Below are 72,089 nucleotides of genomic sequence, written 5' to 3' on the forward strand. Positions count from 1 at the left end.
AAATGTGCAGTGGTGAGGGGTCCCCAGGACAGGTTTGAGAACCACTGCAATAGACTACTATAATGACGCTGGCTTGTAAACGTGAGCATCGCGATTATTTGGCGTTTGAAAAAATAAAACCCATGAAATGATATTCATATGACATGCTGAAGCATAAGCCACTGACTGTAACGTTACCTGGGATGAAGACATTTCACACGCGCCGCCAGAAGAACACCTGCATGTGAACTCCTCCTGCAGTGTTCAGGGGAACTGTTAGTGCTACACCGACCCACGGGACGCTTTTATGAAGTTATTTGGCCCGCACCGCTCCACTGGATATATTTTTACAACCCGCCCCGCACCCGCGACCATTAAATAGACATATGGGGTCCGCGGATTATGAGACGACCCGCGCATCACTAGTTCAGGGCTATCAGGGCTGTCATGTCAGCAAATGCACGCGCGATGGCATCCCCTGATGTAGGATGACAGAGCTTACGACAGTAGTTGAGGACATTATTTTTTCCCAACTGTAGGGGGAGCCCGAGAGCAAAAGTTACCCAGTGCTGCTTTAATGCTGTGTCTCCTTTGAGGCTCAGTCAGGAATAAAATTATATTTTTTTACTTTTAACAAACATCTCAGGAAAGGAGACATAAAACACAACTGTAGAGGTTTTATTAAGAAATTTCAAAATAAGAAAAAGTTAACAACAGGAATGAACAGATAAAATAATCATGAAATCAGCTCCATCACACAGAACAGAGAGAGGGTTTTACACACACAGTCTGTCCGTTACTGTATTTAATATAATATTTAAAGCAGTTTATATCCAAACCACAACAAAATGACAATAATCAGAATGAAATATGAAAATATTTCTTCAGGCTGCTCAGAGTTTCTTCTCTGCTTTCTGAGAAGAGGAAAATCCAACAATGACCAATCCTAATTTTGAGCTACTTGTAATATTGTTGCAGATTCGCTCAAACTCAGCAGTATTTTATTGTCATATTGTAGGCATCTCTATTTCCTCTGGCCGCTGCGAGTCCTTCCTCCCTGTAAAATAAAGCCATTGACTAACCTCTGACCTCTTGTGTGTGTTTTTATCATGACTGCAGATTGATCCAGATCAGATGAGTGTGAAGGATCAGATTGTGTGCGGCTCAAACTCACCAGCTCTTCTTGCACAGATGATCTGAAGAAGAATCACAGTAGGAGCAGCAAACACTGCCATCTCAACAATACTCACAATCACTGCAGGAAACACGAGAGGAAGAGAAGGAACTGAAGTCAAGGGGATTCAACTATGAACATTCACAGACTGACTGATAGTTTCAGTGATATAAAGCTGTCAGAATAAATCAACGTGTCGTACCTCTGATTAATAATCCATCAGTCAGACTGACTTCAGTTTCTCCTGGATCTGTGGAGAATAATAATATTAATGCTTTTCTATAGCCTGACAAACCAGACCCACATCAAGATGTTTGGTCTGGAAACTCACCATTGACAGCTCAATCTGAGAGGCGGATAAACGGTTGTCTTTCAAACTCCCTCTGCACGCGATAGGATAGTGCTACACCAACCAGAGCAACGAAGGTGAAGCAGAGCTTGTTGATAGATTAAACATTCGCCGTATCCGGTCGGCTAAACTCCGAACATATCTTCCCTTTTTAAGAATGACTTCAGTGCCGTTCTTTGTTCTTTTCTCAGAGAAAAGCTTAACTCCAAGTCTTCCACAGTCGCGGTAAAAGCTGATTCGAAAGACCGCCGCCGTTCGCCAGTTTCTGTGTTTACTAGAAGCACGCAAACGCAACTCGGCCGTCGTCATTATGGCCCCGCCCACCGACTCTATACACGATGTGATTGGCCCGACCAGAGTTTGGCGATCACAGCTCAGAAGGGTATTGAGAGTTGCTAGACGACACTTGCGGGCAGATTAAATTTGCTGCCGCTAGGGTGCGTCTAGATTTCTAGGTTAGCTTTTCTAAGTACTCAAAGCGCTTTACATTGAAGGGATTAATCTCCTCAACCACCACCTGATGATGCGACGGCAGCCATATTGCGCCAAAACGCTCACCACACAACAGCTGATTGGTGAAGAGGAGACCGAGTGATGAAGCCAATCAGGAGAGGAGGATGATTAGGAGGCCATGATGGACAGGGGCCAATGGGCAAATTTGGTTACACCCATACTCTTTATCGAAGGACATCACTAACACCATCACTATACCGGGGTGTTAGGACCCACACAGACCACAGGGTGAGCGCCCCCTGCTGGTTTGTCTGTGTGTGTGTGACACTCAGTTCAGAGCAGGTGTGTATGTGTGTGAGACTCTCAGTTCCGGAGCTAAATCTGCTCACACTAACATGGGATGCCTTGCCTTGTTTAGGGTCATGAAACCCTAAAACACTTTTTTTGAGATGTAAACAGATATGTATAGGCTTCACATCATTGAAAACACTAAGGGTACTCATTAATGGTATTCATATGTGAAAAAAATAATTGTTTTTACATTTTTCAGAGCGATTTCTGTCTTCCGGTTTGAAAAGCTGAGTCGGAGCAACGTCACAAATGCTGACGTCAGCGTGTGCTTTTCGGCCCTAGTATGGGCTGCTGGGCACATGCTGACGGCGACCGCTCCGAGCGATTCTCGATATATATTCATGACATAAAGCTCATTCAGTCCAATCACTGCACTGTAGTATGCATACAATATAATTTAGTTAATATGCATGAAACAGTCACTTCTGTCAGGCTGCTCTTCCATCATTATTGTAGAGACATGGTAGGGAAGTTTTGAAAGCAGCGTGCGGAAAAATCAGGGAGGAAAGTGAGGCGTTGATAGGCTTATGAAGCAACGTAAGGCCGCTGAGCGAGATGTAACCGGGACGCCGTCTGTGGAAGCCTTTGCTACAAAGGCTCGGAAAAGTAACATTAACTTGAGGAATCGCGCGCTGAACCTGCAAGCCTTGACTATCTAATTTATGTCAGTGCAAAATAACCAATCTGTAGGCTAATGAACAATATTTTTGATGAAATATCAACAAGAATCAAAAGCCACCTTTTCGTTTAATTTGTGGTCACAGTGAAGGGGGGAGTGGGACAACACCCTTGCCTCTTCATCCTATGCATCTTATCCTTTTGAATGATTTTTAACAACCTCATGAATTAAATAATCAGTTATTATCCTTTCAAAATGAATAATTATTGACAATCAATATTATTTGATCATTAATACATTTAACTATTATTTAATATGATTTTGACTCTATGTCTGCTGTATGGTGTCAAATTTGCTTTCCAGAGATGGTCTGACAAAGACAGTCTGACCCCTATCTATGTGCCCTGATATAGATAGCCTGACCTCTATCTCTGGGTCCTGACCAACAGGGCCTTGGAGAGAAAGTTAGAACTTCCAAGAGGTGAATCCTGCCTGTTGTTAGTAACCCCAGGACAGGAAGGGGTGGGAGGATTTGAGTGTCCCAATTGTGATTTCTTCCCATCTATATAGTGTGATTTTTCTCATTGATAGAAGTACATTTTTGTCTTTATATTTCTTTATATTTCTTTATAGAATGAGGTAGATGATATTAGTCATACTTTTCTTTCTGGAGATGTGTTTGTCATGTGGTGTTGATATCTTGTTCTGTTGATAAGCTCAAAGGACGCACTAACCTTGGAGGAGAGATGTACCCTAGAGCAGGGGTCTCAAACTCTCGGCCCGCAGGATGATATTTTGTGGCCCCCTACTTGACATCAAAGTTTAGTGTGTGTGTGTGTGTGTGTGTGTGTGTGTTACATGTTCTGTGCAGGTCTACAGAATGGATTGGACCACTTTTCTCACACACTAGACCTCTTGGCGTCTTTCTAGGACTCCCCTGAAGTCAACACTACCCCAATCTTGGGATTGTCTGATGTATACATCCTGATTAAGAACAACAACATCTCCTATCTATTCTCGCGTGACACATTGTTTAGACTTTATGCCAATCAGTAATATTCCACGTGTCCATAATGATGTAAATCATGCCCTTGAAATTGGTATAACTGGTGTGGTAATTTTGTGTAAGGTAGAATAGAGTCTGGCCTGACACCGCCTGAGAGACTCTGAAGCTGACTCTACTGATGAAACTGCAAACTATTCTTCAGTAAAATTATCTCCGATGATTGAACATCCTGACTCCTGGTCTTCATTTCGCATATCTGGTATGGGTCAAAACTGTCAACCCCTATCAACAGACATGCACTAAACCACATGTGTTCGGGCTCTTAGTGAAACAGTGTGCATATTTGGACAAATATAGATTTAGCTGCTGAGTGACAGTGCAGATCGTCACGGCAACCCAGCGCGTGTCGCTTCAGATGCGCGGTCAAGACTATGAAACCTCAAACCCCTTTGCTTTTACCCCGATCTAGAATTATGCTGCCTTCACCTGCCATCGGAAATTTGATAGTTCTGACTTCTGAAGTCGTGATTACGAAATCATTGCATTCAAGTTTCAAAATGTGAGGGCGTTCATGAGCAATTTTTACCTCAGGAAACTCGTATTTACGATAATTCCTAGAGCTCCTGAAGGCATCATTACACCTCTTTCACGAGTTCACACTTACAAATAAGTCAGATAGAATAAATGGTATGGTATGAACGTGCTTCTCCCGAACTTAGTTTTTTAAGAAACATCATATCGCGTTTGCTAGCATGTTCGTGGGTGGTTCATGTTCTCTTATCACATCGGCGCGTTGTTCATCTTGCCAAACAGCGTGCATGTTTGGACAAATATAGTTTAATTATCACGTTTGCAAAATACTTTGTCATACAGAATAACATTTATTTTCATTTCTCACTGAATTATGCTGGTTTGAAGAGCTGAAAAACTTGCTATCTCTGCTGCACGCCACTTTATGTCTCAGAGCTCTCTCATTCGCTGTACTCATCCCTTATTTAATCTCACTGTTGTAAACAATGCCAACGTGAACCAAGAACATGTCTCAGAACCGATCACTAATCTTAATGCACCTAATGAAACTCTCCTATTTATTTCCACACAATACCCATCCCACCTTTTCACAGTCGACCACTCCCCTTTGTGGAAGCCTTTTCAAATCGAAGGTGTGAAAAAACACTGCTGTAGCAGGGGGGTTTCATGACCCTTTAATAAATGCTGATTTAAATCATTCATGATCAAAAACTTAGTTCTTTCAATCCCATACAATGAAAGAGTACATTTGATATAAGAGTATATTAGCTTTACATTGACTTCCTGTGTGTGTGAGGAAAGTGAATGATTGAGGTCTACAGATTCAATAGTTTGATCAGCTCTTTCTCAGTAATTGGCTCTGTAAACCTCAGAAATAAGAAAGACATGCAGAAATACCTTGTGCAGTAAACACAGGTGTGTGTGTGGCTGTCGTCCTCTCAGAGCTTCGGGTAGTTAATGATTTCTGGTTTTCTGTACAAATTAAAGGATGGATTTTTAGTTCAGATACACCATATTCTGGATAAAGAATTTAAGTGATAAATAATCAGGCTTAATAATGTCATTGATTCAGGACAGACTGAAGGTTTATGATTAATAATCAGGCTTAATAATGTCATTGATTCAGGACAAACTGAAGGTTTATGATTAATAATCAGGCTTAATAATGTCATTGATTCAGGACAGACTGAAGGTTTATGATTAATAATCAGGCTTAATAATGTCATTGATTTGGGACAAACTGAAGGTTTATGATTAATAATCAGGCTTAATAATGTCATTGATTCAGGTCAAACTGAAGGTTTATGATTAATAATCAGGCTTAATAATGTCATTGATTCAGGAGAGACTGAAGGTTTATGATTAATAATCAGGCTTAATAATGTCATTGATTCAGGACAGACTGAAGGTTTATGATTAATAATCAGGCTTAATAATGTCATTGATTCAGGACAGACTGAAGGTTTATGATTAATAATCAGGCTTAATAATGTCATTGATTCAGGACAGACTGAAGGTTTATGATTAATAATCAGGCTTAATAATGTCATTGATTCAGGACAGACTGAAGGTTTATGATTAATAATCAGGCTTAATAATGTCATTGATTCAGGTCAGACTGAAGGTTTATGATTAATAATCAGGCTTAATAATGTCATTGATTCAGGTCAAACTGAAGGTTTATGATTAATAATCAGGCTTAATAATGTCATTGATTCAGGACAAACTGAAGGTTTATGATTAATAATCAGGCTTAATAATGTCATTGATTCAGGTCAAACTGAAGGTTTATGATTAATAATCAGGCTTAATAATCTCATTGATTCAGGACAGACTGAAGGTTTATGATTAATAATCAGGCTTAATAATGTCATTGATTCAGGACAGACTGAAGGTTTATGATTAATAATCAGGCTTAATAATGTCATTGATTCAGGACAGACTGAAGGTTTATGATTAATAATCAGGCTTAATAATGTCATTGATTCAGGACGAACTGAAGGTTTATGATTAATAATCAGGCTTAATAATGTCATTGATTCAGGACAGACTGAAGGTTTATGATTAATAATCAGGCTTAATAATGTCATTGATTCAGGACAGACTGAAGCTTTATGATTAATAATCAGGCTTAATAATGTCATTGATTCAGGACAAACTGAAGGTTTATGATTAATAATCAGGCTTAATAATGTCATTGATTCAGGTCAAACTGAAGGTTTATGATTAATAATCAGGCTTAATAATGTCATTGATTCAGGACAGACTGAAGGTTTATGATTAATAATCAGGCTTAATAATGTCATTGATTCAGGACAAACTGAAGGTTTATGATTAATAATCAGGCTTAATAATATCATTGATTCAGGACAGACTGAAGGTTTATGATTAATAATCAGGCTTAATAATGTCATTGATTCAGGACAGACTGAAGGTTTATGATTAATAATCAGGCTTAATAATGTCATTGATTCAGGTCAAACTGAAGGTTTATGATTAATAATCAGGCTTAATAATCTCATTGATTCAGGACAGACTGAAGGTTTATGATTAATAATCAGGCTTAATAATCTCATTGATTCAGGACAGACTGAAGGTTTATGATTAATAATCAGGCTTAATAATGTCATTGATTCAGGACGAACTGAAGGTTTATGATTAATAATCAGGCTTAATAATGTCATTGATTCAGGACAGACTGAAGGTTTATGATTAATAATCAGGCTTAATAATGTCATTGATTCAGGACAAACTGAAGGTTTATGATTAATAATCAGGCTTAATAATGTCATTGATTCAGGACAAACTGAAGGTTTATGATTAATAATCAGGCTTAATAATGTCATTGATTCAGGACAGACTGAAGGTTTATGATTAATAATCAGGCTTAATAATGTCATTGATTCAGGACAGACTGAAGGTTTATGATTAATAATCAGGCTTAATGATGTCATTGATTCAGGACAAACTGAAGGTTTATGATTAATAATCAGGCTTAATGATGTCATTGATTCAGGACGAACTGAAGGTTTATGATTAATAATCAGGCTTAATGATGTCATTGATTCAGGACAGACTGAAGGTTTATGATTAATAATCAGGCTTAATAATGTCATTGATTCAGGACAGACTGAAGGTTTATGATTAATAATCAGGCACAATAATGTCATTGATTCAGGACAAACTGAAGGTTTATGATTAATAATCAGGCTTAATAATGTCATTGATTCAGGACAAACTGAAGGTTTATGATTAATAATCAGGCTTAATAATGTCATTGATTCAGGACAAACTGAAGGTTTATGATTAATAATCAGGCTTAATAATGTCATTGATTCAGGACAGACTGAAGGTTTATGATTAATAATCAGGCTTAATAATGTCATTGATTCAGGACAGACTGAAGGTTTATGATTAATAATCAGGCTTAATAATGTCATTGATTCAGGACAGACTGAAGGTTTATGATTAATAATCAGGCTTAATGATGTCATTGATTCAGGACAAACTGAAGGTTTATGATTAATAATCAGGCTTAATGATGTCATTGATTCAGGACAAACTGAAGGTTTATGATTAATAATCAGGCTTAATGATGTCATTGATTCAGGACAGACTGAAGGTTTATGATTAATAATCAGGCTTAATAATGTCATTGATTCAGGACAGACTGAAGGTTTATAATTAATAATCAGGCTTAATAATGTCATTGATTCAGGTCAAACTGAAGGTTTATGATTAATAATCAGGCTTAATAATGTCATTGATTCAGGAGAGACTGAAGGTTTATGATTAATAATCAGGCTTAATAATGTCATTGATTCAGGACAGACTGAAGGTTTATGATTAATAATCAGGCTTAATAATGTCATTGATTCAGGACAGACTGAAGGTTTATGATTAATAATCAGGCTTAATAATGTCATTGATTCAGGACGAACTGAAGGTTTATGATTAATAATCAGGCTTAATAATGTCATTGATTCAGGACAGACTGAAGGTTTATGATTAATAATCAGGCTTAATAATGTCATTGATTCAGGACAAACTGAAGGTTTATGATTAATAATCAGGCTTAATAATGTCATTGATTCAGGACAGACTGAAGGTTTATGATTAATAATCAGGCTTAATAATGTCATTGATTCAGGACCGACTGAAGGTTTATGATTAATAATCAGGCTTAATGATGTCATTGATTCAGGACAGACTGAAGGTTTATGATTAATAATCAGGCTTAATGATGTCATTGATTCAGGACGAACTGAAGGTTTATGATTAATAATCAGGCTTAATGATGTCATTGATTCAGGACGAACTGAAGGTTTATGATTAATAATCAGGCTTAATAATGTCATTGATTCAGGACAGACTGAAGGTTTATGATTAATAATCAGGCTTAATAATGTTATTGATTCAGGACAAACTGAAGGTTTATGATTAATAATCAGGCTTAATAATGTCATTGATTCAGGACAAACTGAAGGTTTATGATTAATAATCAGGCTTAATAATGTCATTGATTCAGGACAAACTGAAGGTTTATGATTAATAATCAGGCTTAATAATGTCATTGATTCAGGACAAACTGAAGGTTTATGATTAATAATCAGGCTTAATAATGTCATTGATTCAGGACAGACTGAAGGTTTATGATTAATAATCAGGCTTAATAATGTCATTGATTCAGGACAGACTGAAGGTTTATGATTAATAATCAGGCTTAATAATGTCATTGATTCAGGACAGACTGAAGGTTTATGATTAATAATCAGGCTTAATGATGTCATTGATTCAGGACAAACTGAAGGTTTATGATTAATAATCAGGCTTAATGATGTCATTGATTCAGGACAAACTGAAGGTTTATGATTAATAATCAGGCTTAATGATGTCATTGATTCAGGACAGACTGAAGGTTTATGATTAATAATCAGGCTTAATAATGTCATTGATTCAGGACAGACTGAAGGTTTATGATTAATAATCATGCTTAATAATGTCATTGATTCAGGACAAACTGAAGGTTTATGATTAATAATCAGGCTTAATAATGTCATTGATTCAGGAGAGACTGAAGGTTTATGATTAATAATCAGGCTTAATAATGTCATTGATTCAGGACAGACTGAAGGTTTATGATTAATAATCAGGCTTAATAATGTCATTGATTCAGGACAGACTGAAGGTTTATGATTAATAATCAGGCTTAATGATGTCATTGATTCAGGACAGACTGAAGGTTTATGATTAATAATCAGGCTTAATAATGTCATTGATTCAGGTCAAACTGAAGGTTTATGATTAATAATCAGGCTTAATAATGTCATTGATTCAGGAGAGACTGAAGGTTTATGATTAATAATCAGGCTTAATAATGTCATTGATTCAGGACAGACTGAAGGTTTATGATTAATAATCAGGCTTAATAATGTCATTGATTCAGGACAGACTGAAGGTTTATGATTAATAATCAGGCTTAATGATGTCATTGATTCAGGACAGACTGAAGGTTTATGATTAATAATCAGGCTTAATAATGTCATTGATTCAGGTCAAACTGAAGGTTTATGATTAATAATCAGGCTTAATAATGTCATTGATTCAGGAGAGACTGAAGGTTTATGATTAATAATCAGGCTTAATAATGTCATTGATTCAGGACAGACTGAAGGTTTATGATTAATAATCAGGCTTAATAATGTCATTGATTCAGGACAGACTGAAGGTTTATGATTAATAATCAGGCTTAATAATGTCATTGATTCAGGTCAAACTGAAGGTTTATGATTAATAATCAGGCTTAATAATGTCATTGATTCAGGAGAGACTGAAGGTTTATGATTAATAATCAGGCTTAATAATGTCATTGATTCAGGACAGACTGAAGGTTTATGATTAATAATCAGGCTTAATAATGTCATTGATTCAGGACAGACTGAAGGTTTATGATTAATAATCAGGCTTAATAATGTCATTGATTCAGGACAAACTGAAGGTTTATGATTAATAATCAGGCTTAATAATGTCATTGATTCAGGTCAAACTGAAGGTTTATGATTAATAATCAGGCTTAATAATGTCATTGATTCAGGAGAGACTGAAGGTTTATGATTAATAATCAGGCTTAATAATGTCATTGATTCAGGAGAGACTGAAGGTTTATGATTAATAATCAGGCTTAATAATGTCATTGATTCAGGAGAGACTGAAGGTTTATGATTAATAATCAGGCTTAATAATGTCATTGATTCAGGACAGACTGAAGGTTTATGATTAATAATCAGGCTTAATAATGTCATTGATTCAGGACAGACTGAAGGTTTATGATTAATAATCAGGCTTAATAATGTCATTGATTCAGGACAGACTGAAGGTTTATGATTAATAATTAGGCTTAATAATGTCATTGATTCAGGACAGACTGAAGGTTTATGATTAATAATCAGGCTTAATAATGTCATTGATTCAGGACAAACTGAAGGTTTATGATTAATAATCAGGCTTAATAATGTCATTGATTCAGGACAAACTGAAGGTTTATGATTAATAATCAGGCTTAATAATGTCATTGATTCAGGACAGACTGAAGGTTTATGATTAATAATCAGGCTTAATAATGTCATTGATTCAGGACAGACTGAAGGTTTATGATTAATAATCAGGCTTAATAATGTCATTGATTCAGGACAAACTGAAGGTTTATGATTAATAATCAGGCTTAATAATGTCATTGATTCAGGACAAACTGAAGGTTTATGATTAATAATCAGGCTTAATAATGTCATTGATTCAGGACAGACTGAAGGTTTATGATTAATAATCAGGCTTAATGATGTCATTGATTCAGGACAAACTGAAGGTTTATGATTAATAATCAGGCTTAATAATGCCATGGGTTTGGTAAAAGGACCGCTCAATTTTCCTGTGTGCAACATTTTAGTAGCCTGTCCATAAAAAAGATCAGGCTATAGTCTATAATAAAATGTTCAGTCATATTGAAACAATCTTTAATGTTAGCTTTAAACATGCATTCAAGCCAGCTGTGGTTTGATGAGGCTAAAAACGTATGAATTTAGATAACTCAAACAAAAAAATAGAAGTTATTTGTTCTGGTTTCAGAGCTCAATAACATCTAATCGATCAAAAGCATCAAATCGCTGCAACATTTTTTTATCAGAGTCAGATGCAGCGGTAACCTAAACGTTTTATTTTTGTAGCCTGTTTAACTTTTTAAATGGTCTAGTTGCCGCCTTAACAATTCTAAAATTCGTTTGGTGCTTTTTGGATTCGACCGACTTTTTAATTTGTTTGAGCGAAAATGATTGTAGGCCTACATAATAAAATAATGTTATAAATACAATTTATTAACAACAAAGCGTCATGTTTTGGGATTTTCACTTGCCAGATCCTGCCCAAACAATCGTGATGTTATGGCACTGATGACATAACACTAGGTGGGCCCGCCCTCACGTGACTATGATTGGCCAACTGATAAGCCTAAATCTGATTGGCTAAAGAATACGACTGCTCCGGGTGGGAGGAGAGCGCTGCCAGGAGAGTCTCCAAATACACACACACACACACACACACACACACACACACACACACACACACACACACACACATCCAAGGCGATTCACACGCGAATGACGATTTGCACATTCACATTCAAGGAAGGACACACTTGTAAATTTTAAACATTCGAAAGTTTTTATGCAGTTGTAAATCTACAATTTTTTTTTTGCATTTGTGAAATGTATTTTATGAATATGTAGTTTTATTTTGTGCACATGAATAGTTTTTTGTGAACGTGAATTTGGTTTCATGCATGTGAAATTGTCTACACATGTGCATTGTGTTTTTTGCGTGAATTATTAATGAGTCTTTTCTGCTTCCATAAATTATTAATCATAAACCTTCAGTCTGTCCTGAATCAATGACATTATTAAGCCTGATTATTAATCATAAACTTTCAGTCTGTCCTGAATCAATGACATTATTAAGCCTGATTATTAATCATAAACCTTCAGTTTGTCCTGAATCAATGACATTATTAAGCCTGATTATTAATCATAAACTGACGCTCCTACACGGGTCACACTGGGCTTTAATGACTATTCTCATTTATGCAATATTTCATGTATGACCCGTATAGGAGGTCAAATTATCAGGATTTTGTGCATTTTCTGGCTTTGACCACTAATATTTCACAAATCCTAAATGTATTTTGTAAATAAAGAGTGTTTTCTCACCTGAACTCTTGACAGTGTGTGTGACTGAGGTCTTGAGTTGTTTTCTCTGAGTAACTTCACATCTCCACTCTCTGTTGTGATCTTCATTCAGGAGTGTTGTAGTCAGAGTGATGTTACAGCGATCTGGAGCTGATATCTGATATCTGGAGTCTGTCTGAAGATCAACACCAGCCTGATTCACCCACAGCAGCTCAATATCCTCAGAACGGACCCAATCACCACAGGAGTATCCATAATATGAATACAACTGACAGGAGAGAGTCACAGAGCGGCCTGGACTGAGCTCAGTCTGAGAGGATGATGATGATGATGATGAAGGAGAGACTGAAACACAACACAAGACACACAGATCATTCGTGGAGTTGAAACAAATAATCTGCCCTTTTTAAATTGACCCCATAATCATAAACTCACCATGAAGAACGTGCAGATAAACACGAGCATCAGGTCCTTGTTGATGTCCATTCACATATTGTCTGCAGGTGTATACTCCACGATCTTCTATTGTGACGTTGTTGATGTTCAGAGAGCAGTCAGACCCCAGACTCAGACTCTCATGTCTCTCTGTGTATTTCTTCTTCATCCCTCCAATAATCAGTTCATCGGCTGCTGAATGTCTGAATCTTTTATAGTGGGTCCATGTAGTTGATGTGCAGTCAGAAAGAGCATTATTACAGGACAGACGGACATTTCCACCAGAACTGATGAACACATGACCATCACCATCATCCACTCCACTGGAACCTGAAACACAGAACATCTGACTGATCATTATGATATTAATAAATGAAAACATACCAGCATAAAAAGCAGAGGATTGAAATAATGCAGTGTTTTCTCCTCACGTAATGCAAACTCACTGGAGAAGTGTTGCTTCACAGCGCTCTTATTAATATCCAACATTTTATGGTAATCAGAACAGAACCAGAATATGAAAGAGTATCTATAAACAAGCCCAAACTAATTCATTTAAAGTGGCGTTGGGCTCATGTAGCCGAACTCTCTCATTCGGCACAGATCCAAATGTTTCCATATTTCTTGATGTATTTGGATGCTAAACTATGATTTATGATGTAAACTTCATGACTGTTACAGTATGGACAGAAAATCCTCCTCTTCACTCGCGCTAAAATGAGCTTGGCAACACCTCGCGCTGAACACATTCATATTAATAATAACTGAAATATTAATACTGAAATATTAAACTGAGCAGTGTCACTTTAATACGTTTGCTTGACTGTAGTTTATTTTGATCCTGAGGCGCCGGTGCGATCAAACAGAGGAAACAGAAAATACTCTGTCCTTTTGCTCAGATTAGAGGAAGACATTATTTAAAACTGCAAAGTGTTTTAAGTCTTGCGATCCACCCGAGGGTCTCGACCCCAGGTTTGAAAACTCCTGCTCTAGAGAGACTGACTTTCACACAAGTGTTGTGTTGAATGTTTGACTGTCTAACCCTGACCACTAACCTCAGAGGAACAGACTTTGACAGGACAGCGGTTGAGGAGCATGATCTTCAGTGTGAGATCTGAACACTGGCTCAACACAAGACCACTACTGTTAGTTTCTCTTCTCTATTTGAGCAGTTTCCAGAATAGAGTTCAGTTCTAGAAATAAAGAAGATCCGGTCCAAGCCACTCTGAGAAAGAGACAGACAAATATACAGACGCAAGAGAAACGGTGAGAACCGCTTTCAGAATCTGTGAAAATGTTCACGATTTAATCAAATAAGAGGGTTATTTTCCATTTAGTGCTAAACCTACCCATTACACACACACACACACACATGTTGGTCTATGTGGTTTAGAGGGGTTCTCCATAGGCGTAATGGTTTTTATACTGTACAAACCATATTTTCTATACCCCTACACTGCTGGTACTCCTAAACCTACCCATCACAGGAAACATTCTGCATTTTTACTTTCACAAAAAACACATCATTTAGTATGTTTTTAAATCTATTTGAAATATGAGGACATTTGAAATTTCCTCATAAACCACATTTATAGTGTAATACTAGTGTAATACCCATGTAGTTATACAAATTTGTGTCCTCATAAACCACTCAAACACACGAGAGCACTGCCCCTAAACCTACCCATCACACACACACACACACACACACACACACACACACACACACACACACACACACACACACACACACACACACACACACACACACACACACACACACACATCCTGTATGATTTATAAGCATTTTGAAAAGTGGGGACATGGGTAATGTCCTCATATTTCATAGGGTCACTGTAAACCCTAATGTTGTCTTTACTTAAACAAATAAAGTAATCTTGACTTAATATTACTAGTTTAGTCCAAAAACTAAAAAATATAAGTTAGTTTAACTTATTAACCTACAAAATACATAAACTTAAGATTTCAAGTTGAATGAACTCAAAATCATAATTGATTAAAATAGCTCGCTCTGGTCTTGCTTTGATGTGATTGGCCATGCCAGGAGATCTGTCTGGCAACAAGAACTAATTCACTGATTGGAGGACATTTAAAAAAGGCGGTCCTTTTCTGTTGCTGATTCAAATTAAGATGGAGACTTTTTCATTGTGTGCAATCTTAAAATCGGTAAGTAAAAATTTGTAAGTTACTAAACATAATAATAATATGTGAACTAACTTATAACTAACCAGACTGACTTTATTTCTGTTTTAATGGAAATAATAGTTTCGTTGGAAGTCACCATGATGGAGATCATTGTTTGCTTTAGTTGGGCTCTTGACCCTTGGCTGTATAATATTATAATATAATGTTTCTCTGGCTGATTTGTGTTTGTGAGACACATTTGTGAAGGAACACAAAAACAAGAGAAAATATCATCAAGTGATGTTGTTTAATCATTGACGATGAAAACATCATCATGTATTGGCAGAATCCTTGAATTCATGCAGAGTCTAATGCTCTGGTTGTCAAAGCAGTTATTAATAGTTTTGAAATATTAATACAAATATCCATGAGATTCTTTACTCTTGTGGTAATTGAACAATTTATTATTTTTATTTTTTGTGCAAAAAAAGTTTAAATCTGCGGCATTAGTTAGACATGCACAGACATCAAGAATCTGTGTATGGATCTCTACAATGGTGACAATTATTTTTTTATCCGATAAACAGATCAACTCTGAACATAAACCAAGCTACAAAAACATCAGAACAAAAGAGCAAAAGTAAAAGCAAATAGTAAGAATCAAAGAAAATGTGTCACAATTCAGATGCATAATTTATTCATGCTGCAATGTATGCTGAAGTTTTGATTGGTTGTACCCAGCATGGTGTACTGAACTTCTGGTGTACCCAGTTTGGTGAACTTAACAATTGAAGTACAGTGAACATGAGCACCAAGATAAGTGAACTTAAATATACAAGTTTTGGGAGACTCCATTACTCAGTTGAATTGAGGGAACGAGTCTACTCAAATGAATTGAGTTAAATCAACTTATTAGGGTTTTCAGTGCTCTCCTGTAATACCTGTGTCATACCCATGTCAGCGAGTGCCGAAAAGAGAGTGGAAAATGGGCCGTGCCCGCGTTGTGGTCACGCACAAATGCTCGACCATGCTGAGACCATGGCGGAATCCAGACCTGTACCTACGCACCGTCCAGCCAGGAGCGGTGACGCGGCGGAAAGTGGTCACGACGGACGCGTTGATGTCGGGCTGGGGAGCCCATTGCGATGGCGTGCCAGTGTCGGGCTTGTTGACGGAGACGGAGAAAACTTGGCACATAAATCGCCTGGAATTGAGAGCGGTCCTATTGGCTGTCCAAAGTTTTCTCACAGTAGTCCAAGGGCACCACGTGCTGATTCGTACAGACAACACATCGGTAGTGTCGTACATAAACCACCAAGGCGGGGTACACTCGAAAGCCCTGTACGAGCAGGTGGTTCACCTCTTACTGTGGACCGATTGCCATCTGCTCTCCATCAGAGCGGCACACGTTCCGGGCTACCTGAACAGCGGTGCGGATATGTTGTCGAGGGACGGGATCCCTCAAGGGGAATGGAGACTGCACCCCGGGACAGTGAGGCTGATCTGGGAACGGCTCGGGATGGCAGATGTGGACTTATTCGCGACAGAAGACAATGCGCATTGCCCTCTGTTCTTCTCTCTGTCTCGCTCTCCCCTGGGCGGGGATGCACTCACGATGCAGTGGCTGAACACCCGCCTATATGCGTTTCCCCCCTTGAAAATTTTGCCTCAGGTGCTGCACAAAATCAAGGAGGAGAGAGCGTCAGTGCTGCTGGTCGCCCCATTTTGGCCGAACAGACCGTGGTTTCCCAATCTGATGGAAATACTGCAAAATTTTTGAGAGGCGCGAGACGGTTGAGCCGCTGATGTCTGTAGGCTTAAGGGAGCTTTCGCTTAAAACCGCACTTCTGATCGCACTCGCCTCGGTTAAGCACGTAGGGGATTTACAAGCGCTCTCTGTGAATACTGACTGAATGCAATTTGGACCAGGTGATTGCAACGTCACTCTAAAGCCCAGACTGGGCAACGTGCCTAAATCGCTTTCTACATTGTTCAGAGCACAAGTGGTAACACTCCCGGCGTTCGCCCCGGAGTCAACAGTTGACACTTTCCAACATGTGTTATGCCCTTTGCGAGCCTTACGAGTTTATGTCAACCGCACAGCTCGGTTCCGGCAGTCGGATCAATTGTTCATGTGCTTTGGGGGCAACGCTAAGGGACAGCCTGTCTCTAAGCAATGACTGTCGCATTGGATAGTTGAGGCGATTGCTTTGGCTTATTCCAGCTTAGGAATGGAGTGCCCTATTGGTATTAGAGCACATTCAACGAGGGCAATTGCCTCTTCATGGGCATGGTCTAAAGGCGTCCCGATCAACGACATTTGTTTGGCAGCTGGGTGGTCTTCACAGAATACCTTCGCCAGATTCTACAATTTGGACGTGTGCTCAGTAGCCTCTCAAGTCCTGGCAGTAGGTCTGAACCCTACTCTGCCTTCGGCTTCTAACCGCTAGACATGCGGGTGGTTTCGACCAGGTCGTATAGTTGGAATTCGAGACATGGCGTAACCCGCCGAGCTCACAGTTCAGATCTGCTGTACTCTTGTCAGTCGGAAGATTCTGAGCAAATGCTGCCAAGACGATACATTATATAGCGGTTGGGCTCCGCCCCCTTTCACCGCCTTGACTGGCATTGGCCAGTGAGAGTTGCAACTTCACTGGCGTTGTGCAATAATATTTCAGTAATGTAGGAAGGAAGGGAGTCCCCAAGCGTCAGCTTCTGACGCCATGTCCCGTTCCCGTCTCTCAGGGAACCGAGGTTACGACAGTAACCGGTGATGTTTTCTCTGTCCTAAAAACGGCCTGATGATTTCCTTTTTCTATGAAGTCTCTCCTTCAGAAACATATAACGAGTTCTGATTGGGCCAGCGCTTCCCGTGTTGTGATTGGACAGCAGCTTAGCGCACTTTGCCCGGAAAGGTCCCGCCTCTTACCATAACGGGGAGATGCAATCGCTTAATGCGCACTCTTCTCCACGTGGGAGAGCAACGAGACCACGCCCCCTATTTTGCGTGTTCTTGTGGGCGGAGGGTTAGTCAACAAACGGTTCTAGTGACGTCATTACAGCAGGAAGTGCAGCGGTGTAGTCCAAACCGGCTGTTCGCTGTAGGCTTTGAAAGGAAACTTCTGTTAAATAAAACATCTCGCTTGGCATTGAGCTTTATAATTTTACAGGTATTATTTATGCTCTAACAGCAACATTTCACATTAACTAAAGTTTGAAAGATGGAATCACGAAGAACGGGACCTTTAATACAATCTTTAAACAGTCATGATCGTTTCTATAGTTCATATAATGTTTAATTATCAGGTATAAATAGCTGGAACATCTCTCTGTGAGTAAATGAACGATTGATAATAAATGAAGAGCTTTACATCAGATCTGAATGACACTATGACACACATTATAACAAATATCAGTGCATTCAGGAATAAAACACAACCAAACGCCATGACATGACTTTCAGCAACAGTTTAAACTCTTTACCAAACACTTGCCACAATCAGTTTTTGAATATGTTCACATCATACAGATCTTTATGATATCTTATAGATAAACAGATGTGTTTACCTGAGAGAAGAGAAGAGAGAACGATCAGTCCCAGCAGACACAGATAACACTTATCAGCCATTTTCTGTTTCTGTCAGTCTTTCTGTTCTTTATATAGTCACAGCTCTTCCTTTATCAGAATCTTAAACCAGAGCAGTTGAATAACAGAGTTGCGACACGCCTTCACCTCGCGGCAGCGAGCGTGTTCACATCGATCTCAATAGTTCTAAACAAACTAGCTCTTTTCTCAAACAAAAGATAAGGACATCACTTGATTGAATAGCTTTTGTAAGTTTAATAAGGATTAATTTATTATTTAAACAGTTAAATATACAGTTATTTTACATTTCCACTTCTCTACCTAAAAACCTGAAAAGCATTGTTTATTTTATTAGTATCTTTGCTCAATAGTATTTATTTGTGCTGCTGCTTCTATTTAATATATTTGTTCTTATTTTCTTTATTTTTATTTGACAGTAGTCCTTTTCCCCTGAACATAGCAAATACTGAACTGTACTGAAACCGTGAACCTAAAGCCGTGATACAAACCGAACCGTGAGCAATCTGTACCGTTACACCCCTAGAGTAACGTATGCGAGGGGGTGCCACTACATTGTGAACATTTTCAAAGGGTGCCATGACTGAAAAAAGGTTGGGAAACACTGGAATCGACAACAGCTTCACTATACTGGTATTTGCAGCAATTTTTGGTCAACAGTACAGCATAGTGTGCATTGATTATTACATCAATCGCATTTACAGTGTCATTTTAAAATGGAGAGTGATGGAGATGAACATTGTAATGTTATGCTCTTCTTGTATTTAGCCCTGAGATATTCCTTACTATCATAGTCAAATGTGACCGTACACCTTAACTATTTTTCAATGAAATAAATGTTATGAAATAAAATATATTTTACTTTAGTAATATTTTGAGGAGATTTTTGGTACTAAATAGTATTTGTGCAAAAATTATGATCTATTATTGACCACTTAAAATATTTTTCTTCTAATATTTATATTATTTATATTAGGGATGTCCTGATCAGGTTTTTTTGCCTTTGAGTCCGAGTCATTTGATTTTGAGTATCTGCCGATACCGAGTCCCGATCCGATACTTCTATAATACATTAAAAAAAGAATAAAGAAGAGCGAAAAAACAAACCAGGATGTTCCTTATTTTTTATTTTATTCACCTTATTTTAACACTCAACAACTCTAACAAACAGAGCACTTCTGTGAGGTAGCTTGAACAATCAAGTAATAAATAACATAAGTTCTTCACTTTTGGATTTTAGTGCAACATTAAAATTAAAAAATTCCGGGACCGGAGTTGCAGATGCAGAAAAATTAATTATGTTGGTGTGAAATAAACAGTTATGGAAATCAAATTAAATAATCTGCTCCTAATAATCCCGAAAAAAAAGTCTGTTAGTGCCTCAGTGACGTCTTCACTCAGAGATGATGTCGAACCTCAGCTGTCAATCATGACATCACACTGCCGTTTTTATAGCAACAAATAACTAACTAAAACTAAACTTATTTAAAAAAAGAACACTTGAAATGAAATCATCGTGATGATAACTGCCTACAATGACATAAACTAACTTTGGGGAAAAAATATTTGAAGTGTAATTTGACTGAAGTGTAATTAACAATGCTTTTCAGGTTTTTATAGGTCTAACATTAGTTTTTAGGTAGAGAAATTGAATAAAGTAAGCTAATCAAATGTAAAATGCATATTTAACTGTTTAAATTAAAGACTAATCCTTATAAAAGCTATTCAATCAAGAGCAGTGGGTGATTTGATTCCTTATCTTTAGTTTGACATTAAACAGACCGCACGGCTACTGCCCCTTTAAGACCTAATGGAAGGCTCTGCGTCGTCTTTCTCGACTGTATAAAGTCCTCTTAAGGCATATTCAGACTATATGTCTGCTTGGATACTCATCAAGATGGACATGTTGACATACTTCTAGTGTGAGTTGGTCCGTTTAACAACGAGAACTCAATATGTGCGCGCTGTGAGACGAGTGCGCGCTTTCGGATGATGCAGACAGATCAGCGTGCGCGGTCTCATTCGCGTCTTCTCTACACATGAGTGAAAATGACTGCTCATATTCAATGACAATACGGCAGCACTCGCATGAATTGAACAAAGTTTACACAGATAGACCGTTTTGCCCACGTTTTTCTTTTATTAGCGCTGTTGTAATGTATCACTGAGGAGCCAGCACGTGTATCCATCTACAGAAACATAGCCGCCTACATAAAGCATTATTTTCAAGTTACAACCTATATTATTGCATCATCAGATGTGAGATGAACCGGGGTGCAAGTGCTCACTTTGTCTCTCACCCCAGAATATACATATATATCCGAGTCCTGATCGGGATGTAACGTCCGATTTCGATCGAGTCTGAAATCACGTGATCGGGCCCGATTTCCGATCACGTGATCGGATCGGGACATCCCTAATTTATATTATAATTAGTGTTTAATTAAGGTTAAAATCAGACAGCAACCTCCCGCGATCTCTCTTGAAGCCAATATGGAAGGAATGTAAACTGTAATTCCTCGACTGGCCACTAGGGACAGGCTCCAGAAGGAGCAGAATCTCATTGAGCCCCACGTTAAATTCCCAAATTTAAAGCAGGAAAAAAACATGTTTACAGCCTGGTACAAATTGTGGTTTTGGCCTATACAGCTAATTTTGACCTTCATGACAACTCTGATGGGGCTGAATTTTTTTATAACTCATTCGTTTACGTTATATAAAGCCTTAAAGTTCTGCATAATTAAGGGCGTGGTTACTTTGAGTGACAGGTGGATAGCCATTAATCCGCCTTCTATAGTCTATGCATCACCTAAGCTCCGCCCACATCCCGCCTTTTTGTTCATTTTCTGTTATCTGGGAGTGACGCGTTGACTCGCGCGTAAGATGGCGATGCTCAGCTAAGTTGTATGACCCACAATTTAAGGATCTGGAAGTCTTAAATTCAGTATCATGGCATTAAATTAGGGCCCTATGATTTCTGTGATCCAGAAAACATAGAATTGCAGAATCCTTTCATAAAAAATGTATTTACTGTATAATGCAGAATATGTCAAGATTTGGAGGAATAAATTAAGTTACTGGTGCTCTTCAGTCATTTCTGACCGAAAAATGTTCTGTTTTGAAATTTTAAAAATCACAGCTTCATCGGACATGATATGAAACTTGGTGACTTTTTTAGCACAAAAAAGTACACAGGATGACAATCTAAAATATCAAGAGTGTGATATTGAAACATTCACACACACACACACACACACACACACACACACACACACACACACACACACACACACACACACACACACACACACACACACCTATGAACCACATTTTGAATTTTTAAAAATCACCGCTTCATCTGAAAATGATAAACCTTGGTGACTTTTCTAACATTAGGTATGTAAACACACACACAAAAAATGAGGCCATGATTCGGGCATGCTAAGTGGTCATAAAATAATTACTTCCACTTGTGCTCTTCGGTCAAAAATGACCCCCATGGGAAATCTGCAAAACCACAAATATTTGCAGAATATGTGTGTGTACAATCTACAAATCGGCCACAATACTGAAAAAAGTACACAGCAGTAACGGGATGACACTCTAAAATATCAGGAGTGTGATATTGACACATCCACTCACACACACACACACACACACACACACTTACACACACACACACACCCATGAAAAACTGAACCTATGAACCACATTTTGAATTATTAAAAATCACATCTTTGTCAGAATGATATGAAACTTGGTGACTTTTCTAACATTAGGTATGTAAACACACAGAAAAAATTGAGGGCATGATTCGATGATGCTAAGTGGTTGCAAAAAAATTTTGAGGCCCACTTGCCTCAAAAATGACCACCATAGGAAATGAATGGGAAATCTGCAAAAACACAAATTCACAGAAGAAATATCACCATTTCTAAAAATATATATATATATATATATATATATATATATATATATATATATATATATATATAAAAATAGTATTTGATATTTTTAAAATATATATTCAAATCCAGCTAAAAAAAATAAATAAATAATGTGTTGAAAAGTGAACTTGTGAATTCACAAGCCCCTCCATAGAGACCTCTAGTGGATTACACCCATGGTTGCGTAATTTCTTAAATAATTCTAAAAGAGATACATTTGTACAGCAGAGGTGTCAAAAGTACTGGCATTCATTACTCAAGTGGAAGTATAGATACTAGGGTATGGCTTTCACACATGATACTGCCATGCAAAAAAAACAAATAAAACAATAAATAAATAAATAAATAAAACTATAGAAACCATTACTGAAATTCTATTGCATTTAATGGTTTTCATGGGAATTTTATTGGTTATAATGGGAATTATAGTGGTCTCTGTGGCTCTCTTCAGATAGGTGTTGGGTTCTATTGGTGGGGGCATGGGCATCACATCCTAATGGAATACGTCCCACACACGAAAAAAAAAAACTTTTTAAAGCTGGTCTGATCTTCTGTCCTTGTCTAAAGAAATAATTACACACACACACACACACACATCATGATAATGTTTTATTATCAAGGTGAACACATGCAATTCATCAGTATCTGTAAATGCTCCTACATAAATGCGTCTCACAGCACTAACACTGTTTCAGCTTTGATCGTCTCGGTAAACCCGTAATAATCGGGGCGTGAACATGAGCCTACTTGCATTTTATGGTTGTCAGCTTTGTTGCATTACATTTACTTCACCAGGAGATGGTGCTGCAATTTCTATCTGAATGAAGCTTCGAGTAATGAACCATTTTCAACACTATTGTATCAGAGAGCAATAATGCTTCGAAACGCTTCATTTGGCCATCACTAAGCGTCAGTCCGTCTTGCTCTTGTCTTTCATTCCTTCTCCTACAAGCCACCGAATTAGGAGTACGGTACACACACCACCGTCCCATTCAAAACTTGACAGAGTATTTCACACACAGGCCAAGAGACAACTGTCGTGAGGCTAACCTGGTAGCCCCACCTCCTCCTCACGATGCCCGGAAATGCACACGTTCCACCCGCAATGACTGCCTCCAATGAGAACAAGGTTACTTGTCAGTCGGACATCCCCTCAACTTTTTTAACCCGGCCCTTATATACATGTACTCATTTCATTAATTTTCCTCTCCTCCAATCCTGTCAAGAGTATGGTTTGGGAAGGAGGTGTCAAAGTGAAAGTAAAATAAAAGGGGCAGTACAGATAATATTGATATTGCCACATACTTTAAAGGGATAGTTCACCCAAAAATGAAATTTCTGTCATCATTTACTCTCCCTCATGATGTTCCAAACCTGTGTGAGTTTCTTCATTCTGTTGAACATAAAATAATATATTTTGAAGAACGTTTGTAACCAAATGTTTGCTTTGGGGGCAACATTGACTTCCATGGTAGGAATGTGTCTGCATATGTATTCTACATAAAGAAATGCATACAGGTTTGGAACAACTTGAGGGTGAGGAAATTATGACAGATTTTTCATTTTTGGGTGCGCTGTCTCTTTAAGCAGTCATTCTGAACCAGTAACCACTTTACTGACAAATCTGAAATTCAAAAATGTTTAATCCTCTTTATTAATTTACTATTATGACTATATTATTATGTAATTATTTGTCTCATTTTAATCTAAATATTTTTTAAATATCAAACTGCTAAATGATAAATTGATAACATTAATAGGCTATAATCTATTAATTAACTGTTCTAATGTCTAGAAAAATAAGTCTGCCAAGCTCTGATAATGTATGGAATATTATATTATATTATCCACTAAAAAAACAATAGGCCTACCTTTAGTTCACGGATGTGTCTGTCATCGCATGCTTTCAGTCAGACAGTCTGAGACACTGAAATGCTTCTCTGCAAAGGGTGCAGTTTGTCTTAGGTTCATCTTAAGTTACTGGACAGACCCACTCATGATACCTTTTTTTTCTATTCAGCCCTATATCTGGAAATCCTCTTGCGTTCAAACTGTGGACACGAGCTCGACATGTTTTTAAAAAAACGCGCAGGTTTCCAGCGCATGTTCTCGAGACTCCGTTCGCTATGGCAGCAAAGCGCCGCTAAAATGCAATCTTGTGCATCGCGTCCCATATTGGTTTGATACGGGACGCGTCATTTTGCTTATTTTAAAAATTGATTGGACTAGTTCCTAACCTACGCCATGGCCAGTGGGGTGGCCAGGGGTTCGCCAGGGCTGGCCGTGGCCACCCCTGGCCACCCTCTGGTGGCGCCACGGGCTCAAAGGTCACCAAAACTGGCAAAATAATGTGATGATATTTTATTGAAGAAGCCGCTTTAAGTGCAAACAGTGCCCAATATAAGATATCGGAAAAAGCACATAATTAACAGGCATTTCACATTAAAACACACCACTGCCAAAATGCGTAATTCATTGATATACTGTACAATAATCCGCCGACAAAAAAATAACAACAATGCGCCTAGCTTTGCTCTGACAAAACTACAGTACCCTTGTGAAGTTCATAGAACACGCACTTAGCCCAGTCAAAACTGATTCATCATTGATTCAAACCTCTTTCAGCAGCTTTTGGGGTTGCTAGTTGCAGATGTCCTAAATGTGTATTATGATGGACAGGAATCATGATTATAGTCTTCGAGTCACAGGTGTAATCCACGTTTGAGAGTTGGTTCACTCTACCACTCCTTACTGTAGAAACGGCTTGTGTATATATATATATATATATATATATATATATATATATATATATATATATATATATATATATATATATATATATATATATATACTGTATGTATGCCACTTTAGCATAGCAATCACTTGAATATACATCTACAACGAGTTATCGCGCTAAAAACCTGGCTGTCATGAATGAGCGCGTCTGCCTGCTGATCGCTGACTGACTGAAAGTGCGTGCTCGTCCGCTGGAACCCGCCCAATCTGGCAACACCGTGTGTGATTTGTGCTTTGAGTCATGTGCAGGCTCGATGGATCGCGTAGTAACCAATAGGGTATTGGAATGGTATATGTTTACACTTCTCATCCAACCACAATCAAATTCACACTATCCGGATGACGCGATTTATCTGCATAGTTTTTTTTAAACAAGATGAAATAAAAGAGGAGTAACGAGGCTATTTTTAAAAAGTAAGGAGTAGAAAGTACAGATAATTGCTTGAAAATGTAAGGAGTAGAAGTAAAAAGTAGGCAGAAAAATAATTACTCCAGTAAAGTATAGATACCCAAAATTTCTACTTAAGTAAGGTAACGAAGTATTTGTACTTCGTTACTTAACACCTCTGTTGTACAGTGGGCAAACAGCAATCTACAGGAGCAGGATGATTGTGACTTTGAAGTTCAAACTGCCCTCCCAGAAAAAAGGCAAAGAAAAAAGAAAGCCATGCCAGGTGAGATGGCAGAGGATGAGCTGTTAAGGTTACGTAGTATTACTGTTGCGGGTCAGCGTTGGGTTCCGAGGAAAAAGATAGACGAGAGATGGGATCATCTTTAGCCGTTCACGGCATATTTATTATTTTTGCTGACGACACATCAGTCTCACGGTCAGACAGCTTTTTAGTCAGAGACTACCACAAATCAACTGGGACAAACATCCTCAATACGCACACGCGTCTTTTCTCTTTTCTTTTAGTATACACTTTCAGTGCCCCCTTGTGGCATACACATATGCATAACAATGAACAGTATAACATTATATACAACTGAGGACATAATGAACATATTTTAACACCCCCACTTGTACTCAGGTTGCTATACAGACAAAAACAAAAAGTAGAATGAATGTGGACCTCTGTTATACACATATCAATCTCCAAAAAGAGCACCTGCAAACCTAATCAGTTTCAATTTATTTACAGGTTTGGTCATTACATCAGCAATCATGTTATCTGTAGAACAATACCTCAAGGTTACTCTTCCCTCATTCACAGTAGACCTGATAAAGTGATACTTTATGTCTATGTGCTTACAACTTCGTCTGTTTACGGGGTTTTTGGCAAGAGCGATTGTTCCCTGATTGTCCTCATGTACTATAGTTTGTGTGTACTTGTAGTTGTCTATACCTCCCAGTAACTGCTCTAGGTATAAACACTCTTGTATGGTTGAAGCCAGCGCCATGTATTCCGCTTCACATGTTGACAGCGCAACAGTTGGCTGCTTTCTAGTCTTCCACGAGACTAGAGAGCTGTTCTGACTAAGTTTCACACAGTATCCCGTAGTACTGCGCCTATCACTGGTATCAGCTGCCCAGTCAGCATCACTGTAGGCTTGTATACCTAGTTTCTCACAGTCATTTCTCCTAAAACTTAACCCCTTCTCTACTGTACCTTTGAGATACCTAAGTACATGCTTCACAGTGACCCATTGTTCCTCTGTAGGTTCAGCAAAATACTGTGATAACCTGCTCACTACGAAACTCAAATCTGGTCTGGTGCAAGTAGTCAGATATATAAGACTTCCTACAGCTTCTCTGTACATTCTTACATCTTCCATCTTTACTGCATTCTCAGTGTACTCTAACTTTTGCTCGCAGGGTGTTTCTCTGGTCCCACAGTCTTGCATATTAAAACGTAGTAATATCTTGTTAGTGTACTTTTCCTGTGTCATTTTTACACACCCATCTGATTGACTGAAATCGATACCCAGAAAATGTTTGAGTTCACCCAGATCTTTCATTTTAAACTTTTCTGCAAGCATCTCTTTCACTTCTTTCAGTTTCTCGTGATTGCTTGCAGCAATAATTAAGTCATCGACCCATGTGATTATGATTACTTTTCCTTCTTTAGACTCTTTGGCGTAAACACAGTGGTCGGCTGGGTTTTGTGTGAACCCATTCTCAGTAAGACAATCGTGTAAAACCTTATTCCAATTTCGCCCCGATTGTTTTAAGCCGTAAAGTGATTTCTCTAGCTTGTAAACAATACCGTCCTTCTCTTGGTAACCCTCTGGTGGATTGATGTAGATCTCATAGTCTATGGGAGCGTGTAAGTACGCTGTTTTCACGTCCATTTGGTGCAGGAGTAAATTTTCCTGTGCTGCTTTCTGTAGCACTACTCTTACACTCGTCAAGTCTGCCGTGGGTGAAAATGTCTCCTCATAGTCTATTCCCATTCTCTGGTTGTAACCCTTGGCCACAAACCGTGCTTTGTATTTTTCTTTTCCATCTACATCAACCTTGATAGAGTAGACCCATCTACCCCCCACTGTTTTCTTGCCTATTGGCAGCGTCGTCGGAGTAAACGTTTTGTTCTCGTTTAGAGACTGGATTTCCTCATCCATGGCTTTTACCCATTCTTTTGAGTTTGTTGACCTCATTGCTCCCTCAAAAGTCTGTGGAATACCACACACCGCTCTGCAGCAATAGTCTACCGTGATATTAACCCCGTCACTATCACTGTCTTCGGTTATGAAGTCATCTAAGTAACTCAGTGTTTTTCTTTCTCTAGTCGGAAATCTCCTACTCTGGGGTTCACCATTTGTCCCACTCTGTTGTGTTTGATTGTGGTCACTAGACCTCATTACTTCGCCTGGACTATCGCAATGTGTACTCCTACTCTGTACACTTGGCTCTGGAGCATTTTCGGTACCCCTACTCTGTGTAGCCTCACTAGTCCTAGGATTCACACTGCTGTAGCCATCACTTAGATATGGCTCGCATGTTTGTGTCTGTTTCTCCACAGCTATCTTTCTCACAAACTTCACTAGCCTGTGTTTTTGTACTTTGTTTGTATCTGGATGATACACCAAATACGCCGGGCTGTTTTTGTCGTAACCTACAAAACGACCCTGGTCACATCTGGAGTCAAATTTTCCCTTGTCCTGTTTGTACGTGTAGCATACAGATCCAAACTTTTGCATTTTAGACACATTAGGCTTCTTTTCTGTCAACAGCTCATAAGGGGTCTGCCCTGTACGCCTGTTAAAACACCTGTTGCGTACCACTGCTGCTGTCTGCACCGCATAGTGCCATAGCTGTTTTGGTAGTGCACTTTCGGCTATCATGCACCTACCCATCTCAAATAGAGTACGCCAACCTCTCTCTGCCGTTCCGTTCTGGTGTGGGGAATATGGAGCCGACGTTTCATGTCTAATTTTGTTTTTTCTCAACAATGCTTGAAAATCATTGCAAGTAAACTCTGTTCCGTTGTCGGATCTCATGCACGTCACTTTCCCATAAGGGGATACATCTGCTAGGAACTTTTCAGTAGCCTGTACGGTGTCACTTTTCCTCTTTAGGAAATATACAAATACTGCGCTTGAGTAATCGTCAGTGAATGATTGCACATATTTGTAACCATCTATCGACTCTGTGGCTACCGGACCTGCAAGATCTGTGTGTACCATCTGTAAGGGAGCCTTTGCTCTGGTATCGGGGTTCCTATTTCTGGTTTGGGCAAATTTTCCCTGAATACACACCTCACACTCTTGTTCGGGTTTGCATGCCTTACCCTTGATCTGCATACCTTCAACTACATCCTGCAACTTAAGAACATCGTCATAGTTACAGTGGCCTAAAATCTCGTGCCATGTTTGTATGTCGTGACATGCATTACACTTATCATTAGATTCAGCCCCGGTGTGCAAATAATACAACTTGCCATATACATGAATGTTGAATCTGGCACCGTCTCTGGTTATCAGGGCGTCTTTATCTTCTTTGAAAACAACCGTAGCCCCACTTGTGGTGGCTGCCTTCACTGAAAAGATGCTTTGGGGGTATGACGGTACAAACAAAGCGTCTTTCAGCACCGCCTTGCGTTGCTGTCCTCCACTGTCGATGAGGGAAACCTCTGCATTTCCCTTCCGCTGAGCGACCCCGTTGCACCGAGTGCCGTCTGCCAGCTCGACACTGTGCGTTTCTGGCCTGAAAGTGCTGTCAAAACTCTTGAACATGGTAATGTCTGTGATGATATGAGAGGTAGCCCCCGTGTCCACCATCAGACCCTTCTCCTGAATGTTGCATGTAGGCCGCCACTGGACACCGGTCACTTCATCTCTCATCTTGAACACGTAGTCCTCAACATCTTCTGAGGCTTTACTCACACCATCCTTTTTGTCTTTAACGTCCTTGTCCTTACGCCTACATGTTGCGTCTTTGTGTGTGTCGCTTCTGCAGATACTACACCACGCTTTCTGTCGACATGCTTTCGCTCGATGGCCTTTTGTACCACACTTGAAGCATACTATCTCTGTGTCGTCCCTGACCCAGCCACGTGCACTCGTCTTTGCGGGCTGCCGTCTGGTTTTCCCATGTGTTTTCATCACGCTGTCGCTCGACTCAGCTGCTTTTATCTTTTCTGTTTCTTCAAAACTACGCAGTTTAGTCTTGAACTCCGCGAACGTGATTGTGTCATCTGTATGCGCCACATGAATTGCGAACGGCTTAAAACTCTCAGGCAATCCCTTCAGGACCATAGCCACTAGCAGTCCATCTCCTAACGTTTCACCTGCGTTTCGCAGTGCCGTGATGGCTGTCTCTGCTCTGATGATATAGTCCATTACACTTTCATCATTTGCCTTTTGAAGCGATGTCAACATGGTGTACAAGCTGATTATGCGGGGCTTTCCCCTCCCTGCATAATACCCTCTCAATATTTCCAGGGCTTTTCTTCCGTCGTTGGGCGCATCCCTCATAACTAGTGAGAGGCTTTTATCATCTAACAGTAAAATCAACTCGGCATATGCGTCCGCATTTTTCTTTGCATCCGCTGCTATCTCGGCTTCTGACTGCGGTACTTTTAGCACCGTGTCCTTTAGCCCTGATAAATGAAAATGTCCCAACATTTTGGTCTCCCAAAGTTCATACTTAGTCTCATCTCCGTCGAATGCCAGTCGAGGTAAACTGTACGTCCTCCGTTGTTCCGCCATGTTAGCACGCGGTCCGTCGCAACTTTCTAAACGGTGGAAAACAACAAACTTTTCTCCCGAACAACTTCTGGGCCCATAACCTGTTAAGGTTACGTAGTATTACCGTTGCGGGTCAGCGTTGGGTTCCGAGGAAAAAGATAGACGAGAGATGGGATCATCTTTAGCCGTTCACGGCATATTTATTATTTTAGCTGACGACACATCAGTCTCACGGTCAGACAGCTTTTTAGTCAGAGACTACCACAAATCAACTGGGACAAACATCCTCAATACGCACACGCGTCTTTTCTCTTTTCTTTTAGTATACACTTTCAGTGCCCCCTTGTGGCATACACATATGCATAACAATGAACAGTATAACATTATATACAACTGAGGACATAATGAACATATTTTAACAAGATATTAAACTTTAAAGTGTAGAAGTACATTGGCACACCTTTCATTCTGAAGAAAATAAGTAAACGCACAATATTGTAATCATTGTACATTATGAAAATATATGCATGAATCACTGCTGAACCCAAAGAACAATCTTTGTTTAGGAAAGATCTGGTTTCGTGTATAAAACTTCCCATAGATTTCATACTAGACTTAAGCTCATACACACAAAAGTTGTCTGATTTATAAAACCACGCACACACCAGAACACACACGAGTTGTGCAGTTTTTAAAAGATGAATTCTCATGCACCTAAAACTCCTGCTGTCATTAAAGCATTAAAACACAGTGTTCAAAAGCAGTGCAACTCCATGAATTACTCTCATTATTTAATCTAAATGTGTGAGTCGAGTGATTGATAAGCTGTTGTGTTCGTGTCCACTTACCCGTGTTGATGAGAATGAAAATAAAGCGCACAGCAAACTCTGCCGGTAAACCTCAGTTTGAGCATTTGGGGTCAATTGTAGGCGAGCGCGGGGCACAGAGTGTTTACTAGTTGCCATAGCAACATTAGAGAGAGATGAAATTGCACCAAAATTCGTCAATCCCTTCTGGAGCCGGTCTCTAGTGGCCAGTCGATGAAATGCAGTTGAAGTCACTTCCGTGTTGGAGAGAGAGAGCGGAGGTTGCTGCTTGGTTTTACCCAAAGTTAACACGCACTCTTCTAAAGAAGAAGTCATCAATTTCAAGATGAAACCGGGTTTTTTTTTTTTTTGACTATATGTCCTGCTTTGTTGATCATGTGATCTATGTAACCATCCAGCACTAATCATTGGGTGCTTCTCAATTCTTAAAATGAGGAAAGATATTGAGAAGCACCCATTTACCATTGACAAAGGTCCTTTTTCTCAGTAAAGCGTTGATTTTTATCTTTTGATGACTTCTAACTGTGGGTAAAACCAAGCGGCACCCTCCATACAACTTCCTCTCATGACGTAATATGACGCGATGTTAAACGTTTTTACAAACAGTCAACGAAACGGACACTTTTTCTACTAAATTTGTGGCCTCATGTCTTTTTAAAACATTTTAAATCCTGCTGGCAGTCCGCCTTGGCAAGTTTAATTTTTCTTCGGCCCTCTCAGCTCTGGCGGACATCATTCATTTATTAGTGTGCATCTGTTGATATGATTGTTACATGCTTGGTATTTTCGAGAATTTGATCATAATTAAAACAGTCAGATAGCCGTGAACATGACGCGTTGTGGACGCTCGATCCATCCAGCCACACTTGCCTCTCATTCCGAGGAAATGATTCTGATTTGTTCGGATTCTACCGGTGATGTGTCAAATGATTACCCCCTTAAATCTGGAATAAGTTGCTTCCTGGCGATGGCAAACAAAAGAGCATCTGCAGTTCATAATAAAGTCATTCATCGATTAAAGATGTAGATATTACTATAATATTGATGTGTATGCTGGCAAACTAGATATTTTATTAACTATTGCGGATGAATGTTTGTCTGCAGGGATCCCCCCCAGGATACAGGAATGACCATATATGAACTTAACTTCCACCTATCACATATCACACACAATAACCTGCACATATACACACTTTTTCTTTTAAGAGCCTGGTGAGACAGTCAGTCTTCCTGTTTTAGCTCTACACATGTTGTACAGCATATACCACACTAATGATTCATTCACTACCACACCTTTCTGCAGCTGCAGAACAGCTGATGATTCATTCACTTCCAACAGCTCAGAGAAAGAAAGCTGTCATATCAACTTAGACCACTTGTATGTGTGTATGGGAAGCTTTTCAATTTGGGTCGGCCAAATCCAGGCGGAAATGACACCAGACTAATTTAGTGTAAATGCATTACTGTGTGTAAAACAAATGCCAAAGTGATGCATATCTCCAGAAAGAAGAGACTCTAAGCTTTCATTTGTTCTACTCGTCTCTGACAGTGGCTGAAAGAGGTTTGATTCAGCAGTTTTGACTGTGCTAAGTGTGTTATGCTCCATATGTTCTTTCAGAGACCTGCTCCAGTCCAGATGATCCAGTGATCCTCTTCTGATGGGTTCAGAGATTTAAACATGAGAAGAAACGTGTCTGAAGTGTGTGATGGCGAAACACAGATGGGAGAGAAGCAGGTGCTTGTGTTTGTTTCTCCAGATCTGAATAAAGAGAAGCTGGAGATGATGGACAACCGGTTCAATCTAAAATTCACTGTTTTCATCCATCAGGAGTTTGTGGAGAGACACGTGTGTTCAGTGTCTGACACCTCTCTCAATTATTGGACATTACTGAAGTCAAACTCTAGACAAACCGCAGGCACACTGGTGAAGATGCAGCACATCACTTCCTTCTTCCACACATTCACATGTGGTTTAACAGATCTGAGAATGAATGCGTATGATGCATTTATGCGTGAATGACACAAGCACTGAGGTGGGGCTGTGTGTTTATAAAAACACTTTCAGATGTTCAGGAGGTCATTCTGCACTCCGTGACCAAACACTTCACCAGAGATCTGCTCACAGGTATGAAATATGCATTGTTGAAATGTATAACTAGTATAGGTTTGATCAGCAGGTTTGTGAAGTCTATAGTGAACTCCAGTGAAGTATCTGCAGAGGGGAAGGAGATATCATTCATTAAATATTTATGATAAATGTGAATTGACGCTAAAAGACATCTTGCACTGGGTCGATATTCATCTCTCTTATGATCAGATCTCTCATGGCATCATAAATGAGGTTGTTTTCATAAAGTTAAATACAACACATGCATTTACAAAATGGAAACTGATAGTGTTAGACAGAATTTCAGAAGTTAATCAAATGAAGTTATGATCATGGAAGCCTCTTCTAGCTCGACATTACTACATTAAATAAGGACCCGATCAAAACCACTTTATTTGTGCTCACATCTTTGTTGTTTTACAACATTATTATTGTTATACTGTAAGTATTGTAGTTTATAAGACCTCCATAAGCAAGTGTGACACAATATGAGTGATATGTGATAAATCTGATGTTTGATCTCTGAATGTCTGAATGATCTCTGAGATGAAGTGATGAAGTTTTCTCTCTATGGGCAGAGGTAGATTAAAGGGATAGTTCACCCATAAACATGAAATACTGTCATCATTTCCTCAGCCTCGTGTTGTTCCAGACCTGTATGAGTTTCTTCTGCTGGACACGAGAGAAGATATTTTGAGGATTGTCCGTAACCGGACAGTTGGCTTTCATAGCAGGATGGAAGTGTGTCCATGAGTACATCATGACAGAATTGATCTTCTGGCTGAACTATCCCTTTAAAGCTTTGGTTCACCTGAAAACCTGTCTGCGGCTTCACTGTTCCTGTCTGTAAAGAAGATAACAATCTGAAAATGTGAAGGCGTATCAATACACACGTTCCACAAACTGTTGTAAGAAAACGCTTGCAGTCATGATAATATAATTCAGTTCTGTTGCTTCTCTTCTCTTTATTCAGCAGTGAATGATGCCTAACATCAGTGTAACGTGTGCAGAGATTCAGACTGCAACTGGGTTTGAGTTCAGTCTTCCTTCTGATTTACTGAATCAAACGCTTACTGGAGACTGTGACCAGAGCTGGTATTCAGAGGTAACCGTTACACACACACACACACACACACACACACACACACACACATGATCTGATTCTCTTGTAATTGTTCAGGACAGGCGCCTGTTAGCAGATCCATCGAATCCACTCAAACTGATGGATCCTGTGATTTCCGTCTCATCTGATCGTCTCGTCTCTTCTCACTGTGTGAATCTGAGTCATGAGATCATCTGTCATTCTTCTGGAGTAAATCAACTCAATCTCTCTCTCATCATTCATCTGTTTTCATATTTAATCCTTCATCAACTCTATAAATGCTGCTCTAATGCTTCACTCTTTCATTTCAGTTCACATACGAGACACTGTTCAGAGGTGAGACACACTTCAGTCAAACACATCAGTCTGATTCAGATCCTGATTCAGATCAAACTCTGTGTTGAACTCAATCTTCTGATGATTGTCAATGTGTTTTTCAGTGAGGAACGGCACAGACTCCAGCGGCGGACCGACTCCAGAATCCCGTGAGTTCAGCCGATGATCGAGTCTGAATTATCTGACTGAAGGTCCCATATAAAACATAAAGATGACTGTATATTGTATGACTTCCATAGATCAGTGGTGGTTTGCTCTCTTCATCATCATCATCTTCATCATCATCATCTTCATCATCTTGTGTTTCGTGCTGCGGAAAAGGATCTTCAGGTGAGACACGAATGTTTGTGTCAGAGAGACTTTAAATAGTCATAGTAAATGATCAAGTCAGTGTTCTCACATCTCAATAAATAGAAAATACATTGAATATAATATTAATTAATACTCGGTTTCAATGTGTTGTCAGATGTTATCTAAAAAAGCAGAGACGAGCGACTTCCAGTGCAATGACTCCGAAAACAGGTGAGTGAATCAATCGAAAGAAAGAGAGGAAGAGTTTGACTTCAGCATGAGCTCCAGACTCTTAGGCCTTCTTCTGCTGAATGGTTTGCGTTTCATGTTTCCTGTTGTTTGCCTCTGCAGTGGAAATGCTCAGCATGGTTCGAGACCCATAAATAAACCCGGGATCACGCAGCAGAGCCGTGCCGCTGGAAAAGGGGAATCTGGGAATGTGCATCTGCTGAAAGTGAATGTGTTTCTCTCAGGGATCCTGAATCTGTGTCCAGATGAAGCGTGACTCTCTGAATCTCAGCTCAAGAACATCCTGTCACTCAAACTCAACCAGCTGAGTGTCGTTCACTGAGGGTTTCTGTGTGATATTTCACTTGCTTAACAGTGATAACTTGTTTTGGCTGTGCATCAGCTCTAGAGAAAAGTTATCGTCTAGCTAAAGTCATTTTATGATTGATTAATTTCCGTTATATAAATCATTAGTTATTAACATAGAGGACTCTTACACGGATTCTGAAATCCACTGCCGCTTCAATATACCTGTATATATATCCTGTTTTAATTCATAATCAAAGACCTTAATCAATATTTCTCTTCTTATATTATTATAATGATTCTTTCCAGTTATCATTCTTGTTTTCTAAAGTGTGTATTTGTTCTCTGAGGAGTGACGGAGTGTCTGAACATGTCAGGAGTGCAGAAAACGTGTTTGCTTACTTAGTCTGGCTTCCAGAGATGAAATATGGATTTGTCTTTCATTTAATTTATTATATTGTATTCATTTTATATGTCATGTTATTCATTTCAACCCCTATTAACACCATTTTTAACTTAAAAACTCTCAATGCGTTCCGGCCGCTTATCCACACGTCAAAAGCTAGAGAGAAAGCAAAGAGAAAGCAAGGCCCTAAACAGGTTTTGAAATGGTTTGAAACGATACCGTTATCATCTTTGTGTAAATTTGATAAAAAATATAAATATGAATCTGTTAGAGCCGTGAATGCATGCATGTAAGCAACTCAGGTTTAGTCTGTATGAAAGTGCGTCTTAATGTGTATGTGTGCAGGCGCAAAGTTGTTCTTTACAAAATGACTGCCAAATTACGTCTGATATGCATAACACAGTGTTTTTTTTTAATCATTTTTGATCATTTTGATTACGTTTTCATCTGTGTAAAGTGAAAGTGAGGGAGGCGTTCACAGGGGTGAGTCTAGTTGATATAGTCTCTGCAGACACCTCAGGGCTACGTTGGTCATATCCAGGCGCAGGTCCACCATCTGATCCTGACACGGCCCGGATCCGGCTGACTGCAGTAAACCTTGGGATAAACAGAGAGACTAACATTAGTGTAGATGCCACTCTTTTTATGATGTAACGAGTACATCAGGTGTTATGGGAAGTGTTCCCGGTTCCGGCTGACCTAGTTAATGCAGCCTAACAATCAGTCAATTGATCTGAATAATGAAAGTTTAAAATGTTCTGTGTGTATGCCATAGTAAAGAGATGTGTTTTTAGTCTAGATTTAAACTGGCAGAGTGTGTCTGCTTCCCGAACAATGCTAGAAAGACTATTCCACAGTTTAGGAGCTAAATAGGAAAAGACCGTCAAATGTCATAATCCAATAAGCCTATTCAAACAGCGATACAGAAATGATAAAGTTTTAGTAAAGTTATTACTCTGCACTTTTATGCTCTGCATCAGTCTTTCATATTTTAATAGTTTTGTGCAATAAAATATAATCATAAGTCACAGGCTATTTTAAGAAAGTATTTGTGTATCTATTTTGCTACATTTGCTGCCCAATTTAAGATCAGCGTGTTGTATATTTGACGTGCTGACTATTTATTATGAATGCTTAGTTTTGAATACTTTATTAATATTAAATCATTGTAACACACATTGGACTTTTTCCAGATTTTGCTTTCACTTTCACTTTATTTCATTGTGACAGTAGCGCCCTCTTGTGCCCTACATATAGCAATAATCTCATATCTGCATGTCATTGTTTTATTAGATGTTATAGGACTTTTTACTGAAATGTGATGCTTTGTGGGAGAAATAGAGGTATTAAGAGATATGTTCGCTTGTTTAAATGCATATACAGCTAGTCCATTCTGTAAAACTTTGTTGCAAAAAATGGCCAAAGTCTGACAGTGACGTTCCATTTCCATTAAAACAGTAATATAATGACAATCATTCTCTGTAATATTCGTTGAGAAAATAGCCTCCAGGAATATACGGAGTTAGCAGCGCTTAGAGGCTCTCAATCACACCCTAAACCCTCATTCACTATTACCATTAGTTCACTAATATAGTGCACTTGAGAGCGTGAATTAAACATGAGTGAAATCAGACTCTCATGAACACATGAGAAGCAGAATCCCTAAAGGACAGATATGGAAGAACAGAAAAAAGAGAAACACAAACTATAATTGACTTTCAGCTTTATGGCCATTTATCACTGTGTGAAACCAGTTTACAAATCAGTTTCTTTCATACACGTACAGAAGTTCTTGTTGAGAATTAACAGAGATTAAGATGTTTAATTGAAAATAATAACGTTTGTAGTCACCATTATGGGTATCAGCGTTTGCTTAAGTTGACTCTTTAACGTTAGTTGCTGTGACTGTGTTTATAAAGCTCATTTGTTATAGCATGAAAAGAGGAATTTGATCAGGGCCCATATTTATCAAAGTGCCAATTTAGTCTTAAGTGCTGAGAATTCATGAAATAACATGAAATAAACTTAAGTATAAAGCAAGTCATCAAATTTCTTAAAGCTGAGGATCCTTCTTCCTCTCCCAGTTATTTAAGACAGCTCGAGAGCTCTCTCAGGTGTTAGGAGTGGCCAGTAGGGGCAGTGATGGCACTGAGGAGACAGAGACGTGTGTGAATCTATCAGGAGAGGAAGAATGATTTTGAAATATTTGACAATGAGTAGTTTATCAAACGGTATCATTTGGACAGAGCAGGCATCATCTTTGTCAGCGCTTTTGGAATCCATGGTGGCTGATTATATCATGAAATCTAGCCTATATATGCAGGTCAGTTAACAGCACACCAGTTTTAAATGTGTAATTAAGACATGGTGGGGAACGTGATTATCTTTCATTTCAATTGTGTATATTGTAATGTATTGTCTTAAAGATTCGTAATTGTCAAATGTGTGTTGAAAGTAAATTCCTCTCAGGAATTTCACCATTCAATGTGAATTTATCAGAGAATTTTGAAGGATGTTAAAATAATACAGCGCATAACACATTTTGAACTCCTACATCCCTCTTAGACACACACATACATCAACATTCAGCATATGAATCTCAACAATGGTGACAATCAGAAGTTTTTTTGGCGCAATGCATGCTGGGCGCCATTAACAAATCTGAATAAATTATGCAGCTGTATGGTCGGTTTTATTGTCACCGTTGTTGAGATTCATGTGCTGATTTTTTTTTTCTGTGTGTGTCTAAATGAGATTCTAACTCTGTTTTTAGGTTTAAAAAAAAAAAAACCTTAATCTAGACCATCTAAAATGTTTAGACCGTATGACAGGAGGAAATGTATTTGATACAGTGGCTAAATTAACCAAAAATAAAGCTTCAAATTCTGACGTTTGTAAACAGCACAGCATTAATGACTTTATGAACTTCTTTACTAGTAAGATTGATAATATTAGGAATAAAATTATAACGATGCACTGAGCTTCCCACCATGAAGTGAAGTGAAGCTCAGCGCTGCGCCTTTAAAATTTGAACACATTGTTTACAATGAGTGTACACACACCTGTGGCAGCATACGGTGCCTGTCCGCGGTGACTCAGGAAGTTGTTTAAAATCCTGCCACGTCACAGAGCTCCATTTCAAGGTTTTATATTAAATTTATATTATATTTCCTTCAGATCGTCATATTGATTTCACCCTGTGCTACAAGATACACCCATCATGCAGCTCATCTGTCAAAAGTCGATTCAAAATTGAGCTTGGGCATATATAATGTGCGCATCTGGTGTGAGATCCTGAGGCACGGCGCTGAGCTTCAGTCCGGCGTGAGATCCTGAGGCGCGGCGCTGAGCTTCAGTCCGGTGTGAGATCCTGAGGCACGGCGCTGAGCTTCAGTCCGGTGTGAGATCCTGAGACACGGCGCTGAGCTTCAGTCCGGTGTGAGATCCTGAAACACGGCGCTGAGCTTCAGTCCGGTGTGAGATCCTGAGGCGCGGCGCTGAGCTTCAGTCCGGTGTGAGATCCCTGAGGCGCGGCACTGAGCTTCAGTCCGGTGTGAGATCCCTGAGGCGCGGCACTGAGCTTCAGTCCGGTGTGAGATCCTGAGGCGCGGCGCTGAGCTTCAGTCCGGTGTGAGATCCTGAGACACGGCGCTGAGCTTCAGTCCGGCGTGAGATCCTGAGGCGCGGCACTGAGCTTCAGTCCGGTGTGAGATCCCTGAGGCAAGGCGCTGAGCTTCAGTCCGGTGTGCGATCCTGAGGCGCGGCGCTGAGCTTCAGTCTGGTCTGCGATCCTGAGGCGCGGCACTGAGCTTCAGTCCGGTGTGAGATCCTGAGGCGCGGCACTGAGCTTCAGTCCGGTGTGAGATCCCTGAGGCAAGGCGCTGAGCTTCAGTCCGGTGTGCGATCCTGAGGCGCGGCGCTGAGCTTCAGTCCGGTCTGTGATCCTGAGGCGCGGCACTGAGCTTCAGTCCGGTGTGAGATCCCTGAGACACGGCGCTGAGCTTCAGTCCGGTGTGAGATCCTGAGGTGCGGCGCTGAGCTTCAGTCCAGCGTGAGATCCTGAGACACGGCGCTGAGCTTCAGTCCGTTGTGAGATCCTGAGACACGGCGCTGAGCTTCAGTCCGGTGTGAGATCCTGAGGCGCGGCGCTGAGCTTCAGTCCGGTGTGAGATCCCTGAGGCGCGGCACTGAGCTTCAGTCCGGTGTGAGATCCCTGAGGCGCGGCGCTGAGCTTCAGTCCGGTGTGAGATCCCTGAGGCGCGGCGCTGAGCTTCAGTCCGGAGTGAGATCCTGAGGTGCGGCGCTGAGCTTCAGTCCGGTGTGAGATCCTGAGGCGTGGCGCTGAGCTTCAGTCCGGTGTGAGATCCCTGAGGCGCGGCACTGAGCTTCAGTCCGGTGTGAGATCCCTGAGGCGCGGCGCTGAGCTTCAGTCCGGTGTGAGATCCTGAGGCGCGGCGCTGAGCTTCAGTCTGGTGTGAGATCCTGAGACACGGCGCTGAGCTTCAGTCCGGTGTGAGATCCCTGAGGCAAGGCGCTGAGCTTCAGTCCGGTGTGCAATCCTGAGGCGCGGCGCTGAGCTTAAGTCTGGTCTGCGATCCTGAGGCGCGGCACTGAGCTTCAGTCCGGTGTGAGATCCTGAGGCGCGGCACTGAGCTTCAGTCCGGTGTGAGATCCCTGAGGCAAGGCGCTGAGCTTCAGTCCGGTGTGAGATCCTGAGGCGCGGCGCTGAGCTTCAGTCCGGTCTGTGATCCTGAGGCGCGGCACTGAGCTTCAGTCCGGTGTGAGATCCCTGAGACACGGCGCTGAGCTTCAGTCCGGTGTGAGATCCTGAGGTGCGGCGCTGAGCTTCAGTCCGGTGTGAGATCCTGAGGTGCGGCGCTGAGCTTCAGTCCGGTGTGAGATCCTGAGGTGCGGCGCTGAGCTTCAGTCCGGTGTGAGATCCTGAGGCGCGGCGCTGAGCTTCAGTCCGGTGTGAGATCCCTGAGGCGCGGCACTGAGCTTCAGTCCGGTGTGAGATCCCTGAGGCGCGGCGCTGAGCTTCAGTCCGGTGTGAGATCCTGAGGCGCGGCGCTGAGCTTCAGTCCGGTGTGCGACCCCCTTTAGGCACAATCGCTTAAGAACATGCATATGTAAATGCACTCAAAGTGTTCTTTTCCTCTCTAGGCAGGTTTTTTTTTAGATTTATTTATCAAAATGTTCTTTTATATATTAGTTTGATGTTCTGTATTTCGATCACAGATTTAACATGTTATGAAAGAAAATGTTTTACGAATGTTTATCCACCACATTACCTTTTATTTAAACCTAAATAAGAAAGCCATTGTCAGTTTCGACAATTCTGATTCGAGTGTAAATCCTGTAAATCCGAATGTGTCGGGGACACCCCTTGGGATGTTTTGACGGGCCCTGACATTTGTGCTTATATCAGTTACTTATAACATTATTAACAATAATGTTTTTGAGGAAAGGGCTCGAACATTCATCAGCCTGAGCTTTATCATTTGTTCATCTGTATTATATCTGTTGTTTATTTGTTGGACCTCAGTTACATTTTTACCATTGAATGTTTTTTTGTTGTTGTATTTACTAATTCTGGTTACAGACACAGTCTCTATGTGATAATATCTAGGTGAAAGAGTCTCTATGTGCTGCGATTTTTCTGACTCCTGTGACGTGACAGCTAGCAGACGGTCGGTTTAGCCAGTTTTTTAGTGTAACGGAGGCCAGCTAGAAGTCGCTATGCGAGTAAAACCTCACTCCTCTGATCTCAAGAGATGCTCTAGAGACTGACACTAGAGGTTGCGGCCTTTAGCCTTCTTGTTAGAGGGTCTGACTCTTATGCTGCCGGACCCGGGTTCGAGTCCCGCTTGGAGCGTGCGGTTCAAACAGGACAGGTTACATCTGCTTCCTGACCTGGGCCCCAGTTAGTCAAGGTTTAGCTCGAAGACTATTCAGCCTGACTAGCTCCCTGCATTTATCACATATGAAGCCCTCTTTGCCTCAGAGAAGGCTATGCTAAACGTGAAAGGCAGTGCAAGTGACAATAACAGATGATGGCTATATAAGATTAAATCAGATATATTTTGATGATTAAATTATATTAAGCAAAATAAACAGCAGGAAAGATAGAAAATGGAGCTATATACAACGGCCAGACATGAAAACGCTGTGTAGCAGTGAAATCGCTCGTCGACCAGAAACAACGACCAGTCCAGAAACCGAATGGAAGAATCAACTCAGTACGCCAACAACTCTCATGTGTTCCTGTCCTTGCTCAGGGGACCTGCAGGCAGAAGTAAAAGCTTCAGGACCTCAGATCAGCTCTTTGCCTGTCAAGCTTGGAACATACTTAACATTAACCACGCCTACTTTAAATGTCTGACCAATCACACAATAGTTCTCGGACACCCGCAAGAAAAAAATTCTGCTCAGGCGATGTGTCGAGAACAAGCTGTGAGAACTCCCAAACCAGGGCTGCGAGAACAAAATGACGTAATTTTTTTTCTCACAACCCTGGGAGTAAGAACTTTTTTTCTCTGTTCTTTCGGAGTATGTTATAGCCTGTTATGAAGGTCAGCAGAAGGGAAAGCCACCTAGCAGAGGATGACCCCCTGGATAGTATTGCGTGCCTGCTCGGGCGATCTCACTCTACCAGGAGTATTGCATCCTCATATGCCCTGGAACTGGTGCCTCGCTGTCAGACATCTGTAGAGCTGCGGGCTGGGCAACACCCAACACGTTCACTAGATCTGTGGTTTTCAAACCTGTCCTGGAGGCACCCTAGCCCTGCACATTTTGGCTGCGTCCGAAAACCTAGGCAGCTGACTCGTTGCCTCGCTGTCGCCTTGTGGCTTGGTTTGCTCAGTTGGGGACACTAAAATTAGGATCCAAGTTATTCAAATAAATATACAAATAAAATGTATTAATTAGGTCATATTTAATTCTATAAACTATCCAAATCAAACTAGCCAAATCAAATTTTGTTGCAATATTATTCTGTTTGACACTGTGAAGCTGCTTTGAAACAATCGTCATTGTAAAAGCGCTATATAAATAAAGTTGATTGATTGATTGATTGATTAGGCAATGACTTGTAAGGCAGTATTTTGTGCTTGAAGGCACCTCACGAAACTGATTTCGAACAGACTTCTAAGGCAGTGTAACAGTTTAATGATCTACAGCAAAATAGAGCGAGGTTTGGTGAGAACTAAACACATATTTAATTACGGCATTTGTCCATTCTCGCTAGAAATGACATAAGAAGTGGAAAATATTGGTAAAAAACATGACCAGCACACAAACTGACCAGCAAACTCAACTTTCGGATGCCATCTTATTTTCCAAGCTCAACTGTCACCGAATGGAAAGCAGAGGATTGTGGGATATCAGAGGCAGCGAAGGTTACACGTACGCTGCCTTCAAAAATCCATCAGATGAAGGTCTCTCAGCAGACAGGATGTGAAGCTAACAATAGATTCGAACGTTGCTTGATGCCTTCCTGCCTTCAAATGTGTCCTCCGAAAGCAGCATTTTCCAGGTTTCAGACGCAGCCGTTGTATGTCTCCCTCATCAGACACACCCAATTCTTGCGGACTCTACTAATGAGCTGATGAGTTGAATCCGGTGTGATAAATGAGGGAGAGGCACACAATGTGTAGGGCTGGGCTGCTCCAGGACAGGTTTGAAAACCACTGCACTAGATTCTACAGCGAACATGTAAAGCTGGCATCCTCCTGTGTTCTTCCCTCAAATAGGTACAAGCACGGAGAGGCCCTGGATCTTGTCAACTTGCTGCCCCCTGAACGTGGGATTCCCAAAAAAATGTGAGCCTCAATCATTGCATGCCAGTGTGCATTGGCTCGTTTAGTTACACTCAAAGTAGATTGGCTTCTCTAGTGAGATTCCTATGCATTGATCTCCAACGTGGCATCTCCGTTCAGGAACGACAGTTATAGTATATACGTAGCCAAGGCATTATCATATTCAAGATTTTAGAAACATTTTTTAGTATTTGATTTAAATCTGCTGCTAAAGTGCTGGAAAAGCTTTAGTTTGAACTATTTCAAAATAATTAAACTCAAAACTTTCCTTAAACAGCAGCATTAGAGGATCAGTTTTCCTACACTATACGTTATGGTGACAACTGCATGAGGAAACAGATCTGATTTCTGAATATACTGGTCAAACTGGATCTGAAAAAAAACGAGCAGCATCATTCAGTAAAAAGTAAATAATAATATTGTAAATAGCATATTATTGTAACCCCAGCACATCTAAGCTGTAGTGGGTGTGTAAGATCCATGCCTGATTTAAGGTGTGGTTGAGGAATCGGCGTATTATATAAGGCTGTACTTCCACCAAGCAGAAAACACTGTTGTGAACAACAAAGGTAATACATTATTCTAATGTCAAAGAATAATTTGTATTTTATGCAATGCCCTTGTGTTTATTAACGTTTTTTAACTCAATATTTTTTATTGGTAGAAGTCCTCAAGGCATCCAAAGTAAGAAAGACATTTAGGTAAGTATTTAGACTTGTCATAGCTATACATTGCTTTTAATATCATTACACTGTTGTACCTTTGACTTTTGTCATTTTGAACAAATTCTGAATATATGATATAACATTGTTCATAACAATGTGATACAAAGTGGTCGATTGGACAAAATATTTTAAACCATGGCATGTGCTGGTTATTCTTCAGTGACTACATAGATATAGAGCAGCTCTTGGTCACTTTGCCAAATTATTGCAGGGTTTTTTCTTTATTTTTCTTTCTCCAAATAATAATTTTCTCTCTCACTCCGATTGTGGTCCATTTAACAAAATGTGCAATAATTTTCAAAAGTGCAATTATATAAAATTAATATTTAATTAAAATGATATTCATAATCTTGCTGTCCCTTTCAATTTAATTTCTGTGTGTGTGTGTGTGTGTGTGTGTGTGTGTGTGTGTGTGTGTGTGTGTGTGTGTGTGTGTGTGTGTGTGTGTGTGTGTGTGTTCACAGTAAACTTCACAAACAACAACAAAATTCTCCCTCACGATGGCTCTCAAAGTTCTCTCCTGGAACATTAATGGTCTAAAAGCAAAACTTGAACAAAAATATGAACTACTGAGTCTCTTTGCAGACTATGATGTTGTGCTTCTGCAAGAGACTCGTGTTGGTGAGGCAGATTGGGATGAAATCACAGAGGCCTTTAAAGGGCCGTATAACATTAAACCAGTGACAGGCCTGAATTGCACAATGTATGTGAAAAAAAAGAAAACAATGTATTTGACAAGCTTCAGTTCAAGCAGAAAAGGTGTTGCCATTATTATCAATAAAACACACATGCGTCTGAAAGCTTTTTGCGATGGTGGAGATTTTGCTTGGATTAGTGTTGAGATTGCCAGCCAGTGGTACACATTTGTGAGTGTGTATTACCATGCTAAGGATGACGATCTAATCTGTGATCTCATGTTGAAGCTTTTCTACAGCTTCATTACAAAGGGGTTAGACCTTGATAAATGCAGGCCTGTGATTGGTGGAAACTTTAACACAACACTTTGTGACCTGGATGTGAAAGAGCAGAACAAAGCACACGGACCACGAAGAAATCGACTGAATGAGTTCATTAGCATAGTGCAGCTGTCAGATGTGTGGAGAGTAATGGCGGATGGCGGAGAGGGATACACGTACTCATGTGGAAACCCCATGTCCAGATTAGACTACATTTTCATGTTAAACAGGCACATGGATCGTGTGCAAAGTTGTGAAATACTCAACGACATACATCAGTCTGATCATTTCCCGTTGACTCTTACTCTGAAAATGAATGAAAATGATGTTGAAAACTTGGCTTCGAATTTAGAGCAAGTAAATGTAAGCTGCGGTAGAGCTGAAGAATCAAAGGATTCTCCATAGCAATCTGTGCGTGTTACTTTATGAGAGCAACCATATATTTGTGTCGTTTTCTTTATAGGATTTAATTTTCTAATCAGTTATAATCAGTAGTCATTTAGACAGTTATTATTTGATGTATTATGTATTCATATTATTATTCATATTATTTGATTTACATTTAATCGTTTTGTTGTCCTGTATGTATTTTAATGTTTACTTATTTTCTTGCTCTTGCAATGATCACTTTTGTTTTTTGATCTAATGATTGTGTGGTTTCAAGGGAATTTTATCTGTACATGATTTTTAGTGTTACCAATTGTCAAAAGCAAAGGCATTTTAGTAGAACTAGACCTCTTTAGATAAAAAAAATGCATGTCTAATATCTAGATGTGGTACAGTTTATATTCCCAATCATTTGTAAGCTATTTTCTGTTCTTATTTAAAAATGTATGCTAATGAATAAATGTAAAATGTGTTCAAGTCATTCTGTACTCTTAGAGGTCAAAGTTGGTCATTTTTCACTTAATAAACGGTAAATACCAACCAGTGCTGGGTCGAATATTCAGAAATTGTAGTTGGTTACTGATTCCAAATTCAAAATACAAAAATTGTAGTTAGTAACATAATCCATTACACTAGGCCTATCCATGTTAGCATAGAACAGAATCTGACTACCCTTACTAAAAATAAGTATACTTACTATGTTATTAAGTATACACAGTAAAACGTGTTGGGTTACACATATTGGGTTCCTGTGTTGGGTTATTTTCCAAAAAAACATTGGAAAATTTCTAGTAATAGTTGTTGGGTTAAATATGGAAAACATATTCCAAGCTTATCAGGCTGACCTGTTGAGGGACATAGATGATGAGTGTGAGGGAGCAGGAAAAGAAAGGATAAAATATTTCTGTTAATCTCCCCTGCTAGCGTATTCCAGAGATTCAGTTCATTCAGTTGTTGAAGGATTTCAAGAGACAAAGAAACAAGCAAAAGATGTTTCAAAAATTCCTAACTTGCAATCTTACGCCCCTGGGGTTGCTGGGCGGAAGAGCAGCCCCAGCCGAGTATGTCCTCCTCATACAGATTACAGCAACAAGTCCTGATGCCAGTGTGTCAGGCTTCTGAGGGCAGTCCCTTCCACCCAGAAACACAGTGCTGCTTACTTACTTACTTACTTACTTTATTGTTTATTTTTACAGGGACAATGTAAAATTAATAGTAACTGCACCAGAGTTAGCAAACAGATCATTTAAATCTGCTGTCCCTGGGCAGGTAAACAAATCAAATAACTTACAATACAATACAACATCACAATAGCCTACATATCCATAATATAATTACAGTCATTAATGGTTGCAAAATGTGTTCTACACTCAAAAAAATGAACTTGCACTGTTGTTAGTTGCCCTCAAATCATACTTGTTCACGTTACTTCATAAAAAACTCATCTAACTAAATTAACTTAAGTTTACTGAGTTGTTTCTACTAAAAATTTGTATTGTCAGCTTTACTTAATAAGTGTTTGTTCGGCCAACTTAACATTGTTGAGTGAAACGAACAAACTGGCCAGTGGAGCTGTAGTTCCCAGCATGCTTTGCAATGGACTGCATCAGGAGAGTAAATTTAGGGATTAAAGTGTTATTTTATGTGTTTTTCAGTAAAATATGTTTTTGGTGTATGTTAGTGTTTAATGTTCATTTATGTTGGACATTTAGAGGAGTTTCTGTAATTAAGGTTAGTATTTTGCAGAAGATGATCTAGGGTGTTTAGGGCACTCTAACACATTTATTGGATGAACATCCTGCCCTCAATTAAGTTATTTTTGTTTTTAAACATTCACTTGTAGAAGAACTAGTTAATTTAATAAGATAAACTAAATTGATAAATGTGTTCACCTAACATAATAAACTTTTATAAATGTAACATAACATTTTTCAGTAAACTACACATATAAATATTATGTAACAGTGACAAATTCAAATGGTTTGTACTGCTTAAAATGTTTTGTCAGTTTACTTGACATTATTTTGTTAATGTAACAAATATTATTTGTAAAACTTACTCAATATAGTTGGTTGGAACCACTTGATGCTGCTTTTTAAGTAAATTCAACAAATAGTTTTTTGAGTGTAATAATAGGCAGTGCTTGAGCTTCATTTTAAAAATGGTGAAGTTGTCAATGATTTGGATGTTTGTGGGTAAGGAATTCCATATCCTCAGTGCTCTGACCGAAAAAGCTGTTTGAACAAAAACTGTGGTACCAAATCTCCCCTCCTAGAAGCTCTAGTCCTTCTGGCGGAGGAGGAGCAAGATTATGGATAATTCTATACATTAAGAATACATCATTGTAAAATACAAAATTATTAAAATGTACAAAAAAAATCAAAATGGTACAGTGATGATAGTCCCTTGTTTTTTGTCTAGTACTTTGAAAATGTGTTAATTAAGAGAGTACACAGGCTTAAAGGGGGGGTGAAATGCTGTTTCATGCATACTGAGCTTTTTACACCTTTAAAGACTTGGATTCCCATCCTAAACATAGACAAAGTTTCAAAAACTAATGTTGGACGTTTGATGGAGTATTTCTGTGTTAAAAATACTCCTTCCGGTTTCTCACAAGTTTCTGAGAGTTTTTTTCGAGTATGGGTCTATTTGACGTTAATAGAGCGGAAGGTCCTTGTATGGGCCGTACGGGCTCTTCTCCCGGTAGGGTGCGCGCGCGTGACTAGAGCGAGAGAGGAAATGCACGCTGTAAACAGTCTCTCAGCTGCAGATCCAGTCGTCCGTGAACACTTATGTGGCGCGCCGTGCTCCACTTTATTCCTATGGGTGACGTCGAGCGACTTCAACGCTTCAGCACAGCATTCCGGGAAGGCAGCGCTGCATTTGAACCGATTTGAACGCAGAAATGATGGGAAGCTTCAAGGCATCGCTTCAGTCGCGTCGCAAAGTGGATCTCCACGGTCACTGCTGTCACAGGACTTCACCAAATCATACCAAAGAAGTGTGTTTTTGACAGAGCGGTCCTGCTTTGGAAGATGCCGGTGAGTAAATCAACTTCAAATGTCTCTGCTATTGGCTACCGTCGCATGAGTAAACATCAGTAAACGATACGATTGCGTGCTTCGTCATTCAAATGCGCTAACGGTTACTCCATTGTTGTTCTGTATAACGTTACACTAGTCTGACTCTGACGTGCAAAACCGTTTTGCTTGCTACCTCTAAGGTCTAGTCACATACAATAGTCCATAAACCGAATCATGTACAGTACATACCACAGAGACGGACATCCTGATGTTGCCGTTTCTCCTGTTCAATTTATTTCAGCCTCAGATTTGATTGTGGATCATTATCTGTATTAGCTGAGATAGCATGGGTTTCTCCACGCTTGAGGACATCACCGCTTTGCGCGCTTGTCATTCTTTAGCTCCGCCCACACGATACGCCTCCAGGCGCTCGGTTTTTTCCGGAAAGACTCGGTACAGCCCATATTTCTTTTATAAATATGATAAAACTAAAGACTTTTCGGAGATATAAAGGATGCAATACTACTCTATAGGTACTCAAGATTGACATGAGATTGACTGAAACTGAGTGTTTCACCCCCCCTTTAAGTGTAGATGCACCTTGATTAATTATTATTATTATTATTATTTAATTCTCACATGCTCAAGTACTGGACGACTGGAATCTAATCTCCATACAGGCAGAAAATACACTTAAAAAATTAACGAAGTTGCATTGATGAGTTTGAAATTTGGTGTTTGAAAAATGTGTAACAGCACAAACAAAAATAGAAAAGGTTATGTACATTATTTCTGCTGCATAGAATTTTTCAAGCTGTTAAACAACTAAATAAACTTGCTACTGAAAAAATAAAAAAATCCTGCTGCCGAGCATGAAGTCTGTGAGCACTTTAAGAATGATTCAGAACAATTATGTGTGTAATGCAGGATTTTAATCAGCTTCAGAGCTATGCGCCCCACAACAAAATCTCCTGTGTTAAATTAGGAGTTTGAAGTCACCATTATGGTGATCAGTATTTGCTGTTTTTGGGCAGTTCTGAATGGATTTTTGAATTGGATCATTCCAATTTGCAAATGAAACCGTTTGATTGAAAAGAATCAGCTTGTTCATGAATTGGACATCGCTACAGAGCATATGACAATTTCTTAATTTCTACTAAACAAGGAATGACATGTTTTTATGAAATGTAGTGGGGTAAAAAGTATGATATTATGCCTTTAAAAATGTGTTATTCTCATTTTGACCACTGAGTGGGGCTGTGAACTTTACCAAGATATCAATGTATTTAGGTAACCTTTCTTATGCCGTAGGGAGGGTGTTTTGACCCAGAAGGGCAAAAAAGGTTTTGACCGAAATAGTGATGAATGTATGTAAACTTTCCTTTGATTAATGTGTTGAGTATTCATTTGGACATTATGCACAGTGGTGTTTCTGGAGCCAATAAACTGATGCAACAGAATAATGTCTTCTCGTTTCTTATGGATGAAGTTTGGTTAACACCAAAGCAATAAAGTGAGTCAGTCAACCTAAATTCTCTGGAACCAAAACAATTCAGTAGCTTAACGTATTAGATTTAGCTCCAACAGAATTTAATAATGTAAAAGTACAAGTTTCTCTAGATAAAAATATGCCGATAAAGTACAGAAATATGTACTTAAGTACAGTAACAGAGTACAAAAATAGTCTTACTGTCCAGCCAGAAGAGCATTGCAATACCCTGTGCAGCACGCATATTTTTTATTATCCCAGCAAACACGCCAGTGTGGGCTCACTGTGGGTAAGTGTGGGTTTTCTGTGGGACAGTGTGGGCAAGGGCAAGCCCTTTGGGGCCCCATGTGGGCTAACTGTGGGCAAGCCCACTGTTGGGCTTGCCCACAGAAAACCCACACGGGCCCCCAGTGGGTTAGCCCATGCGGGGCCCATAGCGGCTGTGCCCGTTTGGGCCCCGTTTGGGTTTAGTGTGGACAACCCACCGTGGGCTTGCCCACAGAAAACCCACACGGGCCCCCAGTGGGTTAGCCCATGCGGGGCCCATAGCGGCTGTGCCCGTTTGGGCCCCGTTTGGGTTTAGTGTGGACAACCCACCGTGGGCTTGCCCACAGAAAACCCACACGGGCCCCCAGTGGGTTAGCCCATGCGGGGCCCATAGCGGCTGTGCCCGTTTGGGCCCCGTTTGGGTTTAGTGTGGGCAACCCACCGTGGGTTTGCCCACAGAAAACCCACACGGGCCCCCAGTAGGTTAGCCCATGCGGGGCCCATAGCGGATTTGCCTATTTGGGCCCCAACGAGGAATTAGTGTGGGCAACCCACTGTGGGCCTGCCCACAGAAAACCCAAACAGGCCTTGTGTGGGTTAACCCTTTTGGGCCCCCAAAAACCCTTTTGTGGGCTTGTTTGCAGAAAAAACACCACAGGACACAGCTATTCGGCTGTGTGCATTTATTAAAAAGCTTCCAACAGGATATGCACAGACAATTTGGAGAGAAGGTGCCCAAAATAAAAAAGGGCATCCAAATAAAATTTTAAAATTTATAAACCTTAACTAAAAGACATTTTTGAATGTGGAAAGAAGAAGAAAAAAAAATGAAAACAAAATGTCTTAATGAGTCATTCACTGAATCATTTAAAGGTGCCTTAGAATGAGTTGAAAAAAAAGTATGTTAGTGCCTCAGTGGCAGTTTCACTCAGAGAAGATGTCGATCTCAGCTGTCAATCTCAGCTCGATCTAGCCGCGGAGGCTTCAGTTTCTTAGAGTAGCATAGTGTTGCAGGCTTGGTTCAAAGTTATATTATTTAATGCCAGTATGGTTTAGTGATTTTGTCTGTCTGACTTTTGACTGTCACCTTTCAAAAGAGCATATACTCCTAATGGTTCAAGAACTGCATGCAATTTACTTTGGGTGTGCTTTTTTTTTTTTAGGTGTTTTGGAAAATTTTACATGAATGCTAAGGGGTTAATGTTTTAAAAAAAAGTAACTTCAGCTCACCAAGGCTGCATTTATGTTACTAGAAATACAAAAAAAAGTTGTAATATTGTGAAATATTATTAAGATGTAAAATAACTTTTCTATTAGAATGTATTTTGAAATGTCATTTATTCCTGTGATCAAAGCTAAATTTAGCATTATTTCCCCAGTCTTCAGTGTAATATGATCCTTTAGAAATCAGTGTAATATGATGATTTGCTGCTCAAGAAATATTAGTTGCTATTATAAATTATAGAATTGTTGTGTTACTTCATTTTTAGAAGGAAACAATGATAAAACATTTGAGGCAAGAAAAAAACAGCAATTAATATTTGTATTCATCAATAATGCAATAAATAGATCAAAAACAACAGCGAAGACATTTAGAAAGTTGCAAAAGATTTACAACATTTATACATTTAATAAATTAAGTTTATTGAACTGGAAAGGTACCATTTTAACAAAAAATGTTAAGCAGCAAAACTTTGATAACTGATACATTTTTTGCTGTATTTTCGATTAAATAAATGGACTGCATTTATATAGCGCTTTTATCCAAAGCGCTTTACATTTTTGCCTCACATTCACCCATTCATACACCGACGGCGATGTCAGCCATGTAAGGTGCCATCCTGCTCGTCGGGAGCAGCTGGGGTTAGGTGTCTTGCCTGTGATGGCCCAGTGTGTGCCAGCCCGTTCGGGCCCAGAGCAACTTTTGTACCCTTGGTCCCTTGCAGGTTTTGTGTAGGCAGCCCAAACGTAGTTTTTTTTTTTTTTTTTTACTGCACTTAAGATCTAAAAAAACCCCACTATGATTTGCATTGTTTTAACAACGCGATCCCTTAACAATTAAAAAAAAACAAATCGTACTTTCAAAAGCCTTTTATTTTTTTATTGAATATCGATGTTTGGCCTTAAATGACCAGTTCCAGTTGGTGGTAAAAATCTGGCTGGCTATATAATAATATAAAACAAACAATCTATCAACCTAGTTAATTTTGAATGCTGCATATAATGAATAAAATCATAGGCTTTTAATTTATTTGTGAAGCTCAGCGGTACAGAGCTCCCCAGCTAACAATTTTAGGTTATAAGAACGTTTCCCTAACGTTCTCATTAAGTTCTAAAAACGTTTTTGAACGTTCTAGGAACGTTGAAATGTCCAGTTTGCGGAACGTTGTATTAACGTTCTCATTAGGTTCTAAGAACGTTAAATAACGTTCTTATAAGGGTGTGGAGTATGATCAAATAAAATATTCCTGTTTTCTCCTTTAATGTACTTGCTTTTGTTTATTGACATCTTATACTTTCTTAAAAAAAGCTAAAACCACTTTTATAATTGACTTTTATATTTATATTACATTTATATTTAGTACATAATTAGTTTACTAGATTTTTCTTCTGATTGTAAAAAAATTAATATATACACGAAAATAGCATTTAAGTGTCATTAAGTTGTCTCTGGATATACAAACTATGTATCTGAAGTTTGAGAAAAAAGCTGTATGACTAATTTGTAATGACTAATACTTTTTTAATGTAGTAACGTTTTTAAAACGTTCCACTAACAATGTAAGAAAAACGTTTTATAGGTAACGTTTTTAGAACGTTACTCAACAGCAAATAACGTTGGCACAACGTTCTAATAACGTTACTGCAAGAACGTTTTTTGATAACTTTGAGAGAACTTTTAGAGAACGTTAGCCAACGTTCTGAGAACGTTCCCTGTTAGCTGGGTCTGCGTCATATTTTGTTTGGAACTATTTTTTGCGGAAGAATCATCACTGCGCCATGCGCACCTGAGAGTGACTCACCGCCAACGGTCAAATTGGATCTGCCTTCTTCTGACGGATTTCTCCTGACTCTGAGGTGAGTTTTAATTGTAAATTGTATTATATTTGGTATTTAACAGTAACGTTACCTATTTTCCACAGTGTGTGTTCGTCTGGGATTGTATTTTAGTATGTTTTTGTTAATCCAGATCATTAGTTATGTTTTGTTTAACGTTGCTTAGCTTAAACTCGATTTAGTTTAAATAAATAGGCTAAATATTGGTTAGTCCTTTTCACCCGTTTCCCCTATTCTGTATGTTATACATCGGTTTGCCACAGTAAACTGCTCAAGTCTGATGAAAAAGTTCGTTATATAACTTATCATAACGGCTGTGCTCGTAGCACACGCTCTAGCAAGTGCAGAGGAGAAAGACAGTTAGAAATATACGAAGCTGGGACATATCACGATTTTTGTTTGTGGACTATTAAAATGTCTCCACGATTTGCTTTTGAAGAAATATCTAATACAGCATTCTATCAATTTTAGTTCTGGCGCCTCCCTCTCAACTTTGTCCAAGGACGTTTTCACCACATATATCTCGGTAAGTTAAGTTACACTCCGGGACACTGCAATTCACAAATGTTCATTATTTACATGTGCTTTAACCTCTTAACATATGCCACTATTTTTCTATATTCATAAATCTGGTCTTATTTTAAATGTAACACTTTTAAATTTATATAACCCATGAGTCATAATAACTCAAACTAACAGTATGGGAACAAAACAAGGTCAAATTTACATGTAAGTGACAAGTAAGTTGAAATTCACTTAGGTAAAATGTATGAGACTTTAATGTTAAAGGCGACTGAAAACCTAAGTTGGTCAGGTGTGTGCGTAAACTAGCAGGCACGCGGGAGTCATGGAAACGTGAGCACCAGTAGTATTCACCAAAGCTGCATACTGCGTACATGATGTACATGATACATCTAAGCTGTATGTCGATGTCCTGACACACACACACGACAAGATGGAAGAGAACGCGCTGTATGTCAGTGTCCTGACACACACACACACACACACACACACACACACACACACACACACACGAAAGAAAAGAACGCGCTTTATGTCGATGTCCTGACACACACACACACGCTACAAGACAGAGGAGATCGTATGTCGATGTCCTGTCTGCGTCTCAATCAGATCCCTAAGTTAGTTGCGCCAGTCTCGTGCACTCAGAGTTCTCTGTCGCTCTTGAACAAACCACAGAAACACAGGGAATGGAATGCTGTCAAAATGTCAGTTTTGTTGAGTAGGATTCTTAAAATAGTTAAATAACGTCTTAAATGAACGTGAGAAAATGAGATGCGCGTGACTGCGCGTAAGATCCGCATCATGTTCGGCGGTGGCCGATTTTAAAGGAACAGCTACACTGATGAACAAAGAAATAACGGGAAAAGAGAAAAGATGATTAATCTACATTTACATTTACGCATTTGGCAGACGCTTTTATCCAAAGCGACTTACATTGCATTCAAGGTACACGTTTTACATTTTTGTCAATTCTTGCTTTCCCTGGGAACCGAACCCATGACCTTGGCATTGTTAGCGCCATGCTCTACTCATTGAGCTAGAGGAAAGCCATCTATATTTAATGTATTATTTATGCAGTTAAGAAAGATGTTTGATAACTATTAAATTTCTGTATATGTCTAACAGGGAAGCCAAGTAATTTTTTTAATTTATTTTTAAACCTAATAAATGTTGAAATTGGGAAGCTTTCATTTATGCTGTAATGTAACGTCATTAATGTTTCATAGAGACATTGGTGTCAGTTATACTGGCCTTCATTCATAAAAAGATGTCATTACAACACATTTAAAATATGCTGTCTTTAATTAAATAATTAAATAACTTTAATTTGGAGAGTAACTAAAATTATTACAAAATTAAAAACTCCACAAATATTAAAGTTAAGTTTATTATTTTCTAATCTAAAAAGATACATAGAATTCCTTATTTTGTTCAAATGAGGGATTTTTTTTTAAATTTCTTGTACCCCCGCTCCTTTCAGCCAAGTCCACCTGATGCAGAAGTTGAGAGTGAGATCAAGGTGTGGCTGCGGAATTCAAGAGACCGAGCGGGTGGACGAAAGGAGCGCCACCACCGTCTGCTGACTAGCCGAGAGACCTCGGGGGAAGAGTGAGCTTTGCCAATGAATAGTTTAGTTTTCAAACTATGGGTCCGGGGACCCCCAGGGGGCCGCAAAGGCGTGACATGTGATCCGTGGAAAAGTATAGAGAAAAAACATTTAAAAAATAAGATTTAAAGGTCCCGTTCTTCGCGTGTTTTGAAGCTTTGATTATGTTTACAGTGCAGTGTACAATATAACATGAGTTCATGTTTCGCATGTAAAAAAAAACAGTATTTTTTCACACAATTTACTTATCTGTACAGCGCTGTTTCCTCTGTCCTAAAAACGGCCTGATGATTTCCTTGTTCTATGAAGTCCCTCCTTCAGAAACACGTAACGAGTTCTGATTGGGCCAGCGGAGGGTTAGTCAGCAAACGGTTCTAGTGATGTCATTACATCCCTGCACTTCCTGCTGTAGTCCAAACCGGCCGTTCGCTGTAGGCTTTGAAAGGGAACTTCTGTTAAATAAAATATCTCGCTTGGCATTGAACTTTGAGCTTTATAAGTTTACAGGTATTATTTATGCTCCAACAGCAACATTACACACTAACTAAAGTTTGAAAGATGGAATCGCAAAGAAAGGGACCTTTAAATAAAAAAATGATTGCAAATAAAGTAAATAAATGAGATTCAAATATATGTGGAAAAGCCTCTATGAATTGTATAATAATAAAATAAATAAATTATAAATAAATGAGAATAAAATATATGTGGAAAAACCTGTGAATATTAAAGTAATAATAAAATAAATTAATGATTGTAAATAAATGAGATTAATATTCACAGAGTTTTTCCACTTATATATTTTAATCTCATTTATTTACAATCATTTATTTAATTATTATTTAATATTCACAGAGGTTTTTCCACATATATTTTAAAGTAATAATAATTAAATAATTAAATGATTGTAAATAAATGAGATTAAAATATATGTGAAAAAAACCTCTGTGAATATTAAAATAATAAAATACATAAATGGCTGACTGTAAATAAAACAAATAAATGAAATTAAATATGTGGAAAACCTAAAGTAAATCTGAATATTAAAATAATAATACAATTAATAAATAAATTAGCTTAAAAACCTGCAAGTTTAATTAAATTTAATTAAAAACATTAAATTGAATAAATAAATTTGATAAAAATACATGATTACTTTTATTATTATTCTATTAAATTAATGATGAATGTAAATGAATAAAAATTGGACTTAAATATACAAATAAATTATGCAATTAACAGTATATTCTTATAATGAGTTGAATCATAATAATAAAGTAACTTGATATAAACTAATGTTAGATATATAATAGTAATAGTACATTTTTAGTGTATTAATGGGGTGTTACGTTGTAAAAGAAAGATGTCTTAACTGTCAGGATGGGGGTCCCTCGCACGAGTATGTTCATATTTGGGGGTCCATGGCAAGTTTGAAAAGCACATTTTCAGCTGAGATCAAAGACACATAATACATAAACAACACATCATTTTGTTGTTGTTTATTTGTATTATTTTTATATTTGTATATAACGTTCCCTGTCAGAGTGTTACATTTGCTGTATTGACATGAATTGAACTTTTTCTAATGATTTTATGAGCTATTTTTGTATTTAATAAATCCATTGATTTGAAATCCCTTTGACTACTGTACATTTTTGACAATACAGACATTAGTAATATGGTTTATGCATCCATTTCAGGTGTATAATATAAGTATATATAGTGAAACAGTTTTATTGTTGTAGCTAATATAGTGCCAGCCCTGTGTGGGCCTAGTGAGGGCTTCCTGTGGGGCTAAGTGAGGGCTGCCCGTGCAGGGCCAGTGCTAAGGGGCCAACGTTTTGCCAATGAGCAAATTCTCTGGGGCCCTGCACGGGCAGCCTCCTGGGGGCCCTTAGGCTAGCCCTAAGTGGGCCCTTAAAGGACCAGTGCAGGCTTGTTTGCAGGTTAGCCCACAGTCAGCTCACTGTGGGCCCACATAGGCCAGCCCACACTTTGGGCTGTCCCACTGGGGCCAACATGGGCCCCACACGTACCCCGCATTTCGTGCCCATGTGGGGCCCAAAGTGGGCTGCCCGTAATGGCCCCATATGGGCCAGCCCACAGTCAACCCACACTTTGGGCTGCCCCACTGGGGCCCCACATGGGCCCCACAATGTGGGCCCCACACGTGCCCCGCATTTCACGCCGGTATCTGGGCCCACAGTGGGCTGCCCGCAGTGGCCCCATGTGGGCCCCAAAGGAGCATGTTTGCTGGGACACCATGTGACATTCAGGAAGTATCTGACATTTCCAAAACAGCTTCCTGAGATCGTTAGATTGCTATTTTATGCAGATAGACACGTTTTAATACCATAAACACACAATCGCGGCAATATATGGTTGGTCTGTGTTCTTTATGCCATGTTGGGTGGTTTCATAATAGATGATATTTATAATGCAATGCTATTCCACATAGCTTTTAGCATTGTATATTTTCTGTCAGATTTTTTGACCCGAAGCTACATGAGATCACATATTGTTATATAAAACACTCGACTTATAAATTATAAAGTGATATGAAGCAAGTTTTGAACAAAACATGATTTTAATCGTATAAATTGTTTTGCTGGTGTGCTAAGCTAACATGCTAGCTTGCCCTAGATGCACCTGCCACTGAGTAAATACTTTTAATTCTATAAACTATAATACTGATCTGCCAACATTGTCGCTATATGATAAATTAAAATAAGCTGATAACATCACTGTTTTCTCTAGTACGACTGTATAGCCAAATCTAATTTTGTCGCAATATTATCCTGTTTGACACTGTGAAGCTGCTTTGACACAATCGTGATTGTAAAAGCGCTATATAAATAAAGTTGATTGATTGATTGACTTTATTTTTATGAACATTTTCTAAATGTAAAACTACTGAAATGCTTATTTGGACGAAATGCATTCAATAGAGTCTCAGTGAGGGTAAAGTGAGAGGTTTGATTTAGAAATGAGGTTTGAATAGAACAGTTTGAATAGAGAATCGTTAGTAATTATAATGCAGACAAAAGAATAATAATTAGAGCCATAACCAGTCCGCAGAAGTGTGAATGTGTGCCGGGGAGACAAACTGAATGGGGCAGTTTGCACCTCTAAACAATAGAGGCAATATAGCGAATGAAAGCTGAGAAGATGTGGCAATAAACATCAGTTGATATTTTAGAGATATCTCAAAATAAAATCACATGAAACGATCTTGTAAAACATTTAATAAAATTCAGAGTTTTAGACTGATCATCTTCAGATCTGAAATATAACATGGTCAGACTTGTGGCTTTAGCTGTAGTGCATTTCTAGATTTCTCCAAGGCCCACTTCAATTTTATTTTCATAAAGATATTTCATACAAATACATTTCTAATAACTTTACAAAACTTTGAAGCTTATTATAGCTTTTTTTGATTATAAAAAATATTATCATTTTGACTTTACAGTAAACTGCCAGGTGTCTGCTTTCAAATGAGACCATAATTATGCTTTTAGTGCAAAGGATTCACAAACTGTATTTGTTTTAGTCTGAGTATGCATTTCTTAGGATTTTTTCAAAATTTGGAAGTCAGCTTAACAGGTTAAAGTCTGGACTGAGATAACGTGCATCAGTCTCCTGCTTCAAAAGCTTGCGAAAAAATGAATTCAAGTTTTCTGCTTGACCGCATTTTGAATAACCTGAGCTTTGAATACATTCAGTGTTGAAAAAAGATTAAAGATAAAGTTTCATTTTGAAGAGTTACAACAAGCAAATGTCATGAATGACCCAAATGAGCACCAGACATGTTACTTTCGCTCATTCATCAGTTCACTCGTTTCAGCGGATATTTTATAAGATGAGCTGATATAACTGGCTTTAATCGTGCGCACATACAAAACACATCCCCTTTTCCTAAAATTGTCAAGAGCTAATTTTACAATATACTTTTTTATAAATGTGAATAAAGTGTATAAGATAACAGTCGTACCTGCAGGCGGATCTGTGGCCAGGTGAAGAAGAGTGAGGCTGAGAGGAGCGGGCATGTCCTTATAGCCAGGAACACCATTTCCACGGAAACACGGGTGTCATTCAGGTACTCCACTCAGAAGTGACACAAACAAACAAACACACACACACACATACACACACTTGCATAACTGCTAGGCACTGTTTTAGGAAATTAGACTTTAATTTTACAAGTAACTGTGAAAAACTGTTTTATTGCTGTTATATCAACCAACTTTGCACGAGTAGATGAAAAAACAAAAAAACGTTTTTTTGCAGAAATATTCGAACAAACCTCACAAGGGAACATGCCCTGCTAAAACGTCAAACAGAACCCCACGTTTAATGTCTCTGCAGAGATGTGGAAAATCAAAAGACTCATTCACAACTCCGACCTGCAGAACAGGTTACAATAACTGCCATGATCTGCCTCAGGGGAGATTTCCTGGAAATGGGAGTTCATGAATGGGATCAGGAATGTGTTTTAAATGTGCTTGGAATGAAAACACTCGTGTCATACTAGTTAGAAAAAACACAAAGAAAAGGCTGTGTGCACAATAGACATCCTTCACCATCTGCACTCCTCTTGCAGATTGATATTTTGAGCTGGGTAGCTATACACAGCCAGGTGTGTTTGAAATCCAGTGTTGTGCAAGTTACTTCCAAACTGTAATATATTATAGATTACTTATTAATGCTATTTAAAAGTAATTCATTACATTACAATATTACTGTCTCAGAATTGTAATGCGTTACATTACTCTTGTATTACTTTGGAGTTACTTTCACCAAAATAACTTCAGAAGTAGCTCTTAACATTCTAAAATGTAGGCAGAGAGCATTTTACATCCAGTAGAAGGCGATATGATGAAGAATAATGACATGGGCTATCTAGGCTAACAATAGAGAATTGGCTAAAAAGTGAATGCTCAAGACAATGCAAGAAATCATGACGATCCAACTCTGTTATAAGTATTATTTTAGAGGTAAAGTGATAATCTGGCAATATCTGTGAATAGACACAACAGAACTGTGTAAACTAAGTTCTGACAATAACTTTGTTCTTTTCTTATTGTTGCAACATAGTTGCGAGATAGTTATTTTGGTTTTAGAAAAAGGTTGTATTTGACTGCATTTGCATTTGACTAGCCTACGTTCTTGTCCTTATCTCTGAAACTAAGCAATGCGCATCCATCTCGCTAATGTACAGTAGGGATGAGACGGTGGGGACATTTTCCCACCGGTTAATCAAAGTGTGATGACATCACCGGTATCTGGGCTTTTAAATCACTATTCTATTTAACCGAAAGGAACATGCGCACCGCCGCTTGGGCATTAATAACGGGAGCGGATGCAAAGCGAGTGCTTTCAATGAATTCCTATAAAAGTTATGCGTCCATATGAACTGAAAACGCGCCAGTGCGCGCACACCGTGTCACATGCCTGTCCTGTCTTGTGTGCACATGTGGGTTTTGTCAGTATGGCCTTTGTGCTTCCGTCATTGTCTGATCCCTCCCCCTTGTTATCTGATTAGTGTTTCATTTCTCCCACCTGTTCCCTCTTAATTTCTACCCTTTATAAGCTCCTTGTGTTTGTCAGTCTTTGTGGAATCCTTGTTATGTCTACGTATCCTGTTTCCCTGTGTTGGTGTGTTTTGAGTTTATGTTTTTGGAACTAGTTGTTTTGCCCCCTCGTGGGTTTTATTTTGTGTTGTTTAATTTATGTTTAATAAATTCACATTTCTCTGCAATTGAGTTCTCACTTTAGTTTCTTTAGTGTTACGTGACAGAAGGATTCCACCATTATGAGAACTCAGCAGAGAACGGACTCGCCGCAACCACCAACCACTACTGTCTCCTGTCCCCAATGGGACCGTATAGTCAAGGTGAGATCCCTGGCTGCTATGAGGCAACGGGGAACTGACTAAAGGGAGTTTGCGCAGGAGTTCAGGAGGGCGGCGGAAGGACTCGGTTACAACCACAATGCTTTGAAGGACCTTTTCAATTATGCCTTGGATGAACCATTCGAGTGGATCGTCATTAGATCACTGGATGGTTTAACGTTTGATGCAGCAGTGGATTATTTCACTGGCCAGAGGAAGAGGGCTCTTCCCCTGAATCCGGTGGTCCCAGTTCCGGTGGACCCTGTTCCGGTGGTCTTGAAACGGAGGAGGAGAAGGAAGGCTCCCTCCGTGCCTGTTTCGATGGTTCCGGTGGATATAGTTCCTGTGGTCCCTGTGCCGGTGGTCCCAGTGCCGGCGGATCGTGTTCCGGTGGTCCCAATGCTGGCAGATCGTATTCCGGTGGTCCCAGTGCCGGCGGATCGCATTCCGGTGGTCCCAATGCTGGCGGATCGTATTCCGGTGGTCCCAGTGCCGGCGGATCGTGTTCCGGTGGTCCCAATGCCGGCGGATCGTATTCCGGTGGTCCCAGTGCCGGTGGATCGTATTCCGGTGGTCCCAGTGACAGCGGATCATATTCCGGTGGTCCCAATGCCGGCGGATCGTATTCCGGTGGTCCCAGTGCCCTGCTCTCCGTGCGCCGCTGAGGCGTCCTGCTCTCCGTGCGCCGCTGAGGCGTCCTGCTCTCCGTGCGCCGCTGAGGCGTCCTGCTCTCCCTGCGCCGCTGAGGCGTCCTGCTCTCACCGCTCCTCCCAGGCGTCCGGCTCTCACCGTGCCTCCCAGGCGTCCTGCTCTGCTCGCACCTCCCTGGCGCCCTGCTCTGCCTGCGCCGCTGAGGCGCCCTGCTCTGCCTGCGCCGCTGAGGCGCCCTGCTCTGCCTGCGCCGCTAGGGCGCCCTGCTCTCCGTGCGCCGCTGAGGCGCCCTGCTCTCCGTGCGCCGCTGAGGCGCCCTGCTCACCGTGCGCCGCTGAGGCGCCCTGCTCTCCGTGCGCCGCTGAGGCGCCCTGCTCTCCGTGCGCCGCTGAGGCGCCCTGCTCTCCGTGCGCCGCTGAGGCGTCCTGCTCTCCGTGCGCCGCTGAGGCGTCCTGCTCTCCGTGCGCCGCTGAGGCGTCCTGCTCTCCGTGCGCCGCTGAGGCGTCCTGCTCTCCGTGCGCCGCTGAGGCGTCCTGCTCTCCGTGCGCCGCTGAGGCGTCCTGCTCTCCGTGCGCCGCTGAGGCGTCCTGCTCTGACCGCGCCTCCGTGGGCGCCTGAACTTTGTGGGCCACCATGGCCTCCTGAAAGTTTTGTTTTCCCCATTCCCTCCTTGTTGACCCTTCCCTTGTTTGTTCCTTCCTTCTCTGTTTCTCCTTTCCCTCCCGTCCCTCCCTGGTCTGTCCCGCCCGTCCCTCCCTGGTCTGTCCCTCCCGTCTCCCGCCCTGGTCTGTCCCGCCCGTCCCTCCCTGGTCTGTCCCGCCCGTCCCTAGTGGAGCGTCTGGTAGCCGCTCCTTAAGGAGGGGGTAATGTCACATGCCTGTCCTGTCTTGTGTGCACATGTGGGTTTTGTCAATATGGCCTTTGTGCTTCCGTCATTGTCTGATCCCTCCCCCTTGTTATCTGATTAGTGTTTTATTTCTCCCACCTGTTCCCTCTTAATTTCTACCCTTTATAAGCTCCTTGTGTTTGTCAGTCTTTGTGGAATCCTTGTTATGTCTACGTATCCTGTTTCCCTGTGTTGGTGTGTTTTGAGTTTATGTTTTTGGAACTAGTTGTTTTGCCCCCTCGTGGGTTTTGTTTTGTGTTGTTTAATTTATGTTTAATAAATTCACATTTCTCTGCAATTGAGTTCTCACTTTAGTTTCTTTAGTGTTACGTGACACACCGTGAATGACAGCTCGTCAGTAAATGCGCGCTCTGTGCGGACAAGCAGATTTTAGTTTCGGTTTAAAATTAGCCTATTATTCTTAATGAAATACACAACACAATGACAAACCCCCTTTATTAGGCGCTTTTACATTTTACTTTGAAACCAAATCTTCCGCGATCATCATTCAGCTCAAGATCACCAGCTCATGCTTATGCAGACACCTTCCGTTTTTATTTGAACGGCCTGTTCTCTAACTGAACTAAATTTCTTTATTACTATAAACAATCTAAACGACAGTGTCACGGTGTGTAGTAGTCTTATTCTGTCATCTTCACCCAAGTGTTGTTTATAGGCATTAGGCCTATAGTTTGGCTCAGCAGCGCGCGCCTCGTCTCTCGTCCGTTCTTCGACGCGCTTGTCGTTGTGTTATTCTTTGAAACGGTAGAGCCTTTAAACCATCTTTAGCCACTTTTCCACTGGCCAGCGCGAGCACAGAGGCTGAAATCATGCCTGCGGCACTTCTGTAAAATCCGCAATAAACACGTGCGCCTTCACTGGACTATGTCATACAATATCCAAATGTACACCAGCAAGAGGGAGATGAATTGAAGTACTGAATTGAAGGAAAATGAAGTAAATCGCTATACAAAAATATATCAGAAGCTGTCATTTAGTATTTAATTACTAACCTGGACACCACGCGGCTATTGAATGAACACGAACAGGTAATAACTTGCATTTTTCATGCGTTAATGTATGGCGCCTTTTTTTCCTTTTCCTTTTTCGCTTTATTGTTTTGTCTTGGGGGGGGAACGCAAGCATTACTGGAAATGTACCGAGTAAAATGTTACTGAAAATTGATTAGTAATGCCTTACACTACTGCGTTACAGCAAAAAGTACTGTACAGTTACTGTAATGTATTACTTTTGTAATGCGTTACTCCCAACACTGTTGAAATCACAGAAAACAGCAAACATCCGACACAAACAAACAAACAAACACACACACACACACACACACACGAATCTGCACTGCGAGTGTACAGTACAACTGAGCTTTATTCATCCTTTCTATCTCCATATCCTTATGGAAGAAAGAGCCACAGTCCGCGAACAAACACACACCAACTTCTGCTCAGTTGGCCGATCTGTGGCTTTATTTTCTTTTTAATCCTGCTTCTGCCCGTCAGAATAATCCGCCTCACTGGATCATCTGGACTCGAGCTGACCGCAAACATCTCTGAAAGAGAAGGAAAATATGGCATAAGACAAATATATGTAAAAAAAAAAATAAGGCATCAGCAACGTTCAAAACAACAAATCTTATTTAATGGATATTTCCGGTAACCCTAACATCACAGCAAACATTGGACTGTAATAATCCCTCCGACGCATCCCGTCATGATTGAAAAACAGTTCTGAAAATGAAAGTTGAACGGTCATATCTAAATGCATTAGGCTATGGAAATCTTCTGATAGTCTACATATTTTTTTATACACACACACACACACACACACACGCACATGTCGTGTTTCCATGTTTTATGGGGACTTTCCATAGGCGTAATGGATTTCATACCGTACAAACTGTACATCCTATCCCCCAACACTGCCCCTAAACCTACCCATCACACACACACACACAGCCCCTAAACCTACCCATCACACACACACACACACACACACACACACACACACACACACACACACACACAGCCCCTAAACCTACCCATTCCAGGAAACCTACCCATTTTTTTACTTTCTCAAAAAAACTCCTTCTGTGTGATTTATAAGATGTTTTCCTCATGGGGACCTAAACATGTCCCCACAAGGACAAGGATTTCGGATATTGCCATCTTTGTGGGGACATTTTGTCCCCATAACGTAGGGATTACCAGGTCTCACACACACACACACACACACACACACACACAAATGCGTATAAATAGTAGAAGTGTGCAATGTCGTGGAATGTATACGCCAAAACTCATTTTGCCGTGCATATGATACGCACTTTATGTTAATATCATACTTTTATATATATAATATCATATATCATACTGTTACTTTTTATTTTTTATTTTAATATTTGTATATGCTATACATTCATTACTATTAATTAATATTCATGTTAATTATCATACAGCCTTAATAATACTTTTTATACATAATTTATACAAGGACTTGCACTGTCCAATTTTCAAAAATTCATTTATTTACAAGTTATTTTACTGTATAGTTTTGGAGAAGAGTACAGTCAAACGTGCCCAAAAATCAAAGTGAATTCAAACACTGTCTAATTTTCAAAAATTCATCAAAATCTTTCCTTTATAGGTTTGCTCATCCGGTCATTTGATATTTGTTCAGAGTGAACCTGACTATTACTGTATGTATTTACAAGTCATTTTACTAGTTTTGGAGAAAAGTACAGTCAAACTCTATAACCTGTACGGACATGTCTATCACCAGTGGTGGAAAGATAACTAAACCAGTGTGCTTAGTCTAGACTCAGAAAATATTCTGCTGATTTAGAAAGAGCAGGCAGTGTGTGCAGGAGTTTACTGGATCCCAGTATTAGGAGAGTTTCATTAGCCATTGATTATAACATGTGAGTGTGTATAAAACACACAAACAACACGATAAAACAGAATTTCACTAAAGGTCACGCTAACTTACTGCTTACTGCCCAGAATCAGTGCACACTTAGAGTGCTTAAGAATAGTGTGTGAAGTATAGTACACATTTCCAACTAATCATGTTTCAGAGAGTAACACTGAGCAATAATTCAGCACAGTCCAGCTGAAACGACATAACCTGTCATGTGTTGATGTAGCAGTTGTGCTTTAAGAATTTTGTGATTCCACTTGTCATGACCATTTTTGGGTTTTCCATTTTCTTTCCGACCGCCATGCTGATTTGGGGGGTGGGCACACTTTGCTACTTCCCAGTCTACACGAGATTTCACAGCGGTAGGCCGCATAAGTTTATGTGGTGACTTATAAAGGGCCGCATATTGTGTAATTGATTAGTTTACACAATATACATGTATGGTTGTCCCTCTGTAATGTGTAATCATATGCTTCATTGCTTTATCTTCTTTCTTTAAGTGTTTTTCCTAACTTTAGTTTAATCTTTATCTTTCTCAGCGTTGTGCATTGCTGCCGCACGCTGTTCTAATTGCTGCACGAGTCCTCATATATGTCTCTGTTATACCAGATCAATAAAAAGGACTTGATGGGAGAAAGAGTTAGTGAGTGATTCCTACAAAAGATAACAACGCAGATAACACGCCGCTACATTGACAGGTTGTCATCTCTGAGACTGAGTCATGTGTTTGAAACACTGCAGATGTCATACCTGAGGAGCTGGCATGAAATGACTCAGACATGACTCAGAGCTCAACACGTGACAGGTTAAAATAAGGACATATTGTAGCGTTTCAGACCAGAAGAGCTGTTTATTTGAGCTGATGTCGGCCGTACACACCTCGGCCTGTATGAGAAGCACACTTGAACCAGTGATAAAAACTTTACTGAACTTAGTGTTTTACAATCATTTTGCTACCAATTTCAGAAACTTGATCTCATTTTTTACAACTCTAGACACAAAACTCAGAACCAATGATCAAAATGCACATTTTCCAAAACTCGAACCCTTTTCTCAATTGTACATAAAAACTTAGATCATTTGTTCATTCAACAAAAATCCCCCATTCAATATGACACAACTTAACATCGAAGTACTACTATTTCAAAAGGCAATTCACACATTATATTTCAAATGAGAGTCTATTCATTTCCTCACACTGATCTAACGATCAACTGATACAGCTGCTCAAAATGATAAGTAACTGTTGCATTATGGAAACAGACAGACAATCTTCCATGTTTACTGTAAATCATGAAAGTTTCAGGATAACGAGATTCATTGTCACCAATAAGTGTGGAGCATCAACCAATTAGACTGCAATATCCATGGATGTAGCCAATTCCAAGATGTTTGGCTAAAGAAAACGTACGTCCATCGTGATGTAGATGAGAACCTGTGGCCAAATCCACAACACAGGAGTGATTACTGTACGTCTACATTGGCATCAACTCTGTTTTGCTCCTTTTGAGGAACACTGCATTTGATACTGTCTTTTCTTTTCTATTTCATAGCTAATCATTTTTGCTTTGATTCAAATAAACCAATGATGTGACTGTACATCAATAGTGTTTTGCATCAATATATTACAAACTTTGTTCAATGATTCCACTGGCCACTGTAGTATTCTCTCTCCTATACAGAGATGTACATGTAGTACCGTAATGAAACCTGTATCACCTATTTGTTCTACAATATTTAATGATTGTACGAACAATGTCACAATTCACCAGTGTGAGTGCCCGTGATCACCACCAGAGGGCACCTCTGGGGAATGAATTTGGAGAAGTAGTTTGTCATACCTAAGAACTGCTGCAGAGCTTGTTTTTCCTGAGGTGTTGGCATGTCATTAACAGCTTTGGTTTTTTCAGGGTCCAGTTTGACACCATCAGCAGTTAGCAGGTGACCCACATACTGGACCGAACTCACCCTGAACCTGCATTTGTCCAGGTTGAGTTTCATGTTAATTGCACAAATTTTGTTCAGTACCTGTCGCAAACGATCATCATGTTCCTCCTGTGTCCGGCCCCAGATGAGAATATCGTCAACTACTGTTTCACAAGGCTGTCCAGCAAACAATTGCTCCATTGATCTCTGAAAGACCTCACTGCCTGCTGAGATTCCATACGGCATCCTCAAGAACCTGTAATGACCAAACGGGGACATTCATGTGGTTAATTTGGATGAAGCTTCATCAAGGGGAAGTTGCCAGAACCCACATTTAACATCCAGAATGGGAAACACTTTAGCACCAGGCATATCTGCAATGATCTGTTCAATTGTTTTTAGGGGATGCCGTGGTCTGAGGAGGGCTTTGTTAAGATGATCTTTGCAAATCCTCACTGATCCATCTTTTTTTCTTGCTGCAACCACAAATCTCGTTATTTCGTGCCATCATTTGTTCTCCAGTTATTTAACCAGTTTTATGTGTTTATACATGGCAGGTTATTGGTTTATTTTGCTTTTGCTATTTATTTCGTCTTTCACTACAAGAGGGGGTGATGTAGAGTTAGGTGGCATTCCCCTTTAAGTGCCAGCCCCCGGATATATGACGTAGGAGAGAGATCGCCCGGTGAAGGAGGTCGGTGGGGCGCGAGTGTTGAAACAGAAATAAATGACTCTACAGATCAAGTCTATTTCTTAGTATCGGTTCTTTGAAAACATACATTATGATTGACTTTTTTAAACCCAAAAACAGAGTTAGAATCTCATTTAGACTCACACAGAAATTAAAAATCAGCACATGAATCTCAACAATGGTGACAATAAAACCGACCATACAGCTGCATAATTTATTCAGATTTGTTAGTGGCGCCCAGCATGCATTGCGCCAAAAAAACTTCTGATTGTCACCATTGTTGAGATTCATATGCTGAATGTTGATGTATGTGTGTGTCTAAGAGGGATGTAGGAGTTCAAAATGTATTATAAAACATATAGGGCACAAGAGGGCGCTACCGTCACAGATGAAATAAAGTGAAAGTGAAAGCAAAATCTGGAAAAACTCCAATGTGTGTTATAATGATTTAATATTAATAAAGTATTCAAAACTAAACAGTCATAATAAACAGTCAGCACGTCAAATATACAACACGCTGATCTTTAACTGGGCAGCAAATTTAGCAAAATAGATACACAAATACTTTCTTAAAATAGCCCAGGGACGGATTGGCAATCTGTGCGTTCTGGAAAGTCCAGAACGGCCGTCGGCAAAAAAAAAAAAAAGTCTAAAAAATAACACAATATGAACCATGGGCCGTCGCTAGGCCCTTTTTCTCTCTCTCTCTCTCTCTCTCTCTCTCTCTCTCTCTCTCTCTCTCTCTCTCTCTCTCTCTCTCTCTCTCTCTCTCTCTCTCTCTCTCTATATATATATATATATATATATATATATATATATATATATAAAAATGTGATTAACCTTTAGGCTTCGCTGTGTTGAGTTCTTCAATCCGCAGCGGCGCCGAACAGAGCTCATGTCAGAAGCAGAGGTGTGTGTGTGTGTGTGTGTGTGCGTGTGTGTGTGTGTGTGTGTGTAAATCTGAGCCTCATTGGTCTGTCACCGCTCGTCAGTGTCAAAATATTTGAGAAAACCAATCAAATCAGAGGAGGCGGGCTTTATGGTCACACAGAAACTGCTGAGGCTGAGAGCAGCAACTCGACGTCAAGTGAGAGAAATGTAAGCGACTAAACTAAATATTCATGTTTGACAGCTGCTGCTTTAAGTCAGAAAACAAAAAGTTAAACAAAAGACACAAATATTCAGGCAAATGAATAAACTTTTGTCTAATTTCATCATTTCGAGTTGAAGATATATCGTGATTCATATAGTTATAAGCCTAATTAACAAACAAGAAATATTAACAAAGCCATTTTCATCATATTAGGCATATTGACAATGAATGTGTAAATATTGTAAATTAATAGAATTCCATTTGTAACCTTCAGTAAATAAAATGGAAAAACTAATGTAGGCTATACTATAAGATTAGGAATGTGTTTATATAGCCTAGTGAATTAATTTAATAAACTTAAACTTTAATAAACAGTAAATTAACGTGTCTAAGAACATTATTCATAAAACATATAAATATCAGTATGTTAATATGTAAACCATATGTTTTCTTTACTGACGAAAATGGAAAAACGATATCAGTCAAAGCTCAGCGTTATGAGGGGAAGAGACAGGTCAAGAGAAAAACAGAGAAAAAGAGAGATGTGGAGATGAGAAAGACAAATAATCTACTGCCCACTGACATGGTTTTCAAGATATTGTTATCTAATTTTTTGGCCTTTAGAACATCTTAAAATGCACATGTAGATCATAGAAATACATTTTCTCGGGGAGCATGCCCCCCAATCCCCCCAAACATTTGGGATATCAGATTATAAACCTGCCAACATTATTGGGTACGATTAAAGTATTTAGACTACAATGTGGCCATGGCAATAAAGCATTAATATTAGCTTTATATGTAATTATTAACAGCCAATATCCTATGGTTATGAATGTTGGTAAGCTACTAGTTAATAGCGCAATTTGGACCCTTAAGTGTGATTTTTTTTTTTCATAGGCTCACTGGGCTAAGCCCCTAAAATGAAAATCCAAGAAACGCCCCTGATATCAACAGCCGTCAGCAGGGGCACTAATACGATCACTTATACTGCTTATATCACTTATACTGTATAATCACTTATACTGCTACGTGCAGCAACAAAACGAACAAACAAACAGAGAAAGACCAGAGTACATTCACCATAGTACAGTGTCTGTTGCACACGGCTAGCGGCGAATGGCCGGATGATGGGCCTATTTGGGAGAAAGTCCAGGGCTGGGTTTTTTTTTAGCCCCAGTCCGTCCCTGTAATAGCCTGTGACTTATGATTATCTTTTATTGCACAAAACTATTAAAATATGAAAGACTGATGCAGAGCATAAAAGTGCAGAGTAATAACTTTACTAAAACGGTATCATTTCTGTATCGCTGTTTGAATAGGCTTAATGAATTATGACATTTGACGGTCTTAGTTACCCCCCCCCCCCCCAATTATTTCATATTTCTACATTACATTTTAAACATTCATCTCCTAATATAATTTATGCGATTATAATGTGTTGTGTAAATCCACATACCATGTCTAAACAGCCTGTGTCAATCCAAACAAAATATTTTATTGATCCCGACTTCCCTTTATTTGGTCATAATAGCCATACATCGTGTCTGCTACTAGAGGACAGATAGATATGATAACTGTATTTTTAAAATCATCTTCTCTTGGCTTTATTATTAGAGTTTGGATCTTCTCTCAGCCGAGTGAGCACATCCTGCATTATATTGTATTATAATGACGATGAAAATATTAGCCTTCCACCAAACTGACTAAAAGCATGTTGCATATTTGTTCTAGGAACCTGAACGCATATTAATTATTTTTGTGTAAATTGTGTAGTGCAAACATATTCTGAAGCATTAACTTATATTATATT

At 39.6% G+C, this 72,089-nt stretch overlaps 1 protein-coding gene and 2 long non-coding RNA genes across 3 annotated transcripts; 2 read left to right on the forward strand and 1 right to left on the reverse strand.

The window, feature by feature from the left end:
• Positions 1–986: 986 nt before the first annotated feature.
• LOC137089920 (tyrosine-protein phosphatase non-receptor type substrate 1-like) lies at positions 987–18,904 on the reverse strand. Its single transcript, XM_067453491.1, has 7 exons — positions 18,844–18,904; positions 13,132–13,461; positions 12,718–13,041; positions 5,360–5,434; positions 1,356–1,403; positions 1,154–1,234; positions 987–1,036 (listed from the first exon to the last, which is right to left on the reverse strand). Exons 1-7 carry the CDS (start codon positions 18,902–18,904, stop codon positions 987–989), a joined length of 969 nt encoding a protein of 322 aa, XP_067309592.1.
• A 15,961-nt stretch (positions 18,905–34,865) lies between these two features.
• On the forward strand, positions 34,866–35,271 carry LOC137049808 (uncharacterized). The gene is made up of 3 exons (XR_010899724.1): positions 34,866–34,999; positions 35,101–35,125; positions 35,230–35,271. It is a non-coding gene; the product is annotated as an uncharacterized lncRNA (long non-coding RNA).
• Positions 35,272–35,399: 128 nt separating this feature from the next.
• On the forward strand, positions 35,400–36,203 carry LOC137049813 (uncharacterized). Its single transcript, XR_010899726.1, has 3 exons — positions 35,400–35,455; positions 35,592–35,647; positions 35,768–36,203. It is a non-coding gene; the product is annotated as an uncharacterized lncRNA (long non-coding RNA).
• Positions 36,204–72,089: the final 35,886 nt, after the last annotated feature.

The sequence above is a fragment of the Pseudorasbora parva genome, chromosome 2 (assembly GCF_024679245.1).
Source record: "Pseudorasbora parva isolate DD20220531a chromosome 2, ASM2467924v1, whole genome shotgun sequence".
Classification (NCBI taxonomy): domain Eukaryota; kingdom Metazoa; phylum Chordata; class Actinopteri; order Cypriniformes; family Gobionidae; genus Pseudorasbora; species Pseudorasbora parva.

Excerpts from the sequence above, each read along its gene's own strand:
- LOC137089920 (XM_067453491.1), bottom strand. The coding sequence starts at position 18,904 with ATGGCTGATAAGTGTTATCTGTGTCTGCTGGGACTGATCGTTCTCTCT. Across the intron at positions 13,462-18,843 it reads TCTCTCTTCTCTTCTCTCAG|GTTCCAGTGGAGTGGATGAT; the intron begins GTAAACACATCT and ends TCTGTGTTTCAG. Across the intron at positions 1,404-5,359 it reads ACCTGTGTTTACTGCACAAG|ATCCAGGAGAAACTGAAGTC; the intron begins GTATTTCTGCAT and ends TATTCTCCACAG.